Here is a 60948-nt window from a genome sequence, read left to right as displayed (position 1 = left end):
TTTTTTTTCTTTATTAATTTTTTGTTTAGTATTTCTTAATTTCTTAATTTCTTTTTAATTAAATTTTTCAAAAGCCAAAAAATAGGAATAATTATCAAACATAGCTTCGTTTCTTGTTCTAAAAAAAGAAAAAACTAGAAACAAAAAACAAAAATAGTTATTAAACATGATCTCGCTTTTTGTTCTTTATAAAAAAAAAAAACAAGGAACGAAAAACAAAAAATAGAAAATGTTATCAAACAAGCTACCAAACAAATATATTTTTCAAAATTTGAGAACTAAAAATGTAACTTGCACCTCAACGTTATCAATTTAATTAATTTTTTTTTCCATATATATATACATACAACATTTATCGAATAGTTAATTAAAGAATTCCACACCCCAAATGTAGCACTCTCTAACTCTATACCTCATAATTATTCAACTTTTAATACCTCAAATATCTCCGTTGTGTTTTTATGTATTAAAAAACAAAGAAAGACAATATCTTAATTTTTTTCGTAAGTTCAACAATGTGCAAGGTTGAAAGAATTTGAATTTTAAATTTTATGATCGAAGATATACCGATTTTAGAATTACAATTTAACTATTAGCTCAATGTAAATGGTAACCATAACACAATAATAATTGAGACGTAGTTAGTTGTTTATTTGAGGTCAAATTGACCGGTACAATAGATTTTTAATACTAAAAACTTAATATCCAACAACTAGAGTTTTAAATATCCATTCACATATTATTTAAAGCAACAAATAAACTATAATGTAAGAGTAAAAAGGGAACTTCTTTATAGTTCTTTTTAATATAGTATATATTTTTCACTAAACACCCATTTCCAATATATATATATATATATAACATCAACATATATCAATTAACTTAAAAGAATTAATTTTTTTTGTTTAATTATAATTTGATTGGATTTGAGTAATTAAGTTTGAAGTTTTATCATAACTCAATTCAACTCTAGATATAAAAGTTGGACCAAAAAGGGTAATAGGCCCAAGCCCAATAGTCAAAAGAGACAAATGTGTTCAAACTCAAGCCCAATAGTCAAAAGGATTTTAGTTAAGGAAGAATTAAAACTCTAAAAAATTGAAGCTCCGAAGAATTGAAGCCTTACACTTCTAAAAGCTTTCCACAAGCGCAAGTTCTTATCAATTTCAAGATCATCAACTGAAAGATCGAAGACTTGAAAAATCAAACTTTCCTTGAATTCCAGAATATTGAGTCTTAAATAGATTTGCAACCATAACTTCTTGAAAACCGATTATAAAAAAGTTTTAAGTCTTAATATTAGAGATTGTATCAACAACATCATACAAATCAATATACAAATTTCAATTTCACGAATTACACTTTTCCCGAATTCTCGTGTGAAGAGTGTTTTTTTTGCCATGAAAATGTAAAGAGATGGTTTTATTTATTTATTTATTATTCTTAGAAACCTCAGGAAAATATAATAGTTTTTCCTAATAATTATACCAATTTTAAATATATATTAAAAGACTGAATTGGATTTTTTTTTGAAAAAGTGAAAGAATTGACAAAATATAACGAAATTTTATATTATATCAATAATAGACGTTGATAAACAATGATAAACTTATATGTTTATAAGAGCATTGATAGACATTAATAAAATTTGTGAGTATTAGTATTTACATTGATAAAGTCTAATTCTTTTTTATATATTTTATAAATATTTTAGTTTATTTTGTTATATTTGAATTTTTTTTTAGATGAGCATACTTATTTTTTCAATTTTTTAAGTTTAAATACTATTTTTGTCTTTGTCTTTTTTTTTTTTTTTTTTAAGTTTTGGTTCATATTAGTCTCTATAATTTTAAAATATTCATTTTTGTCCATATCGGTTAATTTTAGTTCATACACTTTTAAAATATTCATTTTAAAAATATAACTATTTTGATCCATTCATTTTCATTCTTACTAAAATTTTAAGATATCAAAATTGTCACATTTTAAGAGTTGAAGGTAAAATGACTAAGAAGACAATATTGGAAATGAATTTCTTTATTTGATTCGTCTTTGATACAGTGTTGATGTTTATACACGTTACATGAAGATAAATATGGTAAAGATGTGATGAAATCAAATAAACAATTAAGGCGTGATTGAAAACCATGAGTCATGAAGGAAGTGATTAAGCATGACGTTGGAATATTCTCTTAATACAATACAAAAACTCTAACAAACAAATACTAGAATATGCACATGTGCTACGTGTTAAGACTTTTCTTTCTTTCGAAATTATCTATATACATATATATAAAGAAAATAGTATTGAATTGATAAACAATATGATAATTAAAGAAAATATTAGTTTATTAAATCAATACATTAGTGAATAATTGAGACGATCTCACTTAATCTATTGTAATTGCAACACAAACTATATATCAATGTAAAACGAAGCAACGAATAAAACAAAACACAATGAGTAAAAAGATCAAGAAAATAAAACTAAGTAGAAGAGAAAATTCTTTTTAGTCCATTTTAAAAATAGTGTAGATAGATAGGAGCCAAAATAAATCAAAATTAAAACAATATAATCAAGAACATTTTAAAAGTGTATGAACCAAAATGAATTGAACACAAGAATGGATGGATGGAAAGGTAGTATTTAAACCTAATTATTAAAGACATCCATCCACATTTGAAAAGGAAATTATTACCTTAACATTTATGTGGACAACGAAAATAGTTGCAAATTTAGTGGAAAGAGTCTTCCTCTGTTGAGGCGTAGTGACAATGGGTCAAAATTCAAAGGGATTTAAGGAATTTTCTTAGCTTCGATTCTAAAATGCTTTGAAGTCCTTCATTAGTGTTGAATATCCGACAACACACAATATCTTGTCTGCCCACAAATTCCTTTCCCAAATAGCTATTCAAAAGTTAAGAATCCTAACTTCTTTTCACCATCAAAAATCACTTTTTCATTGATGTTAAAGAATGAATAGAAACAGATGCGATTCAATAGTGATTTTCAAAATGCCGAAACTAACTTTTCAAACAACGTTTTTAGCAATTTGTAAAAACATATATCTCCCGAGACCTTTTCAAAGCCGTTGCTTTCACGCGCTCTCTCCTTTTCTCATTTTTTTTTTTATAGATTAGAGAAAAGGGGTTGAAGAACAGAGAGATAGCGAGAGGAAATGACTTTTGAACTAATTGAAGACTCTTGTTTTCCACCCCTTTTGTTTGGTGTACATGTGGGTCTTGCTCTTCTTGATGCCATTATTGCAGTTCTTGCATTTTATCAGGTTTCTAACCACCATTTCCATTGATTTTGCTTTTCTATTCTCCATTTTTAGAAACTATGGAATGTGGGTTTGCAATGTATTGTTCTATTGTTGTAATTTCAGATTGGAATTTTTGTTTTCTTTGCATAGGAATGTGGGTTTGTAATTTGAGGTTGCCATTTTCTGATTGTTTGAAGATTTTGGACAATTGGGGTTTTTGTTACTGGTCACTTAGTGATTGATACATCTTGTTGATCGGTTCGTTATTGAGTTTGTTAACTGTTTGATTTTCTGTAGATGACTAAAATGGGGTTTCAAATTGGTCTTTGGACTTTCCTTCACTGAGATTTGTTCTTTACCCACTTCATTACTGTTGCTTTTACTAGCCTCCTTTTTTTTTTTTTTTTTTTTTTTTTCTCTTTTTAATTTGTTAGCTAAACTTGGTTAGTTGGCAGCATCTGAGAATAGATGGCTTTGCTTTTGTGCTCACCACTTGTTTGATATTCAATAGTATTGCTTTAAGCAGTCCTGGGGACTTTCCAAGTCTTAGTTGTATTACAATTTCACTATCAACACACCACTCTCTCCTTTATTATTATTTCCTTGTTTTATTGCAATATGGATTATTTTTGTGTAAGAAAAATAATGGCTATTTATAAACATTTTCTATTCCAGTTAGCGAGGATTCAATCAAGAGATTCACGTGGTTGGACTCGTCAAAAAGTGAGTACTGCAGTGCATCTCTGTAGTTGAAATATGAAATCATTTTTTATAGATGCTTCCACTATTATCTCTTAGTTTCAGTTACATTTGTTGACTTTACTGGTAGTTTAGGGATCACGGCTCTTTGTTATTCATTTGGGCAGCCAATTCCATAGTTTCTGTTTCTAGTTATCTTTCCAGTATATGGGAGCTAGAGTGTGATCCGTGACATAATGTTATCACTAACACCCTATCTTAGAAAATAAATTTATATCTCTTACCTTTTGTGTTTAAGAATTGCTTGTTGGGAAACCTCATTGGATACTTGGATATAATCTCCAAGCTTCAAAGTCTTAGATCTAAATTCCCATGTTGAATTTTTTTTAACCTAAAATGCTTGTTTTCTCCTAGAGTTTCCCTTAGGGGAGCACAACCTTATTGAGGATCCACTGCCTTGGTTACCCGCATGATTTTTTTTTTGTTGAACCAGAAGCAAGTGGGTTGTACTTAATGAGGGTATATCCTTCTTATCTGCAAGGATACCGGCTTATATTGGGATCTGTGTAAAGTAGAATAGTGTAGATATGAAATAGGTATGACAGATGTATGACTCTTCAACTTCCTGCTTCACTTGTGTTCCACCGGATTTCTTCTGGTTCATGCTATAGAACACACTAAAGTCTGTACTCGGGTTGTGAAATTGAGTATGAGGCTATCATCGATTGTGCTTCTTCTAGCTATTGATCATGGTGGGATCAAAGAGGAAAGTGGCAAAGGCAACTTTTCTAAGGATTAGAAAAAATGGTCGTAATGCATGCCAATGCAACATTCTCCAAGATGTTTAATGATGTGCGCAGTTGTGACTTCTGTTTCTTTGACATTGTATGCAAAGACATATACTTATTGATATTGAAGTATAAATTTATTAGTCGTATGTGGATTTTGGTCTCATACTACTTGCAAACTGCAGGTGTTTCATCTATTGATTGGTTCTTCTAACTTGGGTAAGGCATTGCCATTTTCATAATCATTTTCAAAATCTCTCTTTTCTGCCTCTACATTCTATTATTGTGACCCAGTTTCTAAATTTATTTGTATTTATTATTTATTTACAAGACTCAAACATGGTTCCTTGAATGAATTTTTGTCATGGCAGGTTATTTAGCTTATTTTATCTTGAGTCTTTTTGCCGCTTGCAATGGGTGGCTATGTTGGTCAGGTTCTTGTGGTTTCGTTTTTATGGGTAATCTCTCATTGACAAATATTCTGTTAGTCTTGATATTAGGACATGAACAATACTAATTAAATATGGAACTTCTTTTTTGCAGCCTTCCCCAAAATTCTAGTTCTCGCTTTGTTTCTTCTTCTTTTGTCATTCTGGTAAGTGGTAATTTCCTTTTATCGTTGGCATCCTGAACTTTTTATGAGTTCATTTTTTATACATTGAAGAAAAGTTCTCTCCTTTTAATTTTTTCTTTTGGTAGAGTCTCATTAATATTAGTTTATCTATAGCAATTTGGATGTAGTTATTTTTAAAAGTGTTAGATAATATATAATTAAATTTACCTTCACCGATCAAGCTTTTGGGTCAATCGGTGATTTAAGAAAAAGAAATCCACAAGTATAGTATAGATCTCATCATCATATGATATTCTTACACTTTTCTTCAAAACTTTTTCCATTTTGTTTCACGTATGTGGCTCAAAAAATAGCTTTTGCTACATTCAAAGCAATTTCGACCATTGTTTGAATTGATGCTCACGCTAGACCTGAGTAATATTGTTTTTCCAATCTTTGTGGAAACACCTGAATGAATTGAGAACTTGCAGCTGCTTAAAGCAGCTCTCGTAATTGAAAAGGAAAAATCAAACCAAATGTTCTCGATCCTTTATACTGCTCTTACACTTTTAGCAAGCAAGTACATGTTGATGTTTACATAAATGGGAACTAGAGGAGTTTTCAGGGATCACCCACTACACAAAGCAATATGGAAGAATTTTTACCCAAAAAAGATTAAATTCTTTATTTAGGAAGTCAGTCACTATGCTATCAATACTGGCTACAGAATGCAGAAACGTAGCCCCTACATGGCAATATCTCCACATTGTTGTCACATCTGCAAAAATGTACCAGACTCACTGACCACATCTTCCTCCTATTAAACCACCAATTAATCCAAAAGCTTAAGCCGGTAGTTGAAGGCAAATTTAATTATATATCACCAACACTCCCCCTCATTTGTGGGCTTGAAATATTTGAAAGGCCCAACAAGTGAAAATCGGTTTTAATTGGGGAGGAAACGACTATGCAGGGCCTTGAACACAAGACCTCCCTGGACCACCTGCTCTGATATCATATTAAACCACTAATTCATCCAAAAGCTTAAGCTGGTGGTTGAAGGCAAATTTAATTATATATCACCAACACCTCCAATGTCACTTTGCCGAAAGATTTTGGAAGGAAATCATACATATTTTTGTATGGAATGTCACCTTTCCATGAATCCATCAGCGCCCTGACATACAAACTCACTGGTCACCGATTCACTAAACAAAAGAAGATCATGTGGATTGATCTGATCCGATCTTTTCTTTGGAACATTTGGAAGGAAAGAAACAAACGTCTATTCACAGAGAAGAAAAGCTCCTATGTCTGTTCTTTTAAACTTGTTATTTATCATGCCATGAGCTGATGTAAAAACAACACCCTTTTTCATTCTTATGATCTTTCCTTCCTTCTAACCAACTGGAGAAATCTTATGAACTCCATTGGCCTTGGGCCACAACCCTTCTTTTATTTTATATATAAATGAAATCGTCTTCATAAAAAAATTGTTGAGTTATTTATTTTATTTACATATTGATAGAAGCATAGGTAACATACCGATATTAATTTTCGTTCTTGAAAGATTATGGAATCGATATCAATAAATATTCCTCAGTGATATGTTAGTGAGATGATGGAGAAGTTTCTTTATTCTCTCGGCCAAAACTATTGCATTAAGTAGACAAGTTAGAATTGAACGTTCCTCTTTTTATTTTTTAATTTTCTATTCCATTTCGTTAGAATTATTTGATAGATGTTGCTTATGGATCTGTCAAAAACTTTTGTAGGGTTGACCTTTGCCATCAGCCAGAGGATGAAGATGACGAGGATGAAGAGAGGAGTTTCGAGGAAGGCTTATTGGAGAAGATCTCTAGTAAACCAAGTACATCAAATACCGATTGGAGCAGGAGATGGTGGGTTCCTGTACGACTGCCACATGTTGGAAGCCGTCAAAATTTAGTAATACTGGTACATGACATAATGTTCTTTCTAGCATCCTGTAAATCTCCTAGTTAGGGAAATATTAAGATTATTAGTAGGAGCATGTTAGTAAATAGCTAATAAGTTTGTTAGGGCTTTTAGTTATAAATAGAGGGAGTGAGTTGGGAGCAAGAAGTATAGATCATTTTCGTAGGATTTTTCAAAATGGGAATTTTGGTAGAGTGTAGCCTTCTCGAAAGGCTACAATATCATAGTTTCTTTATTGATTGGGTAATATAATTCAATCCGTGGTGGTCACCTACCCATGAATTAATTTTTCTATGAGTTGTCTTGACACCAAAATATTGTAGGGTCAGACAGGTTGTCCTGTGAGATTAATCGAGAAGTGCGTAAGATGGCCTGGATACTCGCGGATATAAAAAGAAAGATAATGTAATATAGTTTTGTCTTTCGTGTTTGTTTATCTTCTTTATCTTTCTTGAGTATTCTTGTTTGGTGTTAAACTAGCTCATCCACTCTAATTTTCTTTATATCCTCTCTTGTCGCTGGAGCAGATGCCAATTTCTAACTAAGAAATTGGAGTATTCAAATGAAAAATCTGATCCGTTGCTGTTTATGTACAGGTGGTCACAATTATCTTTGTTTTAACATTGGCATTTGCTGTGATACTGTGGCTTGAGATGGGAAACATATCCATTGATTCTTTGGTAGCTGTTCAGGTATTAAGAATCTTAAAACCGATTTGTATTCAACCAACCTTTTTCCAATTGAGACCACACCATTTAGCTAGAAATCTGCTGCTCGTCGAGATGTCACTATGGCCAAAAAACATGTCATGATAGTCCAGCTCAATATCAGTCTCCAGTTTTCTCCTTTTTAATCTTTTTAAAATACTATTATTAATATGCTATGAAATAATGTGGGAATCAATTTTACCATTATGCAGGTAGTATATGTAGATCTTTTTGCTGTAATGACACTCTTATTAGGAGGCGCATTAGCTTTCTATGGTTAGCAACTATTCTTCATACTAGTTTTTGGTTATTTTAATGTCTTTACTCATAATTATCAATTCTAGTCTGATTGTAATTCTCCGTCCTAGGAGTATCCTTATTGCATAATGGCCAAGGATCTCTTCCATAATATGTCTGATAATTTCATCTCTAAAAAGAACCTCTTTCATAATGGAAGTTAAAAGAAGTTCATACAAAAACGTTGGCAGGGGCATTGGTATCTGAAATATAATTTCAGCTTTCTGGGAGAGTTTGATCGATCAAGTATATAAAAGACAATGCTTGAAAAACCTACATAATTCCACGTAGTAGGACTTTATCTTTGATGGGTTTATGTTATTCACTTACATTGTTATGAACATCTTTTCTCTCTCTCTCTTTTTGCCGTTCAGGATTGCTCTTGTTCTTGAAAATGAGAAGAGTCAGATCTGAGAGGGCATCATCTGAAATATTGAAGGTACCATTTTTTTCTTTCTTGGTTGATGACTTGATGTTGATGTTTTAGCAGTTTTTGCTTCAGAGTACTTCATATACAGAACTTCTTATTTGCTCATTCTTTAACGGATCGCTGTCCTGTGCGTTGCATTCAATCACTGCATTCATCTTATTGCTTTGGAATTATTCTCTTGCATTCCAGGTTGCAGGTTTGGCTGCCGTGTCAGTTGTATGTTTCACTTCAAGTGCACTTGTAGCTTTTTTAACAAATATCCCGGTATACCCTCAATTTAACTAACGAATTCTTGTTTTCTTCAGAAGAAGGCCAAAGAAAAAGTGAGAAACATGTAATATCAGTTGATAAAATTATGAATTTTACTCATTATGGTTGCAGGTACCGATTCAATGGCAACGGCAATATCACATTTATGGTGCATATACTTCTATTTTGCAGATTACATATTATTTTATAGGTATCGGCTTTTAAAATTAGTTTATTGTGCTTGTTGCTTGAGTTTTGGATCTGTCTAAGTTGTTGTTAGCCTCTTAAAATCTCCCTTTCATATATTGAACCATTTGTTTTGGGAAATTGATCAGGTCACCTACCTACTTAAATTCCTGCATCAGATTCATTTTCTTTGCTCTCTTCAAACATCTTATATCTCAAAAATAGTCTTACATCTTTGCAAGACTCCACCTTTTTAAGGTTGGTTCCAGTCGATTTGGAACTTGCTTTTAGTCATCGGATTGGAGGCCCCGCGCCTTCATCCCTCCCTTGGCCAACCTGGGCAAGCCTCTGGCATCTCACTCTACTTGAAGGGGATGGAGGAACCTGCTCTTCGGGTTTATACAATTTTCTTTGAATTTTGATATGAAGCAGATTGTTATGCCAGGATCAACTATTCCTTCAGCATTTGTTCTCTGGATCATGAGAGAATTACCACCATGGATTGCAGCTAGTTCCCAAGAACAAACAAGAACAATAACCTTTGTTTGTGACGATGCTGCAACCGTACATCGTCCTCAGGAATGGACTTTGACGACAAATTCTCCGGTTTGTATTTCATTAGAATTATTTAACCTTCTTATATCATCCTGCTGAATTCATTTTGTTATCATTAATTTGGAGGCCCCATTCCTGAAAATGGAAAAATCTGAGTAGTTGAGAACTTTCAAAATCCATAATATAGTAGGTAGAGACGTTAGAGTTGACTTAGCGTGCAGTTGTCTGTTTGTACACTAAAACTAAAGATTCCAACATCTTCAAAGTGTATAGACAATGAATGCTAAATCAACTCTAACATCTCTACTATATGTGTGTTTGAAAGCCTTCCACTTGGGTTTTCTCGTTTTGTAGGAGTGTGGCCCCAAATTCCCAGTAACAAAAGTTGGGTCTTCCTTTTACTTTCTTTTATCTTCATGAACTTTTCTCTGCTGAATTTCTCTTAGATGATGACTTTGACTGACATATAATATTAGGGAGCCTGTTCTTTCCACCCTTCATTTTTTGTTTTTTTAATGCACAAGCAAGGGACCGTTGGCAAGGGACCATGATGGTTGTTGATACCTTTGTTTGTAGGTACCATCAAGGGGTAGTCCCATATAAATGCTTTTTGTGATGCAAGTTTAGTCTGCCAAATTTTAGAAGTGTGCCAGAATTGTTGATTGTATTGCAGTTGTGATCGAAACTGTTGCATTATGTTTGGTGAGCGGTATCGAGAAGTCCGTAAGGTTGTGTTGGTACCGTGTTGTTCTATGATTTTGTAAACATGTGTATATACTTCTCTTGCATATTGCTTCAATCAAATGTTAATAGAATAAGTTGGTATCTCAAACTAACCGCTGATTGATTAGTTTAATTCTTCCTTTAATGAAGTGTCGTTTGGTGCACTAAATTGAATTATGAAATTTGAAGTTAATATGTTTGTGGAGTTAGAAAGTCTATATTTGGAAGTGAAAAGTTGAGTTATTAAGTCGGTGAAAAGCTGAGTTATCTCATATAGTTCTAATGTAATCTAAAGCAATTTGGTTTTTCTACTATCTTTGTTTGTTTCTTTTTGTTCAACCATTCAATTAGACATTTTTCTTCTAAAATTTTAAATTCTCAAGAAAATTGTACATGCATCTAGAATTTTCTACATTCAAATATTGAATTTGTGGTAGACAATCTTGCTTCATACAAACAAGAAAGTATAATTTTCACGAGTTAAACATGGAAAATAATAAATAAAAAAGAAGGAAAAAACTAGGGTTCTTGATCGGTTAGGGCATTAAGAAACATTACATGAAAATTTTTCAATATGGTAGTTTAGTTATGAAATTGAAATTGAAACAAATTTGGTCAGCTTCAGTTTTAGTGCAAATGTTTATTAACTAATTTTAAAAATTTTAAATAAACTATAATGAATTAAGTTTCATTTTGAAAAATTCACTTTCAATTCCTTTAAAATTAATTAATAGATATCCTTAAAAAAAAACTTAATAGATATTAACACAAAATATCAAAAAGTTGAGTGTTTAGTGGAAATTCAAAATTGAAAGTGCAAATGTTGAAACTTAAAAACTAAAATAAATATTAAATCAATAATCTGGAAATCAAATTGTATTTTATCCTAAATTTAAAATATAATTAATATGTATGGCATGCTTCTTTTAACATTGAAAACCAAATCAAGTAGCCAATGCAAAGCACTCTGGTCCCTATAATTTGTTTGTTCTTAGAATTTAATAAGTAACAATTCAGTCATAACTTTTGTGATTTACAAACAAATTTCTCCCTAGATATCTACATGTAAAAGAAATTTCATAATATTTTTTACCACGACTTTGTTTTATGAAACTCATTTTCTGATTAATGGGTAGTATTTTATAATTGCTTTTTTTTTCTTTCTTTTTTTTTTTTTTATAAAAAAAGTAAATATATCAATGAATATGGGAGTTGAGAAAACGAATAGAGTTCGCAAGGGAAGCAGTTTTCTTGTCCCACACCGTTTAAACATCCTATGAAGCAGAAAGAAAGTGGGTATAAAATAGGTATGAATATGGCATGATAAAGCATACCTTTCTCGGCCTTTTGGCTAAGATCAAGTGTAGTATCTGTTCTTATCAGTTTAATATCTGATACGTGGGCCATTGGCCCACATGATATTAAATTAATCTTTTTAGGGGGAGAGCCCAACACAATAGCTTGCTATTGGGGCTCTCGAGTGTCGCCCATGCGTTGCACTGCTGTCTGGGCCTGGCGTACCCCTCCAAATTTTAGTGTAAACAATTATAGGAAGGAAAATCTTTAAACACTATTGGATTTTGTCAATGAAATTGGTATTATTTATGTATTATATTTAATTAGAAATAGAATAACTATATTTTTCATGATTAACTAATAAATTTATTTTGATGCAAGGGTTATTTATAACAACCCAAGCATTTTTGAATGCAATAAGATTTCTTAGAGGTATTATTTTATTTTATAAATAAAATTGGCAAATTAAGTGTATTGAAATTATTATTATTTTTTACGTTAATGCCTCGATATAAAGTACTATTTATTCTTTTCTTTTTTCAAGATTTCCATCTTACTTCTTCAATTAAAAAAAATATATTTTCTTCCATCTACCCTTCTCATTTCTTTATTTCTTTTTCACTTCTCATTTCTTTATTTCTTGTTCGAGGTATTCAATAATATATATTTTTATATCTTTTTATATAAATTTTATTTTTATTATATTACAAAATAACACCAGTTCACTACCTTTGTACAATTACAATATCCGAGATTCCGATATTATTTTACACTTTGACAAGTTAATTAAAAGGTATAAAAAGTTATTTTATTGTTATTGTTATTTTTGTTGTTATTATTATTTTTTATTTTTTTATTGGTATTATTATTATTATTATTATTATTCTTGTTTGATATTCAATAAACATATATTTTATTTCCTCTCCATTTTGTTTAATTATATGATAAATTTGAAGAAGTTGCAACAATAAGAAAAAAAAGAAAAAAAAGATAGAAAATGATTTTGTCTACTGACTACAGATAGAAGGAAAAAAAAAAAAACCTAACTTGAACGAACAATATTTATCCCAATTTTTTAAAAATTAATTAATAATGAAAAAATGTGTAGAACTTATTTTAAAGTTTTAATATTGCAAGCATGAAACAAATGTTGTTTACTCTCTCACAAGTTCAAATCTTTGTTAAACAAGAATTTAAAAACATGTATATGTGTGTATATATAAGACTTAAATCTATTATATATAGGACATAAAGTAAAGTAGGACAACAATAACAGTTTCAAAATCTGCATTCTTAGAAGAAATTTGTTGAATTGGTCACAAGTCACGGTTAGAATTGATAATTTAATTGGAGATTTTGTGGAATTAGTAATAATTGGAGAAACTTTATAGTTAGTTGAAAAATAAAAGTTTTTTTTAAGACAATAAAAAAGTTAATTATTATTATTACTATTATAATTATTGCAACAAAATATATCTCTTACATGAATGGAAATATTATCAACAGATTATCTGGGATTGAATAGGACGTTCCATCATGTTTGCACATAAATGTTCTCTGTCAAATTGAATTCAACCAATATGCTTTGTCTATAGACATAAATGATGGGATAGAGATAATGCTCTTTACGATGAATAATGCTCCACCCCTTCCACATACTGTGGAACTCTATATTTCTCAACCAAAATTTTAAAATTTAGCTCCAATGGTTGACGATATTAACGAGTTTGAAACTCCTAATGAGGAATATGATTGTTTCGACTCCACTATTGCTACAAATGCAGAGGAGGCTGAAGTAGATGATGATGATAGTGATATAGATTAGCCACCTGCTGAACTATTCGGTGTTCATGATGTTCCTGAAGCCTTCAACCAGATAGATTTGAATGAAATGAATAGTGGCTTCGATAATAATCTTGATGAAGAAAATTCGGGATCTGAGTTTGGAAAACTTATGATGATCTCGATCTTGTAAGGACAAGGTGTAATTTTGATAAACCATCTCTAATTTGAGCTTGAGTTTTTATTATATTCCAGATTTCTTATTGTATTACATTTTCGAGGATTCAAGGTTAATAGATTTGTTTCTAGGTTGATATATTTTTGGTTGTTGTAGTTCCATTGATAATATGTAGAGTACATTCTGCAGGCAGTTGAGTTATGGATTGTTGACAAAGTTGTTCTTTAAACTGAGAACTCTATTGGTGGAAATTCCTATAATTTCAAATTCAATGAACTTTTTGTTTCTTCTTATTTTCCTCATCTTATTCTCTTTGGTACTAATGGGTTTCTAACATTGTGCTTCAATTGAAAAAGACAAACAGCAACGGAGCCATTCATCTTCTTGATCTTTCATTTACAAAATCATTAATCTACGACTGCCAGCATTTGAAATTCTAGTGATTAATTTTTTTTTGCAGCAAACTGTGAGTTACTGCTAGTTTTTTCTTGGTTGGTTTATCGATTTTACTTATGTTATTTTGAAGTTTGATTATGAAGGAAAGAGTCTCAAAATGACTAGATTATGCTCATTGTTTGACTTAGAACTTCCAGGAAGTTGTGGTACGGTTTAGAAGGAAATGGTAAAAAATAATAAAATGATAAAGGAGCCCTTGTAGTTGAAAGCCATAAACAATTGATTTTCCAACCAAGGTAACACATCTAGGAGGGGAGAGTTAAAAAATCACTTTTTTCATATATATTTTTGTGGGCATCTAGGCTAATTCAATCATTTCATTGTATGTCCACAACTCTTATTAATAGTTCTGCTTTGCGAATATGCAAATTTCTCTTATCCTACATTTTTCTTCATTTGCACTTTTGTTCTTGACATGTCTTCTGATTAGAGAGCCTTGACAACGTCTCATTAATCTCAACTTCTCCCTTTTCTGTTACATTTAATCTCATTTTTCTTTGATTGTGTTACTTTTTTCATAGCCCTGAAATATATGCCTCATGTAATATAATCTGTAGATATTGGTTTGACACAAATATGTTTTAGTGAGAATCATCTAGGAATAGATTAATGCTACTTTTAGTTCAGCAAGTTACTAAACATTTTACATGGGAATGGATTGATATCATTCATTTGCATTCTTTTAGTTTGAATATGTACCATTTGTTTATAAGTGCAAAAACTATCAGGAACTTATGATTTATGGTGATCTATATTGCTTTTAGAGGTTTCTAACAACTATCATTAGACATTGTATACTAGTGTAGGATTCAACAACGCTAATTTCTATTTAAAATTAATTAGTTTGGTGAGCCCTTGTATACTTTAATTCTTGGTTGAGTTTTAATGTAATGTCATGCTTTATCTACTTATCTTTAATTATGCAGAAACCTCAAATTCAATTGACAATTCTTTATGCTTAAATGTTTAGCCGGTGACTGCACTGATTCAGTTGAATCATAACTTCATCACTGTTTCTGAAACCAAAATGAATCTTCTCAAGCTTGCACATTTTGCTGTGATTCTCTCGTCAATATGCAGAGAAATAAGCCGTCATTAGTTTTGTTGAAGGGATAATTGAGAAACTGAGTACTAAATTGGTATGGTGAATTGTTTCTTTATATACTGATTTACTTTTATCTCTGTATTTCTTTTTCTTTTCAAATAAGAAATAATATACTGCTTTACTTTTCTCGCTGTATTTTTTTTCTTTCCAAATAAGAAATAAGCAACCTCATCTCATGATAGCCAATGCATGATCCTTTGGATCCTTGTTGATAATCCAGGTTTGTTGACTTTCATTGCTCCTGTTTCTTGTTTCGAACTAAAATTGCTGTTGAGAATTGTCTGATTTTTTTAGCTTTTGATTTGATTTATTCTCTGATCTAGATTAGTTTTTATCATATTCTAGATTTCTTTTTGTATTACATTTTCGAGGATTGTCCTTAAATTTGACGAATCTGTTTTGTTGATATTGGTTCTTAAGGCTCGTTTGGTTTTTGAGTGCTTATCTCTTGATTTTCTCCTTTGTTTTATGATTAGGTTTGATCATTTTCTAGATTACTTTGTTTTACATTTTCGGGAATCTTCTTTGATATTATAATTTAAAATAGTCTATTCTTAACATATGGGATGTTGGGGGCCAAAAGACTATAAGATCATATTGGAGGAACTATTTTAAGCAGATGGATGGACTAGTATGGGTGGTTGATAGTTCTGATCTTAGAAGATTGGATGATTGCAAATCCAAACTTGATAGTCTTGAAAGAAGAGGTTAGAAATATAAGTCCCTGTTTTTAAATTGACAGGTTTACTATGTAATAACAATGTGATTTTCTGTATCTTGATTTTGTTCTACTATCTGTATATTTTCTTTAACTGAAGTATGTTGTTGGCTCAATCTTTTATCAGGTGGTTTGACATTTTCATAAAGCCTATAGTTTAGAACTATCTGAACACTTTTTGTGTGAAGACCCATTTCTGTTTTTGTGAGTTTTAGGCATGATAAGTCTATTTAAATCCTTTTGAACTAAATTAAGGTGGTGCGTATTAATTTGTGAACACCTAGTATTGATTTATATTCATTCATTATCCATGAGTAACCTTTCAAAGTAATAAATACTATATTTGGTTTTCCTAATCTTAGTTGTCTATGCATTATAGGTAATGAAATACCTTATACTATTAATATTTCCTTCCTTTTCATGGAGTTTTGCTTGTATTGGATTTTATCAATCTTTTTGGTGAAAATAATGGTTTATTGAAAGAAAAATATACTGGAAGTACTTTCCTATTTTATTTTTAGTTCCCAAAGTTAATGAACTATTTAACACTAGGCTTTCCTGTTTTCTATTAACTTGTTATTTACACGGCCACGAACTTCAAACTATAGATGGCTTGTAGCAGTCTCTAGGATTGGGAAAACATTCTATTCTTTTTAAGGCTGAGGAAGGATGTTAAAATTCTATTCTTGAATATTCATTCTTATATTCATACCTTTGCTCACTTTTCTACTCCCTTTCTTTGTTTTGTAATGGAACTTTATTTATGTTGACAACGCTAGTTGCTTGTTTATCTTGGTTGTTGTCATTGGTTTTTTGAGCTATTTATGAATTAAATGTTGAGCCAAAAATTTGTTATGTGCACTTTTATAAATTTTATGCTATGTTAAAGGGACAAGTTAGCTTGGTCATCTTCAAAGAAAATGCACTTGGACTGTTCTTTATAGATATACTTGGCTGGAAATGATGAGGATCCTTGTTTATCTTGATTTTTGGATGCACTTATCTTTTTATTTTTTAATGAAAACTGTTGCAGTTAAAAAATCTTGATTTCCTTTTGGCTTTATATGCAATTTTTGTTTTGTTTATTAAGGAATGGTTAGAAGTCCATAATCATTGTGATGCTATCGTGGATGGAGCAAATGTTGACCTCGGTTAACAAACAAGAATTTGGAATGACCAATTTTAGTTTGAGATAAAAATGAGGCCCTCAATCTTCTTCTTATCCTCATTTAAAACTAAAATTTTGTTTATGTTCCAAATTTTACGTAAAAAAAGTTTTACTTAAAAAAAATCATCATATTAAAATTTTCTATCCTAAAATAAAATTAAATTGCGGATAAAACTTTGAACTTAAGTTTGAGCATATTTCAACGCTTATTTTAAATTTAAATCAAACTCATGTGCTAAATTCTCAGTTTGCTTAATTTGATACGTTGAATTGAGCAAAAAAAAAATAAAAAAAAAATCGTATTTTGACTTCAAATTTATCTTTTTCAAGATTCATTCATCCATATACAATCATAAATTGCCACATCATTTATTAAATTAACGATGAAAAGTGCAAATAATTGAATTTGAGACTAGTTAAAATTGACATGTGTTTCAAATTGGTCAATAATGCCACATGTTATTGTCCTAACCGTTGGATCAAGTTAATTATTTTGGTTTAATTAAATATTATTTACTTGAAACTAAGTTAAATAAAAATAAGCTTAATTGGATCCAAAGGTTAAATATAATCCAAATTCATGTGGTTGAGACCATGAGTCTGGTCCATGGACCAACTAGGCTCAAACTCTTATCCCACCAGAGAACTCTATAAATAGAGGAGTTCTCTTCATTTGTAAATGAATGGAAATTTTTTATTCCATAAGGTCTAGAGAGAATTCTTCCAAGAACTAGAAGAGTTTGTAACTCCGGAAGTCGACCACTCTCGAAGATTGAAGCTCCTTTGAAGATACAAGCTTTCTTCCAAGACTTCAACTTCAAGAACATCACATGCTTCGTTTCCTCAAATCAAACGCAAACATCCAACCAAGAGAGAACCAAAGGATCAAATTATAGAGATGAACCACATCGCATCAAATCAACAAAAATACAACACCAACTCAACTTCAACTCCACGAATCAAATTTCTCCGAAAATCTCATGCGAACAAATTGGCACGCCCAGTGGGACCATCTCTACCTCTCATCTCTCTCTCGCCATCTAGATCTACAAGCAAACCAATAACATCAAAGAAAGTGACATCCAAATCTTTTGTTGCAAGCGACACCTACACGAGATCTGTCACTCGTAGTCGTTCTAAGAGGATCGTTTAAGAGCAAGATCGAGGTTTGCTAAATAAACATGTGATAGGGGGTTGACAAGTTCATAAGAGGCTTACTAAACCAAATTGCTTGCACTCCTAAACATATATTGTAACACATTTACTAAAATGATTAATAATAGTAGGAAAGCCTACATATATGTTTAGGAACAAAACTAATTGAATCATTTGTCTTCAAATTCTCTCTAACAAATGAGTCCTAAATAAATTGGTTTGACATAGAACGAATTAATATGGGGAGCTGCTTGGTTATACAAGGCAACAAATATTGCATTTTATTGGAACTACATCACTAAAAACATTAACAAAGTAGAGAACAACAATGCAGCTTTTGATTATAATAATGTGATTAACTCTAAAGATCATATTGTCTTTCAACATTGTTCTATTTGCTGAGTTTAGATGGGATACCAAATATGCTGGAATTCATGTTCTAAACTCCAAGGTATGTATATATATGTTCTAAACTCAATTATCTATTATTACAGTACATTGCAAAGGAAATGGTCGTCCAATATGTTTATTAATTATATGGTTCTTCTTCCTAAAAAAACAGAATTCATGTTCCCACAGCTCTCTATGTGTGTGTGCCTGTACGACATATGTATTTCTTCTCTACAAATTTAATGATATATCTAAAATGTGCCCAACAAAAAACTCATATCTCAACAGACAACTTAAACAAAATGATTTATAAAAAAAAAAAACTCAGATTTTATTACTCACTTGACTTCAAAGAGGATGGATACGACACTGCCAACAGAGAGGAGTGAAGAAGAAATGGGAGGTCCAGTGAAAACAAAGCTGAAATCGGAAAGGAGTGGAGAAGCGTTCACCGGAGTTGAAATCGAAACTAAAACAGAGGCCCGTGGAGAAGAAATGGAGAGGTTCGGTGAAAAAGTTGAAATCGGAAAAGAGTGAAGAGTCGTGGAGAAGAAATGGATGGAAGAGAAGAGGCGTTCATCGAAAGCACCAAGTTGAAGGAACTGTATAAGAAGGAGAGTTAAAAAACGGAAGGTTCAAGTTTAGGTTTTTTCTTTAAGGTTGTTTTGTTTTTAGGTTGAAGAAAAGGAAAAAGAAAAGAGGAAATGGAGAAATTAAATAAGGGTATTTTCATCATTTCATCCTAAATTTGTCCTAAATCTCAATTTTTTTACAATCAATTTTAAAACTCTTTTTCTACCCCATTTTTGACGGACAATTTTGCAAGTTTTTTTCAGGGCTTTTTTAAATGAGAGCAATGTAGACTTCTCACGACTTTTTTATCCTGAAATTATCTTTGTTTTTACTCATCTCAAAACTCCTTGTACCTTTTAAAATAGTCCCATTTTTTAGTAATTTCCCAATTATTTTCATTTCGAAGGAAAAATAAAACTTGAAATTTCGTTAATGACAATCGGAGGTAAAAGCCGAAACCAAAGCTCGATCGGGTGATAGTTTTTCGAAGTTTTGAAGCTTTAAATTTAGCTACAAGCTTTGTTGCACTCATTTCTCAACATTATGGAAAAGCTGAAGTCACTGGTGCCGGAGAACTTGAAGCAGATGGTGGGTTCAACCACCGCCGATGATCTTCCCTCATCCTCTTCTTTCTTATTACGCCTTTTTCAGCAATCGCAGCTCTTCTTCCAAGTAAGCATGGTTGTAAATGGCCTCCTATTTCTCTTCCATTTCTCTCTGGAAGAGTAGGTAAAACTAGCATCTGGGTTACACTTAAAAATGTAATTTGGGAGGACTATGCGCAATTTAAGATGTTGGGTTTTGCCTCTAATGTCTCAGATCATCGGGGATTTGGCAATGGATCCTGAAAATGCTCTCTGTGGTAAGAAGAAGGACGCTGCTCTGGAGTTGAAGCGCCAGGGAAACCAATGCTTCTTGAACGGGGATTATACTAATGCGTTGGTTTATTATTCCAAGGTATCAAATTTCATTTTACTTGATGATTATCTCGAATTGCTGCGGTGCTGCAATGGAAAGCATTTTCCAGTTTGTGAAAAAGGAGCATAAGTGGTTTTCCTTGTGTCAATAAGAGTGGGTCGCTGTTATTTTATAATTAACATTTCCAACCAAGGTTGATGACAAAGTGCAGAAATATTTATTATTTTTGTTTATTTTAGACGTTTCCTCTAATCACTACATATTACTGTTTTCATTTGATATTCTATAATGTAGGTAATATAACTATATATTCCAATTTGCAAATTTATTTATATTATTTGAATTAAATAAATAAATAATTCAATTCAATTTTAAATATAAGAATTTCTATTTAGAATTGTATGGGGAATGGTGATTAGAATGAACGATTCATAAATAAAAGTCACAAATATTTTTTCTTGATGGAGTAATGAAAGAAAGAAAAATCCTTCGAATTGAATCTTATTAGTCCATTATGTTTATATTGACAATTTCAAGAAACTATTCATACTAAGATCATAGTATGATGGCAGTCGGGCAATTTCTGGATTGACTTACAACTCTAACTTACAATGAAGTATTGAAAACTGGTTCTATCTTCCAGGATTGCTTTACATTACAATCATACACATTGTTAGTTTTCGAACATTTTTGACTGGGATTCCATGTTTTCTGCCTTTTCTTATGATGTCCACAGGCTCTGCAAGTGGCTCCAATGAATGCTGTTGACATGGATAAGAATTTGGTTGCAACCTTATATGTGAATCGAGCATCCGTTTTGCATGTGAGTTCATTCCTTCAGCAGATTCATATTTAATGTAAACTATAATAGTGCTACAATTTTTATTTCATGAGTAATGAATGGGCGTTTTGGTAGTTGTTTCCTGTCTTCCATGCTCACCCTAGATTCATATTTAATGTAAAACTATGACATTGCTACATTGTTTTTTAACGAAAAATGAATTGGTAACATGCTTGTTGTTTCCTGTAGTTTGTCTGCACACACACTCTCTCGTTCACACTTACTCACCTGTGTGTGCATGCTCCCTCGTGGAGACTCTAATGCTTGTAATTAATTGAATGAATAAAATGCATATTTTGTTAGATAATCTATACCCTTTTAGTAAGTGTAAAAGGGTATTGATTTCAACTGAGGGTGTAATCCAAATTGGCTTGAGACAAAAGGCCAAAGTTAAATGGGCCAAGAAAGGGGACTGCAATACTAGTTTCTTCCATAGAGTGGCTAGTAGTAGAAAGAGTAAGAATCATATTGGTTCTTTGTTACTTGAGAGTGGGGTGAGAAATAGTGATGATAGAGAGATAGAGGAGGAAATTCTTTGGTTTTTCCGAAGCTTTATAGTCCAATAACTCAAGAGACCTTTTGTTGAAGGTATTGCTTGGAGCCCCATCTCTCCTAGAGAGGACGAGGAGCTTGTAGTTAAGTTCACCCCGGAGGAAACTAGAAAGGTCGTGTTTAGCAGTGATAGGAACAAGACCTCGGTCTGGATGAAAGAAATGACATTTTCCTTCTTAGGTATAAGACATACATAAGTCTCCACCATGGGCCGATTAAGAATACCTCTTTCAAAAAAAACTTCAAAAACCCTTTCTATATCTCCCTTAACAATATTCCAATTGTTCTGAAAGAAAGCCACAGTAAAACCATCCAAACCAAGGTCTTGTTCATGAGGGACTTTCTTTTGAAAGGTGTGGATGAAGGAAAAGGCTCTCATTTGTTAAGTTGGAAGGCAGTGGGAAAACCTGTGAACAAGGGGGGTCTTGAGATTGAAAATCTAAGGACTCAGAACAGATCTTTGTTGGCTAAGTGGCTATGGCGCTGTACTCTCAAGCCTGAAGCTTTGTGGTGAGTATGCATGTTAACCACCCTTTTGAATGGGTGGAGAAAGGCTAAAGGCACACAAGGGAACCCTCGGAAATATATTTCATTTGAGCTTCCTACCTATTCTCATTTTGTGAGGTGTGTTGTGGGAAATGGTAGGGATACATATTTATGGGAGGATTAGTGGGTGGGGGAGGGCACTCTTTCTACAATTTTCACTCATTTGTATCACCTTTCTTCCCTTAAAAATTGTTCGATATCTGATTTTTTAGTTTGGTCGGAGAACTCCATTTCTTTTTCCTTTGGTTTCCGTCATAACTTGTCCAATAGGGAAACAATGGAAGTTGCCTCTTTGCTTTCTTTAGTAGAGGGATACTCCTTTAGGGAGGAGAGAGGGGATGTTCGCATTTGGAGTCCAAATCTTTTGGAAGGGGTTTCTTGTAAATCCTTCTTCTAGATACTTCCCCTCTTGGGCTGTTTGTGTTTGATATTATTTGGAGTATTAAGATCCTTAAGAAAGTTAGGTTCTTTACTTGGCAAGTATTACTTGGTCGTGTGAATACTTGCAATAGGTTGTTTTGGAGAAGAACTAAACTTGTGGGACCTTTTTGTTGCATTCTTTGTTGAAAAGCAAACAAAGATATAAATAATCTTTTTCGGGAATGCCAGTATATGAGGACAATGTGGTATTCTTCTTTTTAGGAGTTCGATGTCAGCATCATTGGTAATAGAGACATTTGAACCACAGTCGAGAAGTTTCTTCTACATCCACCTTTTAGAGAGAGAGGTGTTTTTTCTGGCTTGCTAGGGTGTGTGCTATTGTATGTGATATTTGGGGGGAGAGGAATGATAGAGTTTTTAGAGGGAAGGAAAAAGACTCTAGTGAGGTGTGGTCCTTGATGAGATTTCATGTCTTCCTTTGGGCTTCGGTGTTGAACTTTTGTGTAATTATTTGCTAGGGAACATCTCTCTTAGTTGAAGTCCCTTCCTTTAGTAGGAGGTTTATAGAGGATGTTTGGTTAGCCCTTGTATTCTTTCATCTTTACACAATGAAAATAGTTTTCATAAAAAAAATATTGTAAAGTTAATTTCTTTGGTTGGTATTGATTTTTTTGTTTTGGGGTTTTGTTAAATATCATTCTCTAAAAAAAGTTTGAATCTTCAAATATCCCGTTTGTTTTTTGGTACTTTCTAAAGTTGTCATATTCTCCCATCTATAACTTGTCGCTCATGTAGTATACCATGATTGGATATGAATATCTAGTTAGTCTACCTTACTTAATTTTCTAGTCTTGGTATTGAGCTTCTTCTTAAGTGTTAGCCCATCCCTTCTTTCCAAAACCTTTGGAGAAGAATCTTTCTCGCTACATACGGAGTTATCTTCTCTATTATGTGTTCTAAAGGCATCTCACGGCATTGAGAAATGTTACCAACACTTTTGACATCTATCACATGCTTTTGAAAATACATGGGCATCCCTAAAGGAAAGACTGTTGGGAATTTACTCGAGATATAAATAAATGCAGAATAAACTAAATCATATCTCAAACTCCCACTTCACTTGTTAGAGCCAAATAATCAATCAATCATTAAATTATAAATAATAAAGCAAAGGGAAAAAGGAGAACGACATCGAAATAAATACTGGTTAGTTCCAAACTCGGGACTACGTCCAATCTTCTGCAACAACATGTTTTACTATGATGGAGATTGAAAAGAACCCTAACACATTGTTACAAATCTCTTCCCCAAATTAGCCCAACAAAAGTTATTTGAATCCAGATACCACAACTCGGTACCTTGGAAATAGAAACTCCCAACCCAAGAGGAAAAAATACACTATAATTCTTCAGTAATCCCACTGTTACACAAAATATGCCTTGGTGAAGGGAAAAAAAATACTAGTGAAGCTCTCAGATTAATTTTCCTTCAGCTGCAATGGAACTTTCAACACTTCAATATTTTCTTCCTTTACATATACATATATATAATGTGTAATGAAGAAAAAAAGGTCCGGGGCTCATTTACCCCTTGAAGTAATACATTCCACTGCCATTATCTATTTCTCTCTTCAAGAAAAATCGCCTCCAAATCAATTCATTAAGATTCTTCACACACTGATTTTTCCTTCTTTAAAAAAACCTTGAACTTTTAACCAATAGAAATAGTTGCTTAAGGGTTAAATAAAAAGAATTTGGGCCTTTTTGGAGTTTTGTGCCCCACAATTCCTAACAAAGACCGTATTTGTGCACTTTGTGTGTATTGTGATATTGGAGTCCTAGGATTGAAGTTGCTTATAAAAGAGGTAAGAGAGTACGTAATTAATCATTGCAAATATATGTATGAACTGAATGATGTAGGTTCCTCCATTGTCACTTATCCATCTGCTTTATGCTCTCTTCAGAAAATGGATCTGCAGCTGGAGTGTTTACGAGATTGCAATAGAGCACTTCAAATTTCATCAACCTATGCAAAGGTGAAACTAATTTCATTTGATATTTTTACGTGGACAAAGAATTCCTTGTATTCCAGTTGTTGGATCTTCCCCTTGTCTTATTATTGCCACGTAATATTTTTATTTCCTTCTTCTAAAGGCATGGTACAGAAGAGGTAAAGCAAATGTTAGTATGGACATTTTTGATGATGCTATCCGTGACTTCAAAATTTCTAAGCATGTGGAGGTATCATTCAATGGAAAAAAGCTGATAGACGATGAGCTGAAGGTTGTCCAACATCAGCATAGTAGGTCAAATACAGCAAATGAACATAGCAAAAACAAATTGGATGATTTTGGTATGCTATGTGAATGATATTTATATCTACTGTTTAATTCTTTCTGCTAATTTTTGCGAATAAAAACTCAAGATTTTTTCTTTGCACTAAATGATTGAGCTTCAAATTTTAAGTGATGTGATGCGATTCGATTAGAGATTTAAAGGTGGACATGAAATTGAATTTCCTTCTTATGTTTAAGTTTTGGAAAAAATGGCAGCGGCCCCATGGATTTAAATTTATGTGATGTAATTTTTTCTGCAATACTTATTTTCCTGGTGTTTACTTTTTGATTTATTTATAGGATAAGATACCATCCTCTTTATAATTAATTACTATTTTCTTGTCCCATCAACATTTCTTTTCTTGTACAATTGCTTGGTTTTTTGTATTTCTGGAGCTGGCTATGTTTTCGATCTTGTGAATATATGACCTGTAGATATCACAAGAGTCCACAATCCTCATTTTCTTTATAGCAAGCTCCAAAACCCTGAGAACTCCTGCCCCCAAGTGCTATGGTTAGGGTATCAAAAACAGAAACTCCTTACGTAAGTAATCACCTCTGGTTACCATGGTATTCTATCATCAAACGGAAATTACACTTTCTAGGACTTGGAGGTGAAACAATTGCATGTGTTTTTCTCTGGGTTGAGAGGATTTCCTCTTTTTATCTTCAATTGATAGAAGGGTTTGGTAGGAAAGGGATTGAGTTTTTTCTCTTCAAGTCTGTTCTTAATATTTTGACAGTCATTTTCTTTCACAAAGAGATGATAAAAGCTATGTAGTAGTTCAAATACCCTAAAAATGTTTGTGGCTTTCTAGTAGGTTTTCCTTGGTGGTATCTGCACTATTAGTAAAGTGCACAGTAGGTATCCCGAGACTGATCTTTGCTGAACAGCATAAAGGGGTGCCTTGAAGTTTTTGGGAAGGTGCCAAAATAGTCTTTAAAATACTCTTCTTAAACAACCTCCAAGCTAGTTTAGATGATCTGCTTATATGGATCGCTCAACCAAATTTTGGTTTCTGCTTCCTGTGTGTGTTGAACACAGGTACTCAGTATCAGGCACTTGCTAAAAAGTAGCATGATATGTATTACAGATGATCCAATCCAAGTAAAATTACATGTCACCACATCGATTAAAGGAAGAGGAATGGTTTCACCCACTGAGATACCTCCATCATCCTTGGTTCATGTTGAAGAACCTTATGCCGTGGTGAGTACATATTTCTCTTCTAAATCATGGGGAGTGCATTTTATTGCCCATCCTATTTTTTCACCTTTTCTTCTTTTTTTTTTTTTTTAATTCAACAATTTCTCTCAACTTTACACCTACACTGCCGGTTACCGCTAGGTCTACAACTTACATGACCGTGACTGTCTAGGAGGCTCCTCTTCCTCTTCCCCAACCCGTTGGGCCTTACTGTTAAGAAACAATATTTTCACGAGGAAGTATCCTGTATATTTTCTAGATGTTTTAGTTTTATATATATTGAAACAACTACTTTCATTAAGAATATATGAAAGAATACAAGGGTGTAAAAAAAAGCCCATAAAAACTCTACTGAAGAGAGAGGTACCAACTAAGTTAAATGTTGCCAGAAGATTAATAACAAAAAGCCATCTTTAAGTTTATCTTTTATTACTTCTCTTACAAGTTTCATTGTTTCTCTTTGAAAATAGAAAGTAAATTCATTATAATGCTAAAACTAGGAGTGCTCTTAGATTCAATTTGGACATCTTTTTCACAAAATTGAAAAACCAAACAAGTCATGTAGTGGAAATAGCCAAAAAGGATCTGGTTTTGAATTGGACAAGTCTTCCTATACCTGTCTTGTACTTTCTCCTACTCCGTTAATTGGTAGCCAGGTTAGAGTTGTCTCTGTCCTTTTTCTCTCTGTTCAGGGGCTCTCTTAAAGGCTTTGCAACCAGGAACTGGTTGACAACAATCTAGTCAGTTCCTCTTCTCTTTAGTAGATTTTGTTTGGTTCTTGTCTCATTGGACTAATGACTTTACCACTCTTGTACTGTCTGACAAAGCCTAAATGGTATTGCAGTCAACATAATCTTTAACTCTTTCCTGCTTTAAAGTCATTTAATTTGTCACTTCTGACTCGACATATTTTTCCTAAATACATTGGAAACGTGAACCAATTAAATCTCTCAAAGTATTAAAATTTAACAAATCTCATTCTATTGTCACATTTTCCTATTTCAAGTTATAACGTTTACTTCAACTTTGACTGGCAGGTAATATTGAAGCATTGTAGAGAGACTCATTGCCATTACTGCTTGAATGAACTACCAGTGGATAAAGTACCTTGTCCATCATGCTCAATTCCTCTGTACTGCTCACAACATTGCCAGATACAAGCTGGGGGGCGTATGTTACAAAATGTTCCAGATGTTCAAGATATTTTTAAAAATCTATCTGATGACCTCAGAAAGTATGTTCAAGAAATAACTCTGTGCAGTTTTTCGGAGTTAAGGACTGAAGATGTTCCTGAACATAAACATGAATGTGATGGTGTGCATTGGCCTGCAATATTGCCATCTGAAATAGTTTTGGCTGGGCGAATAGTGGCAAAATTTATAGCGCAGAGAGGTGTCTTTACAGATGCTTCTAACATTGTGGATATGTTGGTACTTCTGATGACTATATAGCCCTTCTAATTGTATTTGATTTTTTTCCTTAAAAAGGGCTTACTCCGAAGCCTATTCCAATGTTTTACTGTAGAACCTTTCACACCACTTTCCGGAAATGCACGCTGACAGCAAGCTGGAGTGTATAATCTATTCCATTATGTTATTAAGTTGTCTTCAGCAATTCTTCCCTTCTAAAATTGCAATAAATGGGAACACCACCTCGCAGGTTTGTTGGCTCACTTTCACTCCATTGTCTGTTCTAAAAAGAATGAAAGAGGCTCAATTTACTTGACTAAGCAGGCTTGTATGATAGCGCCCTTTCCTTTTGATGATGTTTAATTATTCTACATTTTCAGACACTTGCATTTTGATGGCTGGCCTTATCTTTTTCAGTAATAAAAACAAAAATCTGATTCAAATATATTTTATCAATTAAGTACTTAGGTTAGTATTTTAAAATTGTCAATAGTTCCACTAGAGTAGTTTATGTGGCACATGATTGTGAGATGGATTATTTGCTCTATCAATGCAGATTGCCATACTTATATCCCAAATTAGGACAAACTCTATATCTATTGTTCGTATGAAATCCTTTGATGCACCAGGGTCACCAGATAAGGATGAAAGTTTATCTAGTGTGGTTCCTTTTACTTGTAATATGGAACAAGTAAGCTCATCTGCCTCTATTTCTCCATGCTTTATTTTTTCATTTGATTTAAATAGCAAATCTTTGTATTTGGTACTTCCTCATTGTGGTTTCTAATAGGTCAGGGTAGGTCAAGCTATTTATACAACTGGAAGCTTGTTTAACCATTCGTGCAAACCAAACATCCATGCATATTTTAATTCACGCACCCTCTTTATCCGGGCAACTGTGTTTATGGCAGTGGGGTGCCCCCTAGAGTTGTCCTATGGTCCACAGGTTTGCCTACTCTCCAAACTCGGGCTTACATTTTCTGATCACAGTATATGCACTCTGTTCTTTTATCTTTTCCTTCTAAAACATAAATGTTGCACCTTATTTTCTGATCAGTTACAATAGAAAGCTAGATGCTCTTCCTAACCAAATGTACTTCCACTTCCCTGACAGGTTGGTCAGTTGGACTGTAAAGACCGTCTTCAGTTGCTAAAGGATGAGTACTCTTTTAATTGTCAGTGTAGTGGTTGCTCAACTGTGCATATATCCGACCTTGTGATCAACGCATTTTGTTGCATTAATCCAAATTGTCGTGGTGTGGTCTTGGATAGATCCATCTTCAGCTGTGAAAACACGAAAACCAAGGACTTTCTTACGGTCAATGACCAAATGATTCTGGAGCCTTTCATGCAGGTATTCTAATACTCTTTGAAACTAAATTGAAAATTCTCATTGAGAAGTTGAAAAGTTAGAAAATTTCAACCAAATAAAATGAAGCAAAAACCAATTCTCTCACGAGAGCTATACCATTATCATGGATCAAATTAACCCCCCATTTTGAAATTATAACTTATCTACTCTCATTACTCGTTGGATGTATCTGTTTTCTTTACTTTGTTGATTGGATTTTTGTCCCTTCTTTCCACCATATCAATGAAATGGTCTTTGTGTCCTAAAAAAATAAAATAAAAATACCAAAGAGATTATTTTTTGTGATCTCCTTTGTCAAATTTAGGAAATGTAGACTTGGTAGAATATTTGCTTTCCCCCATAAGCTATCTCTATTCCTGTTCACCACCCGAGATTTCAGCAACCGTAAGAGCAATGGTACTACCGACTTGGAGGGTTAAGATTCCCAAGAAAGTGAAGATTTTTCTTTAGTCTCTTGCTTTTAGAAGCCTTATTTTAGGATCCCACATAACGTGAAAATACTCAAGAACACCAAAACATACTCAAGAACACAAATAACATACAAGGAGAGTCAAATATGGAAAGTACATAATACCACAAGAACAAGTAACAATGCTAACTCCTAGCCTTTTGAGAGGGCTAGACTCTCCAAATTCTCTCAAGAAAATCCCACAAAATACTTCACACCTTTCTCTTAACCCATTCCCTCTATTTATAACTGAAATCCTAACCATCTTACTATCTAACTACTAATATGCCCCTTCTAATAACCATTACCATACTAATATTCCACTAATATATCTCTGTGCTGCCTTACACCTTAATATGCATAAGAAGCTTCAAGGGAAGTTCCGAAAGTGGTCCCTCTCTCCATCCATGTGCTGCCTTTGTCTTAAGGATATGGAGAGTCTGGATCACCTGTTTCTTCAACGTGAGTTTGCTTCAAAAGGGTGGAGAATTCTTTTTTGCACGTTTAGGTGGTTGGGTGTCTCCCCATGAAGATCGAGGATTGGATGAGGGAAGATCTTGATGGCGGGTGGTTGGATAGGTCAGAAAGGCAAAATCCTTTGGTGATGTGCCACTACCCATGTGCTCTTGTGGTGTCTTTGGAATGAGAGGAATAGTAGAACCTTCGACGATAAGTTTAATTTTTTTTATTCTTTTAGGTCTTTTGTGCAGTATAGCGCCTCTTGGTGGTGCACCAATTACACCAAATTCTTTTGTAATTATAGCCTTATGATTATTAACAATTAGAGGGCACTTCTTGATTAGTTTTGTGGGAGAGGGTTTCCTCAACCCCGGACCTTATGCTGTTTTTCTGGCTCTTTTGTTGAATAAACTCTGTTTCCTATTTAAAGAAAAAGAAAAAAAAGAAAAGAAAGAAAATCATACTACCAAGTTACAACTACAAGTCACTCGATCTAACCCATAAGAGAAGAAAAAACTCTAACTACTACCACTAATAATATTCAAACAACAATAACCCTCGAACTCTTTATCTAACGAAACCCAAAGAGAAGCTAAGTTTATTCATTTTCTTGAATGCCAAATTATTGCTTTCATGCCATATCTTTCACAATGGTTTGAGATGGATAAAAACTTTATGCTTTTGCCAAGTTTAATAATGATTTGAGCAATGGACTAAATGGTGCTATTGGATTCCATAGACTGACAGCTTCCTTCATGCTGGTCCTAGCCATTGCTTGAAATGTGGATCTTATTGTGATATAAAATCATCTCGTTTGACTGTGGATAAGGCTGGGATTCACTTTACAAGGTAATATCCTGATGCAGTATTGCCTAAGTCCGTTAGTATTGTCATAATTCGTTCTGTACTTGCTCATAACAAGAAAATCCTTTCTTTTTTTTTTGCCTGGAGTTTTGCTGTTTCGGAATATGATCTTTACAGAGCATGTTCTAAATCTATAAGAAGCTATCATGAATTTATTTTCTCCCGGGTTTGATAGCTGGCTGAAAAACTACACAGGTTGCAGCAGGAGATAAATTTAAATAGGGTGTCAGAGACTACAGTCTCGGATGCTTTGGGAGCTCTAATCTCACTGAAGTCGACATTGCATGAATATAATAGGCGTATAGCAGAAGTGAGTTATTGTTTCCATATCAAACACTACGTGGGGTATCATTTCCTTTTATCTACTGCTCGAATGATAGAGAATTAGAGATACCTATGTGAAAATGATTGTAGTGTGAACAATGCGTGTCACAATCTTACTTGAGTGATGCTAGTTCTGGTTGAGTTGGATACGAATGATGGTATGTGATTTAATTCTTGTAGGCTGAAGACAATCTGTCGCAGGCCTTCTCTTTGCTTGGAAAACTAGAGCTTGCAGCAGAACATTGTAAAGCATCAATTCGGGTATGCTTTCCCTATGGAGTTTTATAATTGTATTTATAGCAAGTAAACTTGTTTCAGCATGCTCCACTTTTCTGTGATAATCATCCTAAAGATGTACAATTCCATTTATATTCTTAAAAATAACATATTGGGCCATCTGCTTTCCCTATGGAGTTTTATAATTGTATTTATAGCAAGTAAACTTGTTTCAGCATGCTCCACTTTTCTGTGATAATCATCCTAAAGATGTACAATTCCATTTATATTCTTAAAAATAACATATTGGGCCATCTTTCGACGTTTGTGAAACATGTGAGGCATGCTGCATCACTGTATTTCCTTATAGCACTTGATGGGGGATTATCTGCTTTATTATTTTATCTCTTTGGGTTGTACATCTTTTCATCTTTTTTTTCTCTCTTTATTTGCTCCACCATTTTCTGTTGTTATCTTCCCCTATTGTTCAAGCCTCATAGGTAATTTTTGATGCTATCCCTTCTGTACTCATTGGATTATTTCATTCATCAATTAATTTTTTCTCATTAGTTTTTTTTTTTATTATAAAAAAATATGAGATTGAAGTTAATTTATGAGGTGTGCAGTGTTGTGCTACGTAACAGTGACGAGGGGTTACAAAATGAAACTAAATCAATCTGAACCTCCTGCATATGTTTCGTTTGGAAATACATCATTTTCATCTGAATCGCTTGTCCAATTTCTTTTTGAATGTTTCTTTCTTCCTTTTCTGTTTTAGATTTGAGGCAACTTTCTTCATTTTGTTTGGAGCACATAAAATCTGAGCTTTACATTCCTGCTTTTGCAGATTCTTGAGAAGTTGTATGGCGAAAATCATATAGCCATTGGCAATGAACTCTCAAAGCTTTCTTCCATTCTGATATCTGTGGGTGACCACAATGCTGTGGACTGCATTAAGCGATTGAGTAAAATTTTCAGGTGTTATTATGGATCAAATGTCAACACAATGTTTCCGTTTTTGAACATCTTGGAGGAAGAAACTCACAAATTCGTCAGCACACATCTTTAATCACAACTTTCCATGAAAGCCAAAACTCCACTTCTCAGCTGTTAGAAACTTAGAAGTTGTAAAACTTTGTATTTTACAAAATTGTTCCTTTCTTTCCCTCTATTATTCTGTGCAAATGGTAGCTGGTACCTCTATAATTTTTTCTTTCATTAGTGTCATCTTCTGAGTAATAATTTTTGGGACATTTGTAAATATAAGAATCAAACTTAATACAACATAATACAAAAGAATTTTCAAGATCAAGTTTTTTAAATCTATCCATAATAGATCATATCATTTGTAGGGTTGTTCATTGATAAATTTTGTTATATTTACGATTCTTTAAAAACGTTACTACACACCTAATTATTAGATTTTAAGGATATTATTAAACTCTCAAGTTTAGCCAGTAATCTTAACTTAAAAATAAGAAATTTGTCTATTATTAATCAAATGGTTAAATTATTTCTAGAAATGCTCGTCATTCAATGTCTGCACAATGCACCGGAGGTCTAGGGTGCAAGGAATTTATGCTTTCCGACTGAGTTGGAGGTGTGGAGTAAAGTCTTTAAATCGTAAACCCAACATACAACTTTCAGTAATTGTCTATTGGGTATGACTTCTCATTTTTTTTCTTTCCATCCCTTTTCTTGTCAATAAATATTAAACAAACATTGTTAAAAAAAAATCAAATTAGGTAGGATATTTTTGTCATTACTTTGAAAAATTATATTATTCTTTAAATTTTATCCATTTTCAGTCTACACTTTTGAAAGCTTTATTTTGGACAAAATAATAACAAATTTGGTTGCGAATTTTGAATTCCGTTATATTTTAATTAGTGAACATTTTGTTCTAAATAAAGAAAGATTTAGAGGAAATAACTATATTTACTAGTAAATTTTACAAATATCGTCAATTAAATTTTATTATCTTGATTAAGATTTCTTACATTTTTAGGATAATTATAATTTTATCATAATTATTAATTAAAATTAAAATTATTAATTATATATAATATTCAAAATTAAATTTAAATTATTTTCTTATTGGCGTTATATGATAGGTAAGTTATTACTTTCTTTAATGTACAACTTTAATATATAAATAATTTGGAAATAATTTATTATTTAAATATCAAATAAAATCTCTTCTAATATGGAATAACTTATTAATTAAAAATAACCGTATATCCTTATTTTCATCACCACGTAGAACATCTCAATAATTTCATCTGGCGTCAATTTTGGTATTTTCTTCAATCAATTTCAGTGTCTTCAATTTTGTTATTCAATATTTCCTATTTCGTCTTCAGTTTATTTTGTCCTTTCGTTCTTGTCAAACTTCTGGTTAGTTGTCTTCTTCAATTCCTCACAATTTTTGTCACTCCATTACATTGTACTTTACCTTAAACGTTTTAACTTTTTATTCTGTAATGTTGCTTACACATATATACCACTTCATATATACAATATATATATATATATATATATATATGCAATAGTATATATATAGATATATATACGTGTATGAAAAAAAAACTTTACATAAACTTTAAACGATAACAATATATCTTTGCACTTTCATTTTCATTACTGTTCTTGTCATTTCTATCCACTTGTCCAACCATATAAATATTTCTCATATTATCATCTTATCTGTCATCCTCACCAATATTTCTTTGACCGTTTCCTCCATCACGGTCCTCATCCCTATCTTTCATATTTTCTTCTTCAATAGTTGAACTACTCTTATCAGTCATAATTTTTTAATGCCTTCAGCCTTCACAATCATTTTGTCTAGCTTATTGTTTAATTCTTCATTGTTTGCGATCACGATTTCCTAAAATCTTAGGAAATACTAAGGAATCCGAGAGTTAATACTCTTAGCTTCTTTAGAGCATTCGCCTTTTTCGAAATGTCTTTTTTCACTCTCATGGAACATATTCCTTCCATGAAATCTTCCTCATAAAACAAACTATTGCAGGAATTTAAAACGTATATGTAATTAGTATATTTTGGTATATATTGTATATATACACAGTAAATTTAAAGTAAGAACAAGATACATAGTATAACTGTGTATATATACAATATACCAAAATATATATACAAAATAGTCACTTTAAATTTATATACAAAATAGTTTATCATGCACAATTCTTTTGCTTTTGAAATATACAGTCTAACCTCCAAACTTAGACCCAGATTCTATTGAAATTTTTCTGTCTTTGGCGGTCGTATAAACCCCTCTTTGCATATATATGGGTTCAAATTTCTCCATCTCCAAGCATCCTGATTCACATTTTTTCGATCTTGTTCTGCAAATTCCTATTTTCTAATGTTTAGAATTGAGACCCATAAACTCATTCAATATGCATTTCAAGGGAGAAGTGGTACAAAAGATACGTGCTAGCTTCAACGCAGCAAAGAGCGACATTGCTACCTTCATGCTTCTAGTGTAGGTTAAGTAGGACAACTTCATACCTACCGTCCAACATCCCTAGGTGTCTAATCCGTTGGATAAGATCAGTCGTAAACCACAACTAGTATTTATTCGCCTTTCTGATCGTAGACTTTCTCCCTTGATTTTTCTCATTAGTCTAGGACCTAGCGAGAAAGCGACAAAGGGCATCCGCTAAGTATGATCTTGAGTATTCTTTTTTTTTTTTTTTTTTTTTTTGTCTTTTACAATCGCATTAGAATTTCCTTGTGTGCACAATGCACCTTCCCTATTAGGTTAACTACTTATGCTCTCCTCCACAATCAAATGCTCTGATGTCATATTCCTCTATAATTTCTACCTTTGCCCGGGCCTCTTATTCAGTAGTATTGGCTTCAGTCTCATTGAAGCTAAATCTCCAATGGGAGAGAGGAAAGGATATTCTAATGCGATTGTGATTGTGCTCTAAGTAAATGTACTTAGGGTTATCAACCCATTCTTGTTAATAAGATCAATGTCGTTTATTTGTGATACATTTCACATCTCAAATTGCCTGATGGTTGAGGAAAAATCTGCTTGGCAGATCCTAAATAACCATATTTGGTATTTTCACAAAAGTGTAATAAGTATCCAAGATTGCACAACACCGTGAAAGAAATTTTGTCAAAATAGATCCCTCCCAAATATGATAAATTATTTGATAAACGAACACAACTCTCTTTATCCTCATCGTGCTTTACTAAAACAATAATAAAACTAACCTCTCAATCATACTAATGTGCATGTATTAAGTGAAATTATGGTATTAAATATTTGCAAAATGTCTATTGGGCATGAATGATCATGATAAATGACAGTACACTTTATATCCTCTTGTTTTGTTTAAAAATCAAATCAAGAGTTTAACTAAATGGAATGCATTACAATGATGATTCTGCTATTATCAACAATACAACAAACCTTGCATATTGGGCGATGAGGATCTCGAAGATTGACTAGTAGATTATCACTTTTCAAATGAAAGTGCACAATATTCTTTATGTGCAGGTATTCCATTCCAAAAGTCGCATCCATAGCAATCAAGAGGCTCTTCTGCTTGTCAAGACTCCTGCATCATCTAAGGGTGAAGATATATTATACTGCAACTAACTTCTAACAAATTAAATTAAACATATGAAAATTGAGAACAATTGTTACTTTTCATTCTTCAACAAATCATTTCTGAGCGAACAATTGACCATATATTCTGTTATTGTGGCCACAAATCTCCCAGGGCCATCAAGTACAACACCATAAAAAGCACCACATTTGGGTGGAGCAAATCAGCAAGCTTAAGTGCTTCATTTAAAAAATCTTCTCTCTAGTACAATATAAACCAATAAAAAGGACTTGAGTGAAGGAACAAAAAGAAAAATACACGAATTACACAAGTAGAGAAAAACCAATTACTTAAAAACAACAATCATGTGATCTTGTTCAAAAGGCTTCCCAACAAAACACCTATCATTGACTCGTTTTATAGCAACATCAGTTCCCCTCCATTTTCCATGATATAAAGTGCCAAAGATGCCAGACTCCAACTCTTAATTCTTCAAGGCCGCTATTCTTTATTACCTGAAGGAAAGAAGAAAAAGAAAAAAAAAAAAGGATGTTAGGATGGACAGTTTAAAATAAAGTGCATCCTTAAGGTTGAAAATAGAAAACTAAGTATTACCTACAAGCGACCAAGGCCTTCCTAACATTGGAAAACCAAGATTGGCTTTATCTGATTGTCTTGTCCTGCCATCCTAGGCAAACAGGAAAAAATAATAATTATCGCAAAAGACATGACATATTCCCGTTGAATAGCCAAATTAATGAAGTGTATGTTGCATCATGTTTTGGGAGAATGTTTAGCATTGTATTGGTGTCTTATTTAGGCTTTGTATAAATCAATTAGATGTCTTCAATGGTGTTTTTCCATTGCTTTGTTTGCATTCCACTTTTAGATAAGGGAAGATAATAAAAATATATCCTCTTGTTTTAATTTGTGTTTTATGTTTTAGTATGCTTCGTTTTATCCATGGTTTGGACCTTTCCTTCAAATGGTTGAGCTTCCGGTATCAAAGTACCAACACATTTGTTGTTTTGTTGAGCTCTTTAGTTATTTTATTACACTAGTTGAATAGCATAACTTTAGGTTAAATTTATATTCAAATCTAATTTTACTTAATCACTAGTATATGTATGTCAATGTGTAAACAAAATCTTGTAATATTGTGTTATCCTATTAACTACGTTGCGAAGTTTATGTAACATTTCACTTTATTGTATTTTTTTATAAAAATAACTTTGTTCTATTGTTTAAAAATTTATGACTAATTCCTAAATTTTAATTCAGCCACACTCTCTCGAGTGACGAATCTCAATTTTGGCTGAAATACATGTACATTGTATCTGCACGTTTTGAAGAATTTAATAGGAAATTAAGCTATTTAAAGAGAAAAGGAAGGTCCAACTTCTCAAATGAATTTTGTTTATAAGGTAGTAGGAGGAGATACTCTAAATTTGGCTGATTTTTTGGGGTGATGTTAATTTTGTTAATTCTTTTACCAAAGTTATGAAAGATTGGATAAAAATTGTTATAATTGATTATTTATAATGATCATTTTTGTGGAAGCAATAATCGGTTGTGTATTAGAGGTCAATTTATAAAGATAATCGTTTCATAATTTTTCAAACACAACTAATATGTATTTGGATTCCTTATAAATGGAGTGTATTCTTGATTAACTTAAATACTTAAATTTGTTTACAACACGTATCAATTACTAAAATTTTATAATATCAAAACATATCCATAAGTTAAAAAACACATTTTGTAATAACATTCGAAATATGGGATGAGTAGTCTGGTTTGTTCATGTTGTCGGTGTTAGAATACCCCTAGTGATTTGTGTCAGAAATGTCTCTAAACTTTTAAAGGTTGAAAGATGCCCTTAAACTTTTGAAAAGGGTTCCAAAATACCATTGTCTTTGATTTTAGATGAAAATCACTACAATTTTACTTAAAAAATAATCCTCAATTATTGAAAAGTTTGGTTTAAAAAATATTCAATGAATTATTGAAACTTCCATAAATATCCTTTAAGCTAAATTTTTTTTCAAAAAAATGTTCATTAATCAAATTCTTACACCAATTCTTTTACACTTATAATAAAAACAATTTTTAAAAAATTAAAACTACACTTTTAAATTATCATCCATATGTCGATATTTTTAATGTTTTCATATTTCCATGGATTTGATAGAAGGGGTAAATTGATATTTTCAATACATCCTAAAAAAATTTACGACCACATAAAATAAACATCAAATGACACTAATATAATATAAATATAATATAATAATAAACATTGTTGAATAAGAAATTTTGAGACCAATCACAAATTGTCACATCATTAATTAAATTAATGATGAAAAATGCAAATAATTAAATTTGAGACTAATTAAAATTGACATGTGCCACAAATTAAAAAATTGAAAACATAAATTGGTCAATTCTAATAATGCCACATGTTTTCATTTTAACCGTTGGATTAAGTTAATCATTTTGGTTCAATTAAATATTATTTATTGGACTAAGTTCAATTAAGCTAAAAAATAAGCTTAATTGAGTCCAAAGACTAAAGATAACCTAAATCCATGCGGTTGAGCCTATAAGTCTGGTTCATGGACCAACCAGGCTTAAGCTCATAAAGCCTACCAGTGAACTCTATAAATAGAGAAGTTCTCCTCATTTGTACGGGGTTGTAAATTTTTTACTCCAGAAAGTCCAGAGAGAATTCTCCCAAGAACTAGAAGACTCTCTAACTCCTGAAGTCGACCATCCTCGAAGATTGAAGCTTCTTTGAAGATACAAGCTTTCTTCCAAGGCTCCAACTTCAATAATGTCACGTGCTCCACTTTCTTCAAATCAAGCGCAAGCATCCAGTCGAGAGAGAATTAGAGGACCAAATTCTAGAGATTGAACCACATCGCATCAAATCAACAAAATACAACATCAATTCAAGTTCAACTCCACGAATCAAAATTTCTTCGAAAATCTCGTGCGAACAGTTGTTTTTAATAAAATTACTGACATGAGATTAATTTAACATAGGTTGACATACATTTCTTTAATCCCAATCCTTAGCATAGTGAATAAATTAAATTTTCTCTTTTGTCAGTCTAGTTGATATATTATTGATGTCAAAAGATTTGACCTAGAAATAAAATGTGGATCAAGTTATGTTGAAATGAGCACATGCTGCAAGTTATTGACATTACAAAATGACTGTTGGTTTTCTTCTGATTGATGATATATATTGTTGTTTTTTCACATGAAATGAAAATTTTTGCAAATGTGTCATTTAATATCTGTTCCGATTTATTTGAGACCATGTATGGATTTCTCCACTAAATTTAACTTTTGGTTTCATGCTTAATGCTCTAATGCTCTAAGTTTTTGTTAATATGTTCTTCACACTCATTTTAATAAGATGAAGTTCTTTTGAACCCTTCTTGGATTCGCTTTTGCCCTTAGATCTATTTTCCAGCATTATCTTGGTCATTACTCGTTGTTGTGTTTACTTATATTTTTGTTTGTTTGGAATGTCTGAAACTTGTATTGTTTCTCTCCTTTTTCATTGATGGGTTAATGTTCTTATGATTTTTGAGTGTGTTTTTTTTTTTTTTTGGTTTTCAAGTGAGGTTTTGATTTTGTGTGGATATATGTTTTTTTTTTTGTTAATGTTTGGTTTGTTAGCTCTAAGAAGCTACATTGTTGTTCTGTTGTGTTTTCTTTATTTTAAAGATAGAATATTAATAGATGATAACTAAATGAGGGAATGAAAGAGTTCTGCTAAGGATTGAGCTTTCATACAACGGATTAAGATCATGTTTCTTGTTGATTTTATGTGAGAAGTCACTAGATAAATTAGTAGTCGTGCTTTATCTGTATATTACGTCCTTGACCTTCTCCCATTGTGACCACCGACCTTTGACCAATGTTTTTCGCATTATGTGACAATCTTGACATTCACATTTGTTTTTTTGGTATAGGACAATATGTGACTCTTAATTGTGAAATATGGATTTAGAAGAAATATTAATGGTCAAGCGTTCAAAGCACTCTGAACAAGAAATATTTATGGTATTGACTGTGCAAATTACGACTTGATCTATAAATATTTATATGATTATAATTTTATTTTACAATAATAATATTGGATAGGTGCTATTAGATCAATTATAGTTATGTTTGTATTATTACAAAAAAAGAAATGCTATAGAGGATCAATCAACAATAAGGTTTGTGTGTAAAAATGGGGTATTCATAACTTTTTTCTATTACAATAAATAATGCTAATAAAAATAAGAGACCTTCAATAACATATCTAGTCTTTTTATTGTTATAACATTTTCATGATACTTTTTCAATATCATGAAACGTTTTCATAACAGCTAATTAAAGCTATAATATATCAATTTTTATATTGTTATTAATAGCTCTACAAAAACCGCTATTAAAAGTCAAAGACTTTTTGCTACCACAAAATTTATAAAATGGTAAAAAAATGGTTTATAGCACTTTTTCAAAGTTATTAAAATAGCTATTGAATGGTTTTGATAATGCTTGTCCGAACGTAATAAAAATCGCTACAAAAAGTCTTTTGTAACATTTTTTCAATGTTATTAAAACGCTATTGAAACATTTTGATAGCGTTTTTTCAATGTTATTAAAATAGTTATTGAATGGCTTTGATAATGCTTGTCCGAACGAAAAAAAACGCTACAAAAAGTCTTTTGTAACATTTTTCCAATGTTATTAAAACGCTAATAAAACATTTTGATAGCGTTTTTTCAATGTTATTAAAATAGCTATTGAATGGTTTTGATAATGCTTGTCCGAATGCAATAAAAAATGCTACAAAAAGTCTTTTGTAACATTTTTCCAATGTTATTAAAACGCTATTGAAACATTTTGATAGCGTTTTTTCAATGTTATTAAAATAACTATTGAAACGTTTTGATAACGTTTTTCGAACGCAATAAACAACGCTATAAATTTATTTTATAGCATTTTTCCAACGTTATTACAAACGCTATTGAAATATTTTGATAATGATATTTCCAACGCAATAAAAAACGTTGTTCAATTTTTAATAGCGTTTTTTTCACGTTAAATGCTATGGAAAGTCATGGACTTTCAATAACATCAACTATGACAACATTTTGAAAACACTATTGAAAGTCAACAATAGCGTTTTTTTTTTATGCTACCGTAACTGATATTTCTTGTAGTGGTTATGAGCGAGAGTTTTGAGGATTCTAAGCATTATTGCATTAGAGAGTTCACATTTTTTGTAGTGCATGAGTAAGTTGCATGGGTCCTCTTTACTAAATAAGTGTGAGTGGTTCATTCTCAAACTTTCTTTGTACATATACATGTTATTTTATGATATCACTTGAAAATTAGTGTGGCTTAAACTTTTTGTGAGTACGTTTTCATTTATACTTATACGATGTGTTTACTCATTATGATCGAGTTTAAGAATGTGGCTTGAACTTTATAAAAATGTGTTTCAAGTTTCTGATTGTACTTGGTTTTAAAATATGACTATCCGATGTTTATGATAAACGAGAAGGTGATTTTCCTACGGCTACGTGAATGTGTTGTGAAGTTGAGGTTTCTGTAGAAGTTCTAACAAACAATGTACTTCAATGTCGAACTCCTCCTTTGCATGCTCCAGCCTGGGCGTATTCCTTTCTATGTGACATGCTATAATAGGCTTGCCTGCAGTGAGGTTAGAGAGTTTGAATATCGTGAGAAGACACCAACCCTTTCAAGACCTAATGCTCTAAAGTGTGCACCTGAAGATGAATTATGGTTTCAAATGTGTCTGATAAGATTATTGAATTTAGGTTCAGAGGAAAATTTGTTGAATTACTCTATTAAAAAATGTGAGAAATGCCAAATCATAGGTTTGATAAATTCATCCAGAAATGATGTTGCAAAATGGAGAATGACAAAAGGTTCACAAGGTTCAATAAAAAGTGATGGGATGAACCATAACGATTATATGATCCAAAGTTTGTTGGAGGACAAACTATGCAAGTAGCTGGCATACAAGGTTCACAACAGAACTATGGGAACCCATGTTTTATATTACGAGGGCATAGGTGTCATACATTTGGCAGCTGCTCTTGGCTATGCGTGGGCCATCGCATTGATAATTGCTTTTGGGCTTAGTCCAAACTTCAGAGATTCAAATGGAAGGACAGCTCTTCACTGGGCATCTTACTTTGGGAGGTTAAGTTTACGTCTTGGATTTTAAGTATTAGTTGTATTCTTTGTGTTTTTCTTTTCAGGTTTTTAAGTTGTCATTGGGAATTTCAGTTCCATTTTTTTTAAAAAAATGTAGACCTTGAAACATCTTTCAACGATCTTTCTGACTGTTATTTTGTCCTGTGGTCCTTAGGGAAGAGACTGTCACTACACTGGTTAGCTTAGGTGTTTCTCCGGGTGCTGTGGATGACCCAACTTTAAATCTCCAAGAGGACAAACTGCTGCTGATTTGGCATCAAGTAGAGGGCATAAGGGTATTGCTGGATATTTAGCTGAAGCTGATCTTATAGCACATTCAACTTTAACTGATGAAAATGCTAACGTTGATAAGGTTATTGAGACAGCAGATGTTGTACCATCACAATTGGCAGAGGATGAACTACTTTCTCTCAAGGGCTCTCTTGCTGCTATCAGAAAGTCTGTTAACGCTGATGCCTTAGTCCATGCTGCTTTTCGTGCCCGTTCATTTTGTCATAAACAATTAATGGAAAATTACAAGGAGATGATACATGAAGGTTCACCTGACTTGGTAGCTCTTGGCATTTTAAATAAGGCTGAAAAAATTCACATGATGATTATTTACACGTTGCAGCTGTAAGAATAAAACAAAATTATCGTGGCTGGAAGGGAAGAAGAGAGTTTTAAGATAAGAAACCGAATAGTAAAAATTCAGGTACTTGTGCTTGAAATTTGTGTTTCCCCATTCATTAGATTATGCTGCTAGAGGTTACCTTAGGAATATTAGTGGTGGTATATTAGTAGTTAGGTAGGGTTTAGGGTTTTTATTACTGTTATATTGTGGTTGTGAGTCATCTTTTGGCTTATATATAAATAAAGATGGAAAATTTTCTATGTTTTTAGCAACCTCACAAGTTTTTATCGGATTGGCAGTTTCAGTTATGGCCGTCCATATTTGCTCTAGGTGCGATTTTCTCTTTCTCTACATCTTGATAATTTCTTTCTACTTTTATTGATTTTGCTTTGCCATATATTCTACTTTTATTGATTTTGCTTTGCCATATATTCTCTAGAGGTAAATTCTAGGGGAAGGGCAAGTTGGATCAAAAGTTCTTCACCTTCTTGCACTTTTGTTTTCTTTGCATTACTTTTCTTTTTTTTTTTTTATTTCTTTTGATTTTTCTTCAACAAATAACTGAGGTTGATTTATTTTTCTTTTCCCAGTTGTCATTTCTCTATATAACCTCCTTTTAATGATTGGTACATTATCTTGTCCATTATACATTTTAAATATACTTATAATTATCAAAAACTAATAATTAAAATAATAGTGTTGCCAATAAAATATACCTCATCTGATTCAGATCTTTGCTCAAAATGTACTTAAGATGTCTTTGATCCTTCTGATTTCTACCGAATAAAATGAGTTGTTAATATACCATAAGATATTTAGCTTTGTTCATATACCTCATATCATAGCAGAATGAACTATTATTATAACATATATACTACCTTGTTTTGATATCTATAAATTAATTAACTTACCTCCTTTTCGTTTGCTGGAATTTTCTTCCCAAGTGTTTCCAGCACTACGTTTCTTTTTATAGCTATGTTGTCATCGTATATAACTATTTGAGTTCCATTTAGTTTGGTTAAATCATAGTCATTCTCATTGGGAACATGGATTGTATGGGTTCATAGTCCCTCTGCTCTTCTTCACAACTCTCTACAAAACTTGTATTATTTTCATCCTATGTAATATACACAAATACAATATAATTATTTTATATATATCTATGGGACAAGTATGAATCATCAATTTAGAAACACTTTACAACAGTTAATATTACATATACCTCTGCATCATCAATAATAATCGGATCATGTTCGTTTGATTTAATCTTCCTACTCCTTGATCCAAGGCATCTTTCACTGTTACGAACCATTTTATTCATTGCATATAAAGAACATTTTACAAAATTCACTACCATTTAACATATGTAAACCACAATGCATGTTAAATCAACACAGAGTAAGTTTTCGTTACATATGTAAATCACACGCCCAAATTTTTGTTACTTTTAAACTCAAGAAACCCTAGAATGTCTCACATTCAAAATTTTCATAATCCTTTGTTTGCCTATTTAGTTCACCAATTTATCGAATATGTAAAATATACTCAATATACCCTAATCTTCATATGATTCGAAATATACAATACTAACCTCCTAATTTGGATCCAGATTCTATCAAAAATTTGCTCTTTGCCGGCCATTGAACTTCTTCTTCTTCACCGTCGAAATCTCTTAAATTCCCCATTATAAACAACTACTTTTGTGAATATAATGAAAGAAGTAAACCATCGTATTAGAAGAAGGAAAGTTTGAAGCATTTTTTATTTCTTTCCAAACTCGTAACCCAGGTTCTTTTTCATTTATATATATATATATATATATATATATTAAATCAATTAAATAATAAAAATGAGTATATATGTAATATGTGTCTTACTTTTAAGAAATATATAGACACAGTTAGGATATATGTGAAATTTATTAGAAATTGGAGTTCATCATATAATAACATATATCATTTTAGCCGATCTTAGTTAAAGACCCTTAAATAAATCGTAAAATTTTATTTCATTTGAAAAGGTTTAAAATTTTAAGGGTTAAAATAAACATTTTTTAAAATGTTGGAATAAATTTCGAAAATTTTACCTTACCATTGTTGAAACAAAATGGATAATTAAAAGACTTAACACAAAAGTAAAAAATAATGGGTAATTATAATAGGTATCAATTTTAAAAATAATAATTAAGTATATAACAATATTTAAAATATATATACAACAAAGTCTAATAGTGATAGTGGTAAATTCTTATAATTAGACCAATATTTAACATGGTCTATCATTATTGCTATATTTGTAATTTTTTTAAAGATGTGGCTGTATATACAAATATTTTAAATCTAATTGCTATACGTTAAATTGTTTCAAAAATAAACAAAATACTAGAAAACAAGTAATTAAAAAAAATGTCAAATTTCTATCATCAATTGACAGTTTGGCCGAGTGGTCTAAGGCGCCAGATTTAGGCTCTGGTCCGAAAGGGCGTGGGTTCAAATCCCACAGCTGTCAATTTTTTTCTTTTCAATTCTTTCCGGGCAACGGTGTGTTATGTATGTACTATGTAGCATCTCATTAAGCATGCGTTTGTATAATATTATTACTATCAATTGAATCAAAATGTAAAAAGGAAGAAAGAAACAGCCATTTATACATCTAAATTCGGCTTACCAATCAGTTCAATTTTAGCCTTTATTTATTTATTTATTTTTATTTTCTTTGATGCAGCTTTGGGCCAATCCAAAACCATATGTTCCTCTGCTTTAGCAGCTAGTTTTAATCCTGATCAAGTGACAGTTAACATGCTTTTGGTTGAAGCGATTCTTTTTGAGCTCTGGTGTTGAAGCTTGTTCATGACTTTCATCTCAGGTTGAAACCAGAAATTTTCAGCCATGCCTTCCCATTTTCCTGCCGAAGTTCACAAATTCAATGAAATTCAATTCATCTGGATGATCATAGAAGGAATAATTTAAATAATCTATGCAGTTTCAACATATATGGATCATTACAAAGAAAGAAAAAATAAATAAAAACAAAAACAAAGAATGTCTTTCCAAGTATGCAAATATTTATGCCCAATATCCAACCACATCTTCAAAATCAGTTTATTCTTCCTCAAAAGTACGTCCAAAATCATATTTCCATTCGAATTTCCATCCAACCTATACCTTTCTACCATCTGAAAAACCATGTTCCAGAGTTTAAGAACCTTTCTCCAAAGGTGGCTTATAAAAGCCAATGGATTGACACTCGTTGAATTAGCGTGGGTTGTGGCTAAGCTCTTTTGAAAATGAATTCAAGATCCACAACGCAATGATATCATTGTTACAAGCTCAAGCCAAAAGAAGATTACCTTCTGCATTTGGTCCTGACTTGATCTTTCCAGAATTTTCCATCATCATAGCACAACTCCACGAACTATAGTTACTTGCTCTGATTACATGGCAGTATCAAGAGTAGAAGTAGGTGTAAAACAATGATGCAGGAAGCAGGGATTCAGTTGAGCATTTAAAAGGATTCCAAGATAGAACCTTCTTAAATCAGTCCACCCAAAAGCTTAACGCCCCTCACCGGTGGACTTGGAATATGAAGAAAGGTCCAACAAGTGAAAATTAACATCAATTGGAGAGGAAACAACAATACAGAAGTTTGAACACAGAATCTTCCTGGACCACATGCTCTGATACAATCTTAAATCACCAACCGACCCAAAAGCTTAAGCTAATAGGTGGAGACATAATATAATATCTAACCTACCATCTTAAATCACCAACTAACCCAAAAGCATAAACCGATGAGTAGAGACAAATTTAATATAGTATCTAACAAATATAAAGAGTAATTAAAATGTCCGCCAAATCGAAGTTTAAAGTAATGAAACCTAATAAGTGAACAAATACTACTAAGATTCATTTTCAACCCTTTGAACACTCAGATTATTCTGCTCGCCTTAATGATCTCACAAAATAACACGCACCCGCAAGCCAGAAAAAATGATCATTCTCATGAAAGGGCGAATAGAAGAGCAACTCAAGGATTATATCACTACAAACCCTGTGACCAGCGAGAGATAAACCAACCATTTTAAAGAAAAATCACTACAAATATCTCTTGAAACTCATTTGAGAATATGATGGAATCCGTACTTGATATTAAGGTAAACTTTATTGATAGTATTTAGTAACTGTTCTTACACAAAGGAATCAATAGCCGAATTGAGAATGTCTCAATTCGGAACTCACTCTCCTGTTATCTTGTCTTCCAAAGATGTGCAAAAGCCTATCTCTCTACCTCACTTACAAATTCCACACCCTTCCCTCTTTCTTAGCATTTATTTATACTAATAGTATTAACTAATTTCTCAACTACCTGACTAACGACTTGACTAACAGCCTAACTAACTCTTCTTTCTTCCACTATATTGGTGTATGATAGGGGGTCTATCATTACACTCCTCCAAATTCATCTTGTTCTCAAGGTGAAACTGGGGATATCGTTGTGAAAGACCCCCCATAACATACCAATATAGTAGAAGAAAGAAAGTTAGTAGTTAGACTGAAACAGTTTAACTGTTATTATTACACTATAACAGTTAAACAGAAAGTGTGAAAGTTAGTTAAAACCGTTAATGCTACGGTAATAAAAGAAAGAAGCTAAGAAAGAAAGAGGAAGAGAGTTTTGTAATAAAACAGAGAGGAAGACTTCTGACATCTTTGAGAGATAAGATTCAGGAGGGTAGAATTCATATGTGTAATGAGGATGAGCAGTTACTATCAATAAAGATCATTTCTTAATACATACGGTTTCCATCATATTGGTATCAGAGAAGTGTCGTAGGTGTGTTTCTAAGTCCCTACTTTAGATCAAGATATCGTCAAAAAAACACCAATACGAATCTCCTCAAGTACGGTTTAAATATTGAATTCACCAGGGACTGGAAGGTTGATGGTGCGTTGGTTAATCCAAACGGCATAACCATGAATTCATAGTGGCCTTCATGGGTAAAGAAGGCTGTTTTTTCAATATCTTCTTCACACATACAGATTTGTTGGTATCTCTCCTTCAGATTGATTTTCGAGAACCACGATGCTCCATTCAATTCATCAAACAATTCTTCAATGACGGGAATGGGAAACTTGTCCGGTATTGTTACTATTAAACCACCAATTCATCCAAAAGCTTAAGCTTGTGGTTGAAAGTAAATTTAATTATATATCACGAACAATTACGTTATTCAGTGCTCTATAGTCAACGCAGAATTGCCAGCTCCCATCTTTCTTTCTTACTAATAGTACTAGGCTAGAATACGGGCTATTGCTTGGTCCTATTACCCCTAAAGTTAACATCTCCTCCACAAGCTTCTCTATCTCAGTCTTCTGTTGGTATGCATAGCGGTATGGCCTTACATTAAATGGGTCAGTGTCTTTTTTTTATGGATGTGGTGCTCAATTTCTCTTCTTGGTGGTAGTTTCTCAAGCCATGTGAGCACATCTTCATATTTCTTCAGGACTATAGCTACCGATTCTTCCACTGTTACTACTTCTTCAAGATCATCTTCTTCTTTGTTATTAGCCTTCTTTCCATGGCGCGGCATTCGATCAAGAATCCTTGATTGGAACTATCCCATGTTTTCATCATTTTCTTCAAGTTGATTCTTAACTTAGTTAAGCTGGGGTCTCCTTGATGATTACCATTTTACCTTGATGGGTGAATGTCAAAGTTAAATTTCTCCAGTCCACTTCAATGATGCCTAACGAGTATAACCATTGCATCCCCGATACGACCTCTACTCCTCCTAGCTCCAACAGTAAGAAATTGGCCACTATCTTCCATCTGCTCAATTTCACCTTCCACTGCCTCACAGGCTCCCTTACCTTTCACTGTTGTGTCGGATCCCAAAATGACTCCATAGTGTGAGGTATCTTTGGTTGTAAGCTGCAATTCCTCTACCACGTTAGTAGAAATGAAGTTGTGGGTAGCCCTACAGTCAATCAGGATCACTACTTCTCTTTCTTTAATTTTTCCCTTGACCTTCATAGTGCCCGGGTTAGATAACCCCACAACCGAGTTGATGGATAGTTCTATGACCGTCTGGTCATCTTCTACCACTTCTACCATGTTCAGCTCCTTTTTTGTATCCCCCAAGTCTTCCAGAATCTCCCATTCTTCATCATCGCTTTTGACTACAAACATTCTGAGTTCTCTTTGCTCCCTCACCTTACACTTGTGGCCATGGGAAAATTTTTCATTACCGTGAAAGCATATGATAGACCACCAATTATACATAAGTATAGTAGAAGGAACGAGAAGAAAGGGGAGGGGACCACAACAGTTCACACGAGTGAAGAAAACGGAAATTAAAAGTGATTAGCTGTCGTTTTGTAAGTTTGTTAGTATGAGTAAATAATGAGTTGTCATTTTGTAAGTCTATAAGTATAAGTAGAGAAACGTTAGGAAGAGAGAAAGTTATTTAGAAAGTGGTTTGAGATATCCTTGCAATTCCTTGAGAGAGAGGAAGGCATAATAGGGAGAGTTTTCCGAATTGAGGGATTATCAATTTGAATCCTTGTATTCATTTCTAGATACGGATTAATAAGAGATTTCTTACTTAATTACCAATTGGAGTTCCATCAGCATAGGTCTTTCTCCTTCCTGGTTTGGAACTCCGCATCACTCAACCTCTTTGATGGCCCTTATTTTTTTACCTCTCCAGTCCCCACTTCTCTCCGTGTGGTTGTTCTCATAGGCCACGTGTTATTACCTTTGTTCTCATTATTACTCATTCCCGCCCCAGATTGGATTTAAAAAGATTGGAGTAGTAGGAATTACCTCTTGCGTATCCTTTGATATTGGCCACATTACAAATGATCTCCCGATTCTCCACGAGTTGCGCTAATTGCATCATTTAGGCTAAACCAATCGGCCGGCCGAATTCAACTTCTGCCTTGATCCATGGTAACAACCCATTTAGGAAGGTCTGTTCAACCACTTGATCTTCCAGGCCTGATAATGGCGCCATTAGTTTGTCAAACAGGTTCCAATACTCTTCTACTGTGGTTTCTTATCTGATCCTCAGGAATTGGCCGCATATCGATCCCTCCCTTGCTGATCGAAATCGCACCAATAATCTTTCCTTTAGGTTCGACCATCCCGTGAATTTCTCCCGCTCTTCTTGGGCTCTATACCAATTCAAAGCTGGTCCGTCGAAGCTGATCGTCGCAACCGTCATTTTTTCGGAGTCTATTAGCTTATGAATCTGGAAGTACCAATTGCCACGAAACAGCCAGGAGTCTAGGTCTTCGCCATTGAACACTATTAACAATAAAAGTAGTTAGACTGTTATTTTCTGTTGTATTAGTTGTATTAGTTAATCTGTTATTTTCTGTTGTATTAGTTGTGTTAGTTAATCTGTTAGACAGTTATCAGTTGCTGCCAAGAATCTATAAATACCAAGCTTGGTTGATGTAAATATCCTAGACATACAGAAATAAAGAATTTACTGCAGTCAGTAAATCTTTTCTCCCAAATTCTGCTTCTTCTGTTAAACACGGGCATTTCTACCTTCTTGAATTTACTTCGAACACTATTCTTATCGCTTTCCTCCTTCTCACTTGAGTTTGGTTCTTCATTCGATTCGTATACCTTCGCTTTCATTTTACTAGACGCCTTTTCCGATTCCGATGTTGATGAGGATGGATCCTTCATCATGCTCTCGATATATTTCAAAAAATTTTGTTGTTGCTGTGTGTTTAGTTCATTTTGTACATCGATCTTCTCCATATGTTTCGTCATCTTGGCTTCGAGTTCTGATAATCGTTGTAGATCGATTTTCATACTCGCGATCTCCTGCTCCATGGTTTCAAACCATTCCTCTATATGTTTCATCATCTTTTTGTCGCTTGCCCAGGATGTACGTGCTCTGATACCAATATGATGGAATCCATACTTGATATTAAGGTAAACTTTATTGATAGTATTTAGTAACTGTTCTTACACAAAGGAATCAATAGCCGAATTGAGAATGTCTCAATTCAGAACTCACTCTCCCGTTATCTTGTCTTTCAAAGATGCACAGAAGCCTGTCTCTCTCCCTCACTTACAAATTCCACACCCTTCCCTCTTTCTTAGCATTTATTTATACTAACCGTATTAACTAATTTCTCAACTACCTAACTAACAGCTTGACTAACAACCTAACTAACTCTTCATTATTTCTTCTACAATATTGGTATATGGTAGGAGGTCTATCAGAATAGAACTAATAGTGGCCATTATTGACCCAGACAGGAAATCAAAGCTTCGATTCAACTGCTCATGCTTATGAAATAAAAAATAAATATGTACAAAACAAAAGAGATAACTGAAGTGGAATTATTACCTATAATGCAGGAGGATCATTCAGCAAGAAATCCTCTACAGTTGAAGGGAATTCCAATCCTTCCAAACATCCATCATCGTCATTAGAAGCAAAAACAGCTTTCCCCAACAGCAAATACGCCAGTCTAAGAGGCTCTAACCTGTCTTCTTCATCACCACCATTACTAAAGAACTCAATCCATCCATTTAGCCTCTCTACCTCCTTTCTACATTTGGGGCCTTTTAAGCCAACGATCTTACTGTAAAACCCGCTTTCACATCCCTCACAGCCATTACAGCCATTCTTAGCTCCGAATTCCTTTTCGTCACACGAATCTTCTAACCCTAGGAGTTGAATTAGCCGTTGAATGTCGTCTACATCCCGATTTTGACCACGATCGATGGGTTTTGGAGGATTCGATTCTGATTTCGGATGAGATGGTGGAGATTGGGAGGAACTTGAGAGGAATTCGAGTGGCGCTTGGCTGCTTTCTTGTAGGGTGGAGCTTGTGTTGGTTTGGGGGAAATGAAGGTACATGGGAGTGCTCAGTGAGTCTTCTTCAGTTGAAGAAGAATTGGTTCGTACTGGCAATGGCGGTGGTGGATGAAGAACGTCTCGTTGCGATGAATGATCTAATTTGAGGCGCTTTTCGACCTGTGTTGTGAATCAATTGAAGGAAAACGAGGGAGAAAAACAGGGGAAATGGAATTGAAATTGGGATTTACCTGCTTAAGAGAGGAAAAGAAATTGGAGTGAAGAGATAAACACGGCGGTGCCGGCAGCGGCATTTTTTCACCCATGAAGCTGCGGCAATGTTTCCAATGAGTGAGAGGCAAAGCTCTGAAGAAAATTTGGCGCCAAATTTATGTGCATATATATAGTGTTCAGGGAAAATTGCACAAATAGACTCAAAACACAGTCTCATTTAATTTGAATTGAAATATTACAATGCAAGATTTCTTTCATTATTCCATTTCACACTCAAATTAGTTGAATGGGGAAGTGATTGAAGCAGATGATGCTACATTATTTGACTCATTTTCCAGGAACAAAGTTGGTAGCGTAAGCCCAAGCATTGTTGTTGACTGGGTCAGTAAGATGGTCCGCAAGATTCTCTAGTGGACCCTTTCCAGTGACAATAGCTTGAACGAAGAATCCAAACATGGAGAACATAGCTAATCTTCCATTCTTCAGCTCCTTCACTTTCAGCTCTGCAAAGGCTTCCGGGTCATCTGCAAGTCCCAATGGGTCAAAGCTCCCGCCTGGGTAGATGGGATCGGTCACCTCCCCTAGTGGACCACCGGCAATACGGTATCCCTCGACGGCCCCCATGAGAACAACTTGGGAGGCCCAAATGGCTAGAATGCTTTGGGCGTGGATCAAACTTGGGTTTCCTAAGTAGTCGAGTCCACCTTCGCTGAAAATCTGAGAACCGGCTTTGAACCATACTGCTTCTCCGAACTTCACACCGTTGCGGGAAAGAAGCTCTGGGAACACGCAACCCAATGCTCCAAGCATAGCCCACCTGAAGCAAACCACCAAGTCAACAAGGGAAACATCATCTAATTTATTTGTTTGAAACCCAAGAATTAAGTTCAAATCAAACTCAATTTGAGTTTTTGTATATCTAAACACTCCCTTTGAATAGTTTAGACTTTAAAGTTTCTGTATATTTTCTTATAAATTTTGTATTTTTCAAAATAGAATTTAAACTCTGCGAGTCAAATTTCAAAATAAAAAGTAAGTTTTTAAAAATAATATTATTTTTTTAGTTTAAGAAACTTAAACAAATTTAGAAAATAGTATTGTTTAGAGAGTAGATTAAAAAAAAAAAAAAACTCTTAAAAGAAGAAATCATCCTCTAAATTTAATTTTCAAGTACAAAAAAAATTCAAATTTTGATCTCAAAAAAAGATAACAACGTAAAAGAATAAATATTTAGGAACTAAATTTTGAAAGAGAAAATGAAAACAAAATACTTGACTTAACGAGATTACATGTATAAAAAGTCTTATTAAAGAATATGAAAAGCTTTGCTTTTAATTATTAGTTACCTAGAGTGGATGACTTCAAGTTCACGGTTCTTGGCAAAGGTCTCAGGATCAGCAGAAAGTCCAGCAGTATCCCAACCATAGTCACCCGGGAATTCTCCAGTAAGATAGGATGGAGGCTCGCCGGAGAATGGGCCCAAATACTTAACACGGTCAGGTCCGTACCATGGGCTTCCAGAAGAAACCGACTTGGTGGCAGATTTCCTCATGGTGACTCTGCTGTTGCCGAAAAGCTCGGGGGAGGAAGGGGTGAGTTTCACCACCTTTCCGGCGAAAGAGGGGGAGGATAGAGCCATGCTTGAGGCTGCCATTGCAAGCAAGAATAAGCTAATTTTAATGAAGAAAAGGAATGTTATTTGTATTTATCAAATGGTGGCGTTTTTGGGACTTTATATACTTTTTTTTTTTCATGAGATTGGTGATCTTCATTTCCGTCATGATGCTGCCACGTGGCACTTCATAATCCTAAAATCTCTCTAACATGCTGGTCATCCTCTTCGCCAATGCTGTGGTGACACGTGGAAAGATTCTCCATCTTCTAAGGTGCCTCGTTATAAGAAATCGATTCTTCAAAAAAAAAAAAAGAAGAAAAAAACTTATAAGAAGATACATATACGTTTCTATATGAAATTAATATTGAAGTGAAATAATAGATTTGAATATCAAACTTTCTTATTTGTTTCATATATGTTATGTTAAATTACTAATCAATTCACATACTTTATTACTTTAAATTTGTTGGTTTTGATTGATTAATGGATAAATATAGTTTTAATTAATTTATTGCACGATTCATTGCAACTCAACTAAGATAATAAGTGATATTGCATGATAGAGTATCGGGCTAGTCCAAACCCCTATCAATATGATAAAAGTCTATGTATATGAATAGGTACTTAACCTGCCAATAATGTGTATGGGAAGCTTATTTAATTTCCAATATGAATAAAAAGGTTGCACTAAAAAGTTAATAAAACTTCTCAATCAATTGTATTTTGATAAAACATATTTAATTATACATTGGTGTGAGTATAACTTAATAAAAATGTATAGTTTTAAACCCTATGTTTACAAGAATTGATTCATTTGGTTTTTAAATTTTTACTACGTGCCTTAATAGTTACCCTAAATAATGAGATTTAAATTTGGATCCTCGTTAATCCATATTACATTTCAATCGAAGTTTAAAAAGAAAGATAATTGAGATAAGGATCTTTAGCTTATCATATCTTATCCGATATCTTAAATAAATCTCCTAACACAAAGGAATTTCCATATGGTGGATATTTCAATATCTAATTCCTGGTAGTTCAAAGGCTTCTGATTGGATAGCAAGTGGGTCATTGTGATAAAAAAAATAATAATAATAAAAGAAAAAAAGCATTATGTCTTTTTGCCATTTAAAAATTATAATAGGGGATTTGGTTTGTGGCGATAAGAATTGCCACGTGGAGATTCACAACCAATAAAATCATAGATATTGATTTTCCAATGATAACTGCCTTTTATTATTTAATAACTGAATTTTCAATGAACAACAAAGTAAATCAATGACTTCTACTCTAATGAATGACACTTTTCATCTCCTTAGATCGTACTACATCATTATTCACATTCTCTTTTTATTAAAAAGTTGTTTCTTTATGTAAAAAAAAAAAAAAAATAGATCGACAATAACTTTTTAATCTAAAAGTGAAATATTTGGTTTCTCAGTCACACATCTCTTACGTTAAAAAAAAACTATTTGTCATTTTATTAGAATAGGGTTATAAGATTCAAATTACAAGATCGTCATCATTTACGTTATTTTATATTGGTCCATGCTCATTTTTTCATTTATTAAAAGTAGTTGGATCTCAAACTCAAAGTATAAGCGTAATTCTTTTTTTTTCTTTTTTTTTTCTTTAAAAATCATATAGTTATATATCTAATACCTAGTTTTAGCTTTAGATTTAGGGTTAGTTGCATAATGACAAAAAAGGCCTAAAATAATAGCATATTAGACATAAGGATAAAATAATTGTATATATATAGTATAAAAAATAGTAAAAGACTAAAATACTCACATCCAACCACCATTTTGGATGTTTCATGTCGAATTTTTTTAATTTAAAATTATCACTAATAGCATTTATTCGTGGTAACGACTATCACTGATAGTTGCTATAAGTGATATATGTTATTAGTGATAGCTTTCAATTTGAGAAACGATTATTTCACACACTTTTTATCGATTTTTTCACGTTGAAAACTATCACTAATAGCTACATGCAATTAGTGAATGTTACTAGTAGTTGTTATCAATTATTATCACTGATAGCTACTATCATTGATAACTTGCCACCATTATGAATATTTTTTTTTCTAGTTTTCTTAAAATTGGAAACTATCATTGACAAGAACTGATAGTTGTTTTACATTGTTATTATTGATAGATGCTATTAATTGTAGCTTTTAATTTGACAAATATGTTATCAGTTGATATAATGGATAATGACTATCAACAATAGCTTTTATCAATGATAGCCATTGAAGGATAGGGTAACTTTCAATTTGAGAAACATGGTATCGGTTACTATAGTTAGCTCCTATCGTTGATAACTACTATCTGTAATAGCTTTCAATTTAGTAAATGTAGTATTAGTTGTTATCAGCGATGTTGCTATCAATTGATATTCTTAATAGATACTATAAGTGATTTTCTATATTACTATCAACATAAAATGTTATCACTAACGTTATCTATCAATGATTACATTAGAAGGATATCACCAATAACAACTAGAACCGATATTATTAAAAGGATACTTTTTATAAGTGATATATTGTAAACTCTCTTTCCGCTTTCATTTATTTATTATTTATTTTATTATCTTCTAAGTTGATAAAAAGAAAATTGGAGCAACTTTAATTTGGAATAAGACTTAGAAACTAATTGCATAAAAGATGGAAAAACTAAAAAAGTGGCCAAAGTAGAAGTTTAAGGTTAAGTTGGGGGCATTTTGGTCATTTCACATTATCATTATTATTATTATTATCTTTTGCCTTTTCCCTTTTAGTGAGTTTTAAAACCTTCAAGAGCGGCAAGCCCTTCCCCTCTTCTCTTGGAGCCACCATATTCTCTCTCGATTTAGATCTCGGGAACCTTTACGAGCCATTTTGTCTCAACCTCAATCTCTCTTTCGATTGTCGACCCCCATTTTCACTTCCCTCACGCATCGGCTGCAACCCACGTCCACAGCAACAAATGATGGTTGTGACGCACTGGCTCACAACGTCGATGCTAACACTGACAACCATTCTTAATGCAACTCCACTCTGTCACGTTATCGCACAACCTCCACCTCGATATCTAAATCACAGTTGCATCGATTCTTCTCACTCAATATTCTTGTCGATAGTTGGATCTCGGAGTTTCGGGTAAGGATTTAATCATTTTAGTTGGGTTTCTTGAAGCTTTTCGAATATCCATTAAGTTTCATTTTTTATTTTGCAATGTCCATTACATTTCGTTGTTAGTTTAAAAGTCTTTGGAGATTTTGGATACTGTCCAACCTTTGGAAAGCTTGGAATTGGGCGTTTTCACATAACTTAGGTAAGATTCTAAGTTTTACGGAGTGAGTTTTGAGTCCGTCTAATATTAGTGACATTAATTAGTAACCCATGTTGTTAGATGTATAATTTTGAATTTAAAGGGTAGTTAGGATGCTATCCGTTGTAGGGTACTTTGTTAAGTTTTGAGTAAGGTTTGGGGTATTTTTATTGAACTTTCTTAGACTTCTTGAATGTCCATTAAGTTTGAGCATAAAAAGGGATTTATCAGTGATACTTGGGTCCTAGAGTTGAATGATTAAAGGTCGAAATGGGCTTTTTCATTAACCAGTTTGTTTGGGAGTTTATCTCTATAAGATTAGAAACATAAATGGTTTAGGCGAGTTTAGGAAGAGTTAAGATTGTTGACTGGATACAAATCTCTGAAAAATACCGATATTTAGTGTAAGAGCGTATGTGATTATAAGACTCACTAAGTTCGACTTAAGTTGGGTGCTTATGGTGTTAAGAGTTTAAGTTGAAATTAAGGGTTCAAAAAAGTGGAATTTTAGTAAATTAAAGCATTTGGGAAAACGATACAAGTTTAATATGGGAAGTGAGAATTGGAGTCTTTGGGACGTAAATAGCTCGAGTTAACTTTATGTAGTGTGTTGGGAATAGTTGCAGTATCTTGACATGTGAAGATAACTGAGTGTTCCTAATCTTTGTTTCAGGACAAATTGAAGTGGAAAAAGTGTATAATCCCCGGGATCAAGCCATTGACTGTGAGTGGTTACTTTGAAACATTGATATGAAAAAATTGTTTTAAACGTATTGTTACACTCAGTTGTGAATAAGTGTTGGCATAACTTGTTTTGATAAAAGTGTACTATCGATAATGATCTCTAATGAAAGTGCTTTTCATGAGCTCTCTATGATTTGAATTTGTAATATGAGTTCTTGAACATGATTTTGAATTTGTAATATGAGTTCTTGAACATGATTTGATTTAATTATGATTTGTGTGAGCTGTAATCCAAATATGTTTTATAATGAGTTGATAAAATATTTTTACTTTGGTTTATTGGATGATAATGTTTTGTTTTGTTAATAAGAAAACTTTGTTTTAGTTTTTAATTGCTTGAAAAAGTATAAAACATATTTATAGATGTTGGATCATGATAATAGAATGTGAAGGTTGGCTTTCGAACCACAAAACTGATGTACCAAGGTGATTTTATCGATAGACTACGTGAATGTGTTTCCGTAGTGCCACCAGTGGTCGTTGGAAGATTCTGAGGCTGAAAGAGGCCATGATTGAAGATCTAGGAACCTGAGTCTACGTGAGGACGTAGATGGAGGATGTGATTTGGCTTCGTGCCTAGTTTGGTCCATGGTGGATGGCTCTATATGCACATAGGAGCGGATATAAAGATGGTTACTGTGGTAGGTGATAAATATATGTGAGCTCCAATCGACCACGTGTTTCCACGTAGAGATCACGTGTGAGCTATTTCGGGCAGTGTATTTAGTATGCTATCATGATTGGATTGGATGGATATGGTTACTGTGGTAGGTGCAAAGTATGCGTGAGCTCAGTTTGATCGTGTGTTTCCTTGTGGATATGGATCATGTATAACCTATTTTGAGTCATGTATTTAGTATGTTATCATGGTCTGATTGGATGGAGGTTACTATTGTGTTGGGTACTAAAAATGGGTTAGATAGTTTTGGCCACATGATTCTTTGATCATGTGTGAGCTACTCTTGGCCGTATATCTAGGCACCTTGTCATGGTTGGATCGGTTACATATTTGTTGGTTTACTTGTGGATTATGTGACGATACTGTTTTTAATTAATATTTCATTATTGATGCATATTTACACATCTTATTGAGCATGTTTTATGAGTTTTTACATCTACTTAAGCTTTCCACTTACGTTTTAAATGTTTTTCTTCCCCCCAGGTAGCGACTCAAGACCAAGCCTTGATTGAACCCCCATTATTCTTGTAGACATTCATTTTTTATGTATATAGTTAAATTTTTGTATTACATTCATGGGGTGGTTAGTTGTATCAAGAGAGACACTAAGAACTCAAAATTTGAAGGATCTCGTATTAGGTTGTAAACAAATATGTAATACCTAGTTTGAATTTTAACTCTACTTGAAAATTTGGAACCGTCTGAATGTGTGTGGTAAGACACACTTGTTGTGTTGTAGTATCTGAAGTTTGGTTTTATGCATGTAGAAGTGAAAATTTCTCCCCTTTTCAGGTTTGGCTACCCCAAATTTTAGGGGATGTTGCCAAAAGTTTTATAGAATTTTGATTGAAAAAGTATTCTATTAACCTTACGATTGAAAAAGACTATTTTAAAGAGTAGATTCACACTACAATTTAGGTTAGAGAGGAAAACCTAGATCAAGTATAAAAATTTGGTATAAGAGCATGGTTTTGAGAAACCTAAGGGTTGAGCAAGTGTTTTGGATATCTAAAGGTTTTGCATTAGAGAGCCAACATGAGTAAGTTGCTTGGAAACATGCTCATTGTGGTTTACAACTGAAAACTCGTGACGCTCTTGATAGTTTACATGTGGAGTTGAGGAAGTTAAAATGACAACAACTAACCTCATGCAAAAAAGAATTTTGGTGAGCTGATGATTTATCATTTGGCAAGATATTGTTACTGGTATGGGAATCATGTGAGAATCCTAAGAAAAACTTAAGATTTGAGCTTTTAAAGGCTCTAGGAATGACAACATTTTGTATATTATATGCGAGTGGGACTTGCCATTTTCTTGTAGTAAGTTACGCCTTAGTGGTAGGCTAGTTTGTTTCAAAAGAACATGGAATAGTTTATTCATAATAACTTTATCTGGGGTCATTCCAAAAAATACGAAATAGAATGAATTTCTGAAGCTTGAATGAGAAGTTATGTCTGTGGTAGAATATGAAATGTGTTACAAGTGATTGTTCAAGTATGTCATCTTAGTGCCCTAAGATGAGGTTGTTCAAGTATGTCATCTTAGTGCCCTAAGATGAGGTAGTCAAATGCACAAGATTTAAGGATAGTTTAAATGGGGAGAGTTGTATCCATGATACTACCTGTGCTGAATGAACTTATTCAAGGGATAAAAACCCTATGGCAATGGAATATTTTACATAATCATTCATCCATTTAAGTTGGAAATCCCAAAATACCATTACATTGACAAAATAATATAGAAACAAATTTTCTTATTAAGGCTCACTATTTTTATGTCTACAAAATAAATCTCCAAATTGGAACATCACCCGTAGGGACCTTCCTATCCTCTATGATGAGATTGAGATTGGTTTGTGGGAACCAATTGGGATGAGAAAAAGTTTAGAGATCTTTTAGATGAACTATTTTGTAAAGTTTAGAGATTTTTTAGATGAACTATTTTGTAAAAAAGCAAAATTATTCATTTTATTTTGGTTGATTGAATCGTTCAAGAAAACTGTTTTTTTTCTTCTAGATATCTATAACTCTCTTTCCTTCTTGGTGTAGGAAAGGAAATAGTAGAGAATTATGAGATTCTATTAATTTAAAAAAAATTAAATTAATATAAATTTTAATCAACTAATTAATTAACCATTAATCAATTAGTTAATAATTAATTAAATGATATTTAATCAATATTTCATTTAAATCTTATTTAATGAATATCTCTCAAATATCTTATAGTTTTATATTAATTTAATTAAATCAAATTCAATTAAATAATATTAAACTAAAATATTAATTAATTCTCCAATTAATTAATAACTAAATTAAGTTTATTATATTTAACTTAAGTTAAATTTGTTAACTGTGTATATACTCCACTAGAGACTCACAGCTGAACTATTTTCAATGTAGATATATTTATGTGTCTATGGATATATAGACCAATAACAGTAAGTTAGTCCTTCACGAGTGTTCGCAACACCAGTTAGGTCAAATTATCGTTTTACCTCTATGTTACCTCTGATTCTTAAATATCAGTGTTCCTCTAATGAACAGAAACCTCTCTTGTGCCATAAAGAGGGAATAGTCTTTTGTTCAAGTCCCAAAGACACTATTTAAGAAAACACTCATCTACTTACCCTAAATTAGGGAAGAAGTGAATTTCACCTTGTGTAATTATGCTCTCAGTTCTCCACTCAGTCTTGTCCCCAAAATGATAAGCTTATTGAGTCGATGATATGGTCACTCACGTGTACAAATCAAAGGACAATCTCTCGCGACAGAAGTTCATAATACATTCAGGATTAAAACTAAGTTACCTAGGTTATCCTAATGAAATAGAATCCTAACTAGTAAACGGAGTTACATCTAGTGGTTACTATTTCGCGGTCCGATCTTATGCAAAATCATTGCATATAATACCCTCACTCGCATGTCGCCTATACGAACACATTTGATCATTGCGTTTGTATCAAAACAAAGTGAGTTG

The 60948-nt window shown here is 32.9% G+C and overlaps 4 protein-coding genes, 2 long non-coding RNA genes and 2 other non-coding genes across 16 annotated transcripts; 5 read left to right on the top strand and 3 right to left on the bottom strand.

Annotated features, from left to right (window-relative positions):
- Positions 1-2890: 2890 nt before the first annotated feature.
- Positions 2891-10602, top strand: LOC101216340 (tobamovirus multiplication protein 1). Of its 4 annotated transcripts, none has more exons than XR_004214083.1 (13): positions 2893-3287; positions 3942-3989; positions 4939-4972; positions 5125-5211; positions 5297-5348; positions 7082-7262; positions 7859-7954; positions 8182-8245; positions 8641-8705; positions 8886-8960; positions 9078-9156; positions 9564-9737; positions 10263-10602. XR_004214083.1 is itself a non-coding variant. In XM_011659026.2 (13 exons), exons 1-13 carry the CDS (start codon positions 3180-3182, stop codon positions 10287-10289), a joined length of 1077 nt encoding a protein of 358 aa, XP_011657328.1. In that variant the 5' UTR covers positions 2897-3179; the 3' UTR covers positions 10290-10602. The 4 variants fall into 4 exon arrangements, 3 of the variants coding, with proteins under 3 accessions (XP_031736079.1, XP_011657347.1, XP_011657328.1); XM_011659026.2 differs by having other exon boundaries at positions 2897-3287; positions 9577-9737; XM_031880219.1 differs by having other exon boundaries at positions 2891-3287; positions 9577-10602.
- Positions 10603-11739: 1137 nt separating this feature from the next.
- On the top strand, positions 11740-11935 carry LOC116401835. Its single transcript, XR_004214240.1, has one exon. It is a non-coding gene; the product is annotated as a U2 spliceosomal RNA (small nuclear RNA).
- Positions 11936-19617: 7682 nt separating this feature from the next.
- On the top strand, positions 19618-32424 carry LOC101216587 (N-lysine methyltransferase SMYD2). Of its 2 annotated transcripts, none has more exons than XM_004147389.3 (15): positions 19618-19902; positions 20050-20187; positions 20885-20971; positions 24432-24503; positions 24622-24820; positions 25898-26013; positions 27048-27440; positions 27535-27669; positions 27976-28110; positions 28210-28365; positions 28534-28773; positions 30438-30547; positions 30758-30872; positions 31067-31147; positions 31950-32424. In XM_004147389.3, exons 1-15 carry the CDS (start codon positions 19774-19776, stop codon positions 32169-32171), a joined length of 2328 nt encoding a protein of 775 aa, XP_004147437.1. In that variant the 5' UTR covers positions 19618-19773; the 3' UTR covers positions 32172-32424. The 2 variants fall into 2 exon arrangements, with proteins under 2 accessions (XP_004147437.1, XP_031735977.1); XM_031880117.1 differs by having other exon boundaries at positions 19818-19959.
- A 2385-nt stretch (positions 32425-34809) lies between these two features.
- Positions 34810-36262, bottom strand: LOC116403227. The gene is made up of 2 exons (XR_004215877.1): positions 35790-36262; positions 34810-35709 (listed from the first exon to the last, which is right to left on the bottom strand). It is a non-coding gene; the product is annotated as an uncharacterized LOC116403227 (long non-coding RNA).
- Positions 36263-44981: 8719 nt separating this feature from the next.
- TRNAL-UAG lies at positions 44982-45061 on the top strand. The gene has a single exon. It is a non-coding gene; the product is annotated as a tRNA-Leu (tRNA).
- A 58-nt stretch (positions 45062-45119) lies between these two features.
- On the bottom strand, positions 45120-51768 carry LOC101217056. 4 transcript variants are annotated; one of them, XR_969801.2, is made up of 4 exons: positions 51632-51768; positions 50928-51560; positions 45903-45982; positions 45120-45457 (listed from the first exon to the last, which is right to left on the bottom strand). XR_969801.2 is itself a non-coding variant. In XM_004147390.3 (3 exons), exons 1-2 carry the CDS (start codon positions 51704-51706, stop codon positions 50928-50930), a joined length of 708 nt encoding a protein of 235 aa, XP_004147438.2. In that variant the 5' UTR covers positions 51707-51768; the 3' UTR covers positions 45120-45457. The 4 variants fall into 4 exon arrangements, 3 of the variants coding, with proteins under 3 accessions (XP_004147438.2, XP_031743726.1, XP_031743721.1); XM_004147390.3 differs by lacking the exon at positions 45903-45982; XM_031887866.1 differs by lacking the exons at positions 45120-45457; positions 45903-45982 and adding an exon at positions 45994-46127.
- A 32-nt stretch (positions 51769-51800) lies between these two features.
- Positions 51801-53351, bottom strand: LOC101211276 (chlorophyll a-b binding protein of LHCII type 1-like). Its single transcript, XM_004147368.3, has 2 exons — positions 52961-53351; positions 51801-52431 (listed from the first exon to the last, which is right to left on the bottom strand). The coding sequence occupies exons 1-2, from the start codon at positions 53266-53268 to the stop codon at positions 51942-51944; spliced, it is 798 nt and encodes a 265-aa protein (XP_004147416.1). The 5' UTR covers positions 53269-53351; the 3' UTR covers positions 51801-51941.
- A 2671-nt stretch (positions 53352-56022) lies between these two features.
- On the top strand, positions 56023-58757 carry LOC105435844. Of its 2 annotated transcripts, XR_969797.2 has the most exons (4): positions 56023-56377; positions 56477-56552; positions 57223-57273; positions 58456-58757. It is a non-coding gene; the product is annotated as an uncharacterized LOC105435844 (long non-coding RNA). The 2 variants fall into 2 exon arrangements; XR_969796.2 differs by lacking the exon at positions 56477-56552 and having other exon boundaries at positions 56026-56377.
- Positions 58758-60948: the final 2191 nt, after the last annotated feature.

The sequence above is a fragment of the Cucumis sativus genome, chromosome 1 (genome assembly GCF_000004075.3).
Source record: "Cucumis sativus cultivar 9930 chromosome 1, Cucumber_9930_V3, whole genome shotgun sequence".
NCBI lineage: Eukaryota > Viridiplantae > Streptophyta > Magnoliopsida > Cucurbitales > Cucurbitaceae > Cucumis > Cucumis sativus.
This window is presented reverse-complemented; position numbering and strand designations above follow the sequence as displayed.

Coding starts and splice junctions, on each gene's coding strand:
- LOC101216340 (XM_031880219.1), top strand. CDS start 3,180: ATGACTTTTGAACTAATTGAAGACTCTTGTTTTCCACCCCTTTTGTTT. Junction 3,990..4,938: donor GTGGTTGGACTCGTCAAAAA/GTGAGTACTGCA, acceptor TGCAAACTGCAG/GTGTTTCATCTATTGATTGG. Junction 5,349..7,081: donor CTTCTTCTTTTGTCATTCTG/GTAAGTGGTAAT, acceptor AAACTTTTGTAG/GGTTGACCTTTGCCATCAGC.
- LOC101216587 (XM_004147389.3), top strand. CDS start 19,774: ATGGAAAAGCTGAAGTCACTGGTGCCGGAGAACTTGAAGCAGATGGTG. Junction 27,441..27,534: donor CTAACATTGTGGATATGTTG/GTACTTCTGATG, acceptor GTTTTACTGTAG/AACCTTTCACACCACTTTCC. Junction 28,366..28,533: donor AGTTGTCCTATGGTCCACAG/GTTTGCCTACTC, acceptor CTTCCCTGACAG/GTTGGTCAGTTGGACTGTAA.
- LOC101217056 (XM_004147390.3), bottom strand. CDS start 51,706: ATGGGTGAAAAAATGCCGCTGCCGGCACCGCCGTGTTTATCTCTTCAC. Junction 51,561..51,631: donor TCTTTTCCTCTCTTAAGCAG/GTAAATCCCAAT, acceptor TTCACAACACAG/GTCGAAAAGCGCCTCAAATT.
- LOC101211276 (XM_004147368.3), bottom strand. CDS start 53,268: ATGGCAGCCTCAAGCATGGCTCTATCCTCCCCCTCTTTCGCCGGAAAG. Junction 52,432..52,960: donor CTTGAAGTCATCCACTCTAG/GTAACTAATAAT, acceptor GGTTTGCTTCAG/GTGGGCTATGCTTGGAGCAT.